The 63902-nt window shown below is 42.5% G+C and overlaps 1 protein-coding gene across 2 annotated transcripts; it reads left to right on the top strand.

Moving 5' to 3' along the window:
* The first annotated feature begins 3281 nt into the window (after positions 1 to 3281).
* On the top strand, positions 3282 to 51098 carry LOC143288121 (ubiquitin carboxyl-terminal hydrolase 32-like). 2 transcript variants are annotated; one of them, XM_076596409.1, is made up of 34 exons: positions 3282 to 3419; positions 8486 to 8613; positions 9523 to 9628; positions 11958 to 12076; positions 13685 to 13844; positions 14499 to 14630; positions 15353 to 15460; positions 15883 to 15998; positions 17286 to 17360; positions 18004 to 18087; positions 19051 to 19112; positions 19984 to 20089; positions 21332 to 21724; positions 22437 to 22577; positions 24208 to 24358; positions 25539 to 25696; positions 27258 to 27339; positions 27880 to 27954; positions 29120 to 29258; positions 30004 to 30109; positions 31221 to 31324; positions 33396 to 33465; positions 34061 to 34235; positions 35137 to 35288; positions 37585 to 37762; positions 38721 to 38998; positions 40564 to 40754; positions 43793 to 43870; positions 44760 to 44886; positions 45649 to 45840; positions 47208 to 47556; positions 48174 to 48241; positions 49493 to 49585; positions 50088 to 51098. In XM_076596409.1, exons 1-34 carry the CDS (start codon positions 3362 to 3364, stop codon positions 50256 to 50258), a joined length of 4725 nt encoding a protein of 1574 aa, XP_076452524.1. In that variant the 5' UTR covers positions 3282 to 3361; the 3' UTR covers positions 50259 to 51098. The 2 variants fall into 2 exon arrangements, with proteins under 2 accessions (XP_076452524.1, XP_076452523.1); XM_076596408.1 differs by having other exon boundaries at positions 43784 to 43870.
* The last annotated feature ends 12804 nt before the right edge of the window (positions 51099 to 63902 follow it).

The following is a 63902-nucleotide window of genomic DNA, read 5'->3' as shown; positions in this document are numbered from 1 at the left end:
ATCACACACTCTCTCCACCCAACACACACACACACACACACACACACACACACACACACACACATATATATATATATATATATATATATATATATATATATATATATACTTATGCACATACAGAGACATGACCGAAGTGAGAAACATATAGCGGACATAAAGAAAACAGAGAAGCACAACTTTACCATTGCACATAATATATACAAAAGTGATTAATTTGCTGATGCAGATGTTACAAGTAATAACATCCAATTTACAGGCGAACAAGTAAAAACATTAAAGCACAAAGGTAGAAATAAAATAAATTCACTGCATGTAGGTATGGATACAAACTTCACGGAAAAAGCATGATTTTTGTCTTTTTTAGCTGGTTATTAAAAAAAAAAGAAAAAGAAAAAAAAAAAGCAAAAAAAAAAGCAAGCTTTGTTGGCCTATTGTTTGTGGAGCAGAAGTTTTCGTATGCTTGATTTGAAGGAAGGTAATGAATCGCACGTCTTAATGAACGAAGGAAGAAAGTTCCAAGCAGATGGTCCAAAAAATGCAAAGCTAGATTTGTACAAATCGATGCGCACACGAGGCAGAATAGAATTATCTGAATCGTAACGCTCTGATGCCCGTTGAACAAGGTCACTGAGGTATGGTGGTGACATGTTTTTGTGTACTTTGAACATGAGGACCATTTTATTGTAGTCGAATTGCTTGTATAGTGGTAATATTTCCAGTTTTGTTAATTTTTCATCTGTTGATAGGGAGTGGTCTGGTAAAATAAGTTTAGCTGCTCGTCTATGCAATGAGTTAACTTTTTTTTTAGCTGGTTGTGACTGGCATTGCTCCAGACTGTAGATGCATAATTGACATGAGAGAGACAGTGTGCCCCGAAGAATAATTTTCTGGTTTGAGTATCGACGTAATATCTAAGTTTATTGAGTAAGAACAAATTGCGGGCTAATTGTTTGCATACATGGTTGATATGAGCTTGCCAGTTCAGTTCTTTATCAATAATTACCCCAAGAACGCGGTGCTCACAAACTTGTTCAATTGAGTTCTTGTTTACCTCGAGCTTTAAAACGAGAGGTTTACGAGAGAGAGAGAGAGAGAGAGAGAGAGAGAGAGAGAGAGAGAGAGAGAGAGAGAGAGAGAGAGAGAGAGAGAGAGAGAGAGCATTGAATGACAGACTCGGAAACAGGCCTCAGGGTCTACACACACACACACACACACACACACACACACACACACACACACACACACACACACACAGCACTGAATGACAGACTCGGAAACAGGCCTCAGGGTCTACACGCACACACACACACACACACACACACACACACAGACACACACACACACACACACACACACACACACACACACACAGACACACACACACACACACACACACAGAGAAAGAGAGAGAGAGAGAACACTGAATGACAGACTCGGAAACAGGCCTCAGGGTCTCTCTCTTTCACACACACACACACACACACACACACACACACACACACACACACACCACACACACACACACACACACCACACACACACACACACACACAGAAAGAGAGAGAGAGAGAGAGAGAGAGAGAGAGAGAGAGAGAGAGAGAGCGCACTGAATGACAGAAACAGGTCTTTTTGTGTGTGTAAGACCCTCGCAGCACGGTGTAATTCACTAATTCACTGGTCGGCGGCATATTGACCCTTCACTTTTCCCATGACCCAGTGATTGTCGCCTCCAAAATGCATGACTCGACATCACTGAGTTTGGTTGGGAGTGCTTCGATCAACTGGCGGCAGAGATGAGACGGAAAAGATCAGTGACTGACGTGTGTGTCGGGGGGGTGTGTGTGTGTGTGTGTGTGTGTGTGTGTGTGTGTGTGTGTGTGTGTGTGTGTGTTCAAATACAACTGAGACGACTGATACAAAAATGTCACGTTCAATTCAGTATCTTCTTTTTAGTGAAGCAAAGACTAACGATGATCATTGTTCTTGAATTGTTGCGCTATATGGCGATTTCATACTCGACTGATCAGTCGTGTTGGCTGTGCCGTGTTGGCTATGCACCGACCCACGCCAACAACTGCAACACGACTGCGACTCAGCCGGTGAAAGTCTTATCAGCAGTTGTCAGTGTCAGTGTTCAGAGGATGACCATATAATTTTCATTTTCAGTATTAACTCAAACAATTGCCGCCTCTTTTCCTTAGTCGTGGCGAAGGGTCATCTTTGATGCCAAATGCCGCAAACGGTAACGTATCAGTTGCCGATCACTGAGATCGTGTTGCCGATCCGAGCTCAAGGCCATGCTCAGTCAAAGAATCTGAAAGTTTTGCCGTCAGCCGTGACTTCGTTATCAGAGACTATCTAGTCATGATCATGCGTGCCCACTAAAGTACGGCCGGCCGTATGCAATGTCATGTTGGACTCAGTCTTGCCGATAATGCGCAAAATCATGCAGTGATGTTCAGTTGCCCATTACCAGCAATGCGCAAACAACTTCAGTTGCCCACCAAGTCACCGGTAATGGGTAGAACTGTTGCGCATTACCGGTAATGTGCAAATTACCCTATTGTGCACCACACACACACACTGGCACACACGGCCGCCACGCTCAGTGACACACACACACATACACACACTCACTCACATACACACACTCACACACACACACACACACAATTATATATATGTATAGTGCAGGGTCTCTTCTGGAGTGTGGCCTCTTCGCGGCGACCTTACTGACAGCCCACTGTGGACGAGACAAACTGAGAATTTGACCAGACAAGCCCGATACCAGATGTTCCGGGTTGTGTAGGGTACCAGCTAGTACATGGCGTGATGTATATGAGCCCACTGGGAAACTAGAAAGACTTGGGAAAAAAGCCCGCCAGCTTTCTGATTTTCGTAGCAAAACCAGCTGCGCAGAATGTTTTTTCCAGGGAGTCATGTTCGTCGTTGACAAGCTGGACGAGAAGATAAAAGATGACGGTTTCCGTGACTGATGGCTCGGCGGCCAGTGCTTACCATTATATAAAACGTGCTTGAAAACTTTCATCATCCGTGTTTTTAAAAAACAACAAGAAAACATATCAGCAACAATGGAGAGGAAAAAAATCACAGACAAAATTACGAACGCTGATCGCAATTATCGGTCAAAACAATTGACTTAACAGCGGGAGTGGTGCGAAGAAGATCTTGCAGACGACGCGAGTCTTTCGAAGGGAGGCCACTTATTACCGTAAGATCTCGAGTGAGTTGATTAACTGTCGCGTGATTAAATATGGCCGACACGGAAACACAACAGTTGTGTTGCCCATCGTAAAAGGCGTCGAATCGAGTGCGTCAGTGTAAAAAACAACTAAAAATGGGAGGAAAAGATTCCAAACTTGCATTCATCTCATATGAGGATGCAACAAGAAGAGGTAATTGAAATATTTTGATTGTTTGTCTTTTTTTGTAGCAAGCACTGGAGCTGAGTGATTCCTAATTTGCCAGTGTAACGGGACTGTCACAGACTAGAGGCAGGCGAGGATTGTTAATTACGGGGTTTCGATAGAAGAACCCGTAGAAAGAAACTACGATTGCATTGTCTTAACATAAGCAGTTACTTATGCATGTCGTTTTGAATAGTGTTAAGGATGACATTTTCGTCGTGTTTTCTTATTTTCCCTCACACCAAACATGACCTGGTTTTGGCCAGATCATCAACCGAGATTGCCTAACTTGGTTAACACGAGAAATGTTAGATTCTCATCGTTCATAAGCACGTCGTAATTGTCTTATAATTTCTTCGTGTATTTGATGTCAACAGTTCTTGTTTTGTCACCGTGTTTGTAATATTCTGCAACTCATGAGGTTCAGAGCATAAGAATGACTGTTGCCAGCTGACGCTCAAGGTCCCACTGTAACTTGTTCAAATTATTATTTTTCAGCATATAGTCATACTCATAGTCATCTTTTGTATTAGTTACAATAACGCAAAATTGGAGATTATTCAACAAATATATTATGATTATATATTTTATTTCAATAGGCCCATGCTGTGTTATGTGATGAATGATCTCTACATGTATACTATGTGCTGTATTGTGCAATGCATGTTCATGTTGTATATTGCACAAGTCACTTTGTTCATAACTGGTATTGAGCAGGAAGCACAGTTCGGGAAACACAGCACAGAGCTAGTTAGGTGTGCAGTTAATTCATGTTGCATACTTGAACTGTTAAAGTGCCAGTGTCAGGGTACAAGGAACAAAATAATTAGTATTATCCCTATCAGCCCTTTACAGTCTCCTGTCTCAGTGTCTGTGCAGCCTTCCCAGCCTGGCATGTTTTGACCCCTCTACATGAATGGGAAGGGGTGCTTCACTTCAGTCACAAATTTATAACAATTGCTTTACCAATAGTAATCAAACTTCACATAATGATTGAAATATACCCCCGAAAGTGGAGTATGGCTGCCTACATGGCAGAGTAAAAATGGTCATACACGTCAAGGCCCACTTGAGTACATACTAGTTAACGTGGGAGCTGCAGCCCACAAATGCAGAAGAAGAAGATTGAAATATGATTTTGAGATAAACTGCTAAAGTTTCAAGAAAAAGGATGCAATCTTTTATTTGTACATTAAAATAAGAATAAAAAGGTACAAATTTTATCTCTTGTTTTTCAAAGTTAAGGTTTTAAATCTCATACTGTCACAGATATTATTCATTCATATTTATAATTATATTATTTGAAACTTAACAGGAATTAACAGGAACAGACCTTACTTCCTCAAAGGAACACAGTTTCACTGACTAGTTTGAACAAATAGTATGGTTGGGTTTTGGTGTGTTTTTTTTTCCCTGTTTTCTGCATTCCTATGACAAAATGTCAAAACCGTACTGCCCAGTAAGTGCTTGATGAAATTATGAGTGACTATTGCAGCACAAAAACAACAAATGATTGACAGTTGATTCATCTGCTCATTGTTAGGAAAGCGACGGAGATGAAATTTCTTTACGGCAGCAAACTCGTCAATGAAACTGTCTTCTTTTGAGGAAGTAAGGTCTGTTCCTGTTAATTCCCTTCCGTAGCTGTTTAATGCATTCTAGTCATTTTACAAACAGCTTTAAGGGAATGGATTTATTTGCCCAAATGCTGTTAGGACTCGGGGGAAGAGTGGAAAACAGTACTGGGGAGTAGGGTTAAATTAATTGATAAAATCTGAATAGTTTACATGGGCCCCTGATGGGGATTTAAAACATTATGCACTCAGTACTAACTGAAGCTCAGAAAAGTCTTTCAGAATCTTCTCACACACTACAGAATGAATATGTCAGAGTTTCTCTGGTGTTTTGAATCAGTTATATGATTATTATTAAGTTGTTTAAAAAATAGATATATGGTTATGAATATCTTGTGTTTGTGTTAAATAAATACATGTTTCCATTGTTTATAAACGAATGTGAGCAAACATTGAAACAGTCCCAAAACTGTCGTTGAAAAATGCACACTCATAATATGTACATAGTGTAGTCATTACTCAGAAAGCAGAAAGGCCCATTACTTACTTACTATTAGTATTACTGTAATTAGTATTATGTTTGAATAAATACAGTGTTTAGTGTTTTCACTGTTACAGAAAAATACTAACACTGTAGAAGTAGTACTGCTATCATCACTGCTTCTTCTGTGCCCTTATATTTTATAAACATTTCTGTTAAATGAAAATGTTAAACTATTTGATATGATGTTTGTAATTGTTGGCATTTGAAACCATCTGCATCAAGGTCAAAGATGAATAATTTTTAACTCACTCAGTACGACCAGTCCTCTCTTCTCCTCTACACAGACCCCTCGGATGTCCAGTGGGTGTCTGAATGACCCAACCTTTAGCTTCCGTAGTCAGAATTGTGGTGTTCTTTGTCAACATTCACCTCTTCAGTATAAGAGCCTTCCGCTTGCAATATTTTGATGATGGTAACTAGGGTGAAACGCTGTTAACGTCGTCTCTTTCGCCGTTCGTATGGAGAGAGTTAAATGTTGAGTTATAATGAGTGCTCTTTTATTTTATTATCTTACTTTCAACAGATCAGTCTAGATGTGATGCTATTTAGAATATATATATATATATATATATATATATATATATATATATATATATATATATATATATATATATTCAGCTTTAACCCAAACTACACATAGATGAATCTCAGTTAAAATTTTGAAGTTACTCACATTGTCATAAAATTTGATGTTGAACTTGAATAGTTGATATACTTCTAAATAGCATCACATGTAGACAGATCTGTTGAAAGTAAGGTAATGTATATTGAAAACATATAAATCTATATAACTTATAAGACTAAAGTATTGAAAACATGAAGATTAATTTTGCGCTTATTTCCTAATTTCATTAACCAAAGAAATTGTATATATCTTCTCAGAGACAGTTTGTACTTGTAGACCTTTAGACTCAAGTAATCTTCCATACAACTGTGACTAGCCATGACACAATATCTTTATCAATATCTATATCAATATTGTGCATCTTAAATCAAGTAACTCTGATGCTTTTCCAGATAGTACCACTACCACCTAGAGTTCTGTGGAACATTCTCTTTGTAATCCATTAGTAAATTTTCTTATAAAAAGAATGGATCTGTACGCTTAACATAGAATACTATTGCTGCAACTGCAAGTCTTTAATTATTGGTATTGTGATATATATATATTTATTTATATATTGCTCTTGCACTTCACAGAAAAAAACTGGTCATATAATATAATATATATATATATATATGAATTATATATATAATTATTATGATGATGATAGTATTACTTTTAATGAATTAGTCTATGTAAAAATGTAGTGCTCAACTTCTTCAGTGAATAAACAGCACACTTTCACCAATTTAGCTTTCATTTAGTTAATTTCAAATACCCAGTTTGTTAAAAACAACAACAAAAACAAACCAACCAATAAACAAACATGAAAAAGAATTCCAGTCAGCAGTTTTAATCTTTTTTTTAATTTTAAACAATACACTGTTACTCTTGAATCATACCTCGTCTGCATAATTATCTGGCAGCTAAGCGTGTACGTATGTGTTTCTGAGGGAGGGACTGAGTAAATGAAATAGTGTGTGCAAGCATGTGTGTTTGTGGGTTGTGTGTTGTTTTTGTTATTTTGCTGATGTGTGCAACATAACCATTGTGCTGTTTGTGTGTGCGTGCATGCTGGTGTGTTATTGGTGTGCAAACGTACCCCAGTTTCAAATTGTTATCATTATCTGATTATGCAGTGGCCCTGAGTGGGACTGATTGAGTGTTTGGAATTTTGAAAACTGAATTTGGAATTGCATACCACTGCCAGGATAATTTTTATTGGACTTGACAATGAGGAAACTTTCAGTCTGACCATCATGGAAATGATTTCTTCTCTCCTTGTGAATATTATGTTTTGAAGAATAAACTAGAAACCAAACCAGATGAGAAATTGGGACACAGGTGTGGTGTGATGAAGTGAACGCATGAAGTTATAATGAACATTATCTCTAATCTGATGACTCTTTCCTCTTTTGTTTTGTGCTATCAGTATCATTTCTCTCTGAGTTAGCTATCACTCTCTAAAGATGATTAGTCTGTTTAAAAAAAGTTGCAACATGTAATTTGTAGACTTTGGCCAAGTTGGCATTAAGATTGTGTGTGTGTGTGTGTGTGTGTGTGTGTGTGAGAGAGAGAGAGAGAGAGAGAGAGAGAGAGAGAGGTAGATGATTGTGCAGTGAAAACCCACCACCCCAAACCGAAAATTTTTTTTGTTGATTTAAATCTTTGTGTGCATTCCTGGATATTCTGTGAGACAGACCTTGATTATACTAACTTACAGTAGTTTCCATGTGTGTGTGTGTGTGTGTGTGTGTGTGTGTGTGTGTGTGTTTTGTATTTGTATTTCTTTTTATCACTACATATTTCTCTGTGTGAAATTGGGGCTGCTCTCCCCAGGGAGAGCGCGTCGCTACACTACAGCGCCACCCCTTTTTTTTAATTTATTTATTTTTTTTTTACGTGCAGTTTTATTTGTTTTTCCTGTCAAAGTGGATTTTTCTACAGAATTTTGCCAGGAACAACCCTTTTGTTGCCGTGGATTCTTTTACGTGCGCTAAGTGCATGCTGCACACGGGACCTGGGTTTATCGTCTCATCCGAATGACTAGCGTCCAGACCACCACTCAAGGTCTAGTGGAGGGGGAGAAAATATTGGGGGCTGAGCTGTGATTCGAACCAGCGCGGTCAGATTCTTTCGCTTCCTAGGCGGACGCGTTACCTCTAGGCCATCACTCCACTCCGTGTGTGTGTGTGTGTGTGTGTGTGTGTGACTCTTTGTGTGTGTGTGTCACTGTGTGTGTGTGTGTGTCACTGGGTGTGTGTGTGTGTCACTGGGTATGTGTGTGTGTGTGTGTCACTTTGTGTGTATGACTTTCTATGTTGCTGTGCAGTCTCAGAGGCGGAGCTGAAGCGCCTGAAGGAGGCCTTCAAAAGGTCGTCCACCATGAACGGATGTATGACAGAGACTCTGTTCAGTCGGGAGGTCCTGCTGGATGGGGTGCCTCCCAAACTGGCCCAGGTATGGTCCGCCCTCCTGATTTTCCCCTGTGTACAAATTTCTTTGTTTTGTTAGTTTGAATATGTTTGTTTGTGATAATATATATATATATATATATATATATATATATGTATGTATGTGTGTGTATATATATATATATATATATATATATATATATGTATATGTCTATACAAGCATACATAAATTGTGTGATTGTTGTTGTTGTTTTTTTGGTATATATAGTTTTGTTACGTCGTTTTATTTTTTTAAAAGTTTTTGTGTTTTTGCTCAGAATACACAGTTAGTGATGCTATGTAAATGTATACATTGTGGATGCACTTACTATACATGCATACATGTATACACGTATACATTCATACATTTATAGAAGTACAAACATATCTATTGCAATGCTTTCTCTGCCTCTTTAACTGCTGTTCTTTTTACATTCGCACTGTCCAGATTAAAAACAGTACCAGAAAAGCTGTTGCCATTAATATTTCCAGTTCATAAATTTTGAAAAAGACTAGCTAAACAATTACATGAATTTTCAAACAAAAAACCTTTTTCTGCACACTTATTGAACGCACATTATTTTGGCAGAATTTAATCTTTAGCCTCTTGACTGCTGTATCCTTTGTTGAAATGAGGGTCATCATGGCATGAATTTGAAATGCAAATAGTAGACTTTGACTAGCTTTTGATTTTCCCAAACAAAAGCGATAAAATCTCTGTCTCCTCTTAGTGAGATGACATAGCCCTTCACTGACAAGCACATTTGTCAGCAGCAATCATGGGTTATATATATATATATATATATATATATATATATATATATTGCTAAAAGCTATATAGCTATATATACATAATACAGTGATATATGACTATGGAGAACAGTGAAGAGCAGTGGTTGGTGTGTGCTGTTTGCAGCTGATGTTCAAAGGGTTTGGGGGCAGCACCAAAGGGGTGTCGTTCAAGGACCTCCTCTGTGGGCTGGTGGTGCTGACCAAGGGAACCAGAGAGGAGAAGATCAAGTGTGAGTGTGTTTGTGCTTGTTCTGCAGCTTGGGCCGGGGCAGGAAGGGTGAGGCCAGATTTGCAGGCCTCTGTGGTGTGTGTGTAGGTGTGTTGTGTGTGGTTGTACTGAGTGTGAGTGTGTGTGTGTGTTTAAGCATGCAGTTGTGTGTGTGTGTGTGTGGTTGTGTTGAGTGAGTGTGAGTTTGTGTGTGAGTGCGTGTGTGAGTGTGGGTGTTTAAGCGTGTAGTTGTGTGTGGTTGTGTTGATTGTGTATTAGTGTGTGTGTGTGTGTGTGTGTGTGTGTTTGTGTGTGTGTGCAGCTTGTGGAACATGTGTTCTTAGAATAGAAATAAATCTGTAGTGTATACACAGCTGGTTGTTGATAAATCAGATTTATGGGTTCGTCTGGGAGGGATAGTTGGTTTTATATTATCAGATGCATTTTATTTTTTAATATAAAAAAAAAAAAAAAATATATATATATATATATATATATATATATATGATATGCATGCACACACACACACACATATATATATATATATATATATATATATATATATATATATATATATGTATGTATGTGTGTGTGTGTGTGTGTGTGTGTGTATTATACATGGTTCTGGTTTTAAACGTGTCACAGCTTAGGTATGGCCTCTGTAGTTGGCTGGGTTGCTAGCCAAATGAATGAGTTTCAGTTTCAGTAGCTCAAGGAGATGTCACTGCGTTTGGACAAATCCATATACGCTACACCACACCTGCCAAGCAGATGCCTGACCATCAGCGTAACCCAACGCGCTTAGCCAGGCCTTGAGCAAATGAATGAATGTCTGTAATAAGATACCACATGTTTTTATTTGTTTACATTTATACACATCCAAATAAGAGAGTGTTGTGTTGTGTGTGTGTGTGTGTGTGTGTGTGTGTGTGATGTTGTGGTCCCCATCTCTCTCTCAGCATGAGGCTGAAACTCTGATTCAGAACGTTCACTCTTTCTGTGTGTTTGTTCTAGAATTATTTACAGTGTCCCAAGGGCCCACTTGATGAATATGCAGTGCATCCCTTCCATTTTTCATGATGTGCTATCAGAATCCATAGTGTGTGTGTACGCATTGTGTGCACTCACATGTAAAATATGCTCATGCATGTGTGTGTGTGTACTGTTATATGGCTGTCTAAAAACGCCCTTGGAATATTTTTTTGTGTTGTTCCTTGAGTAATAAAGTTTTTGAATCTTGAATCTTGAATCTCTCACTGTATGTGTGTGGTTGTGTAAGTGTGTACAGTGTGGGCCTCATAAATTAAAAAAAAAAAAAGATATTGTGGGTCCCATGGATACACCATAATTCTAGGGGGTGCCATAATGCACTGTCTAATCAAATCTGCATTGCTGCACACAAAGATTTTTGAAATCTCAAAGGCAGGCATACCCTCTTGGTCATAGTTGTCCTGGTCCATGTTTCTGGTCCAAGAAGTGGCCAAGGAAGACACCAGCTTTGTAGTGAATGATTATGGTTCCTAGCATGAGGCTGAAACTCTGATTCAGAACGTTCACTCTTTCTGTGTGTTTGTTCTAGAATTATTTACAGTGTCCCAAGGGCCCACTTGATGAATATGCAGTGCATCCCTTCCATTTTTCATGATGTGCTATCAGAATCCATAGTGTGTGTGTACGCATTGTGTGCACTCACATGTAAAATATGCTCATGCATGTGTGTGTGTGTACTGTTATATGGCTGTCTAAAAACGCCCTTGGAATATTTTTTTGTGTTGTTCCTTGAGTAATAAAGTTTTTGAATCTTGAATCTTGAATCTCTCACTGTATGTGTGTGGTTGTGTAAGTGTGTACAGTGTGGGCCTCATAAATTAAAAAAAAAAAAAGATATTGTGGGTCCCATGGATACACCATAATTCTAGGGGGTGCCATAATGCACTGTCTAATCAAATCTGCATTGCTGCACACAAAGATTTTTGAAATCTCAAAGGCAGGCATACCCTCTTGGTCATAGTTGTCCTGGTCCATGTTTCTGGTCCAAGAAGTGGCCAAGGAAGACACCAGCTTTGTAGTGAATGATTATGGTTCCTAGCATGAGGCTGAAACTCTGATTCAGGACGTTCACTCTTTCTGTGTGTTTGTTCTAGAATTATTTACAGTGTCCCAAGGGCCCACTTGATGAATATGCAGTGCATCCCTTCCATTTTTCATGATGTGCTATCAGAATCCATAGTGTGTGTGTACGCATTGTGTGCACTCACATGTAAAATATGCTCATGCATGTGTGTGTGTGTACTGTTCTATGGCTGTCTAAAAACGCCCTTGGAATATTTTTTTGTGTTGTTTTCTTTCAGTGATATTTGGGATGTATGCAGACGAGACCTACAGCTATGTTCAAAAGGATGAGATGGACCGCAAGGTACTGGAGTCGGAGGGTCACGTCTCTCCTGCTCTCTGTGACCTCTTCAGGGAGGTGAGTGACTGGTCTGTGAGGAGACGGGGAGTAGAGGGAGTAGGAAGGAGTGGTATAATCATAAACTGGGTCGGTTGTATGACGATGACAAAAATGATGGTAAAGTAAGAATGGATGATTCTTATAAAGTGCAGTTTTCCAGAAAAATATATCCAGGCTCAACAAATACAGAAGAAATGCAAAAACATAGCAACAGAGGTGATATGTATAATGAAAGAATAAAGAAACACTAATCTTATATCTCCATCTACACAAACAAACTCACACTCGTCACTTACTCTACCCAGGTTGTAAATGATAAACTCGCATACGTAGCTACACACCTGCACACCATCTGACTGCCATATCCTACCCCTCTCCGTCTCTCACTGCACACACACACCCACAGATACACAAACACACACAAACACACACAGACACACACAGGCACACACACACACATACACGCACACACAAACACACACACACACACACACACACACACACAACAGACATACACAAGACACACAGACACACACACAGACACATGCACGCACGCAGAGAGAGAGAAGAGAGAGAGAGAGAAACATCAGAGAGGATCAGTCTTTTGGTGAGAGAAGACATGTCTGTCATCATGTGCATGGGTGCTTTTTAACCTGTATAATTCAAAATTGTTTGCTTATAATAAAAATTATTAAAAGGTAACATTTTACCAGTATGGTTTGTTTGCTTACACTTATGTGCTGCAGTTTAAGATGCATGATAGAGGTCTGTCCTGTGTTCATTTTAGAGGTGTTTTTTTCAGTTTGTTATTGCATTTGGTCTGATGTGCTGGTATTGTGGGCTGTGTAAGAAGAGTTGAAGCGTTCTTGAAATGGTGGTAAAAGTGTGTGTGACTGGATGCCAAAAAGTGGGCTGGCTAAGTTGTGTAAGTGTTGTAGTCAGTATTGTGAGAAACATAGTAGTTCTGACACATGCCTGACACATGTTCTTATCAAATGATGATGTGGATACTTTTATAGCGCCTATCTTAGGTCAGAGCTTTACAAACACAGATTCATTCGCACAACAGGTTACCTACCTGGGTAGAGCCAACTGACATCTGCCATCAGGCGCTCATCATTAATTTCCTGTGTCATTCAAAAGGGCTTCAGTCACACAGAGTCACACAGACATGTAACATTTTTTACATGTATGATCATTTTCTTTATTTACCCCGCCATATAGTCAGCCATGCATGTTGGGAATGTCCTTGTTTCCATAATCCACTAAACACTGAGGTGGATTACAGGATCTTTAACGGACGTATTTGATCTTCTTTGTACGTATGTAGACGTGTATTTGATCTGCTTGCATATACACATGAAGGGCGTTCAGGCACTAGCAGGTCTGCACATATGTTGACCCGGGACCATCAGATTGAAAGTCCAACACTTTCACCACTTGGCTGTTGCACCCGCATATATTCATTTATTGTTTTGAATGTCTCATTTTTATCAGCAAACGTGTCAGCAGTTTCTCTTTTCAGAGATAAGGAAGTATTCTTGTATCTTGTGTCTTAGAAAATACAATATGAAAACTCGCTTTGCTGGGTATATAGTGCCTGTTGCAACTGTTTTGTGGTTGCAGTCGGACCAGGTGACGTACGAACAGTTCTACAGCTGGGTGCGGGACCATCCGGATGCCACCATCATCTGCCAGTGGTTGTTGACAGAGACCTCCACCCTGTCCCTCTCCAACGACATGGACACCCCCACCTTCTACCAGACCCTGGCTGGGGTGACACATTGTGAGTCTACTGCTCTGTGTGTGTGTGTGTGTGTGTGTGTGTGTGTGTCCCTGTCCAATGGTGGGGGGAAGGGGAAGGGTGTGTGTTGACGTCTGTCATCAGTATCTTATCTTTGGAAAAAGCATGTATGTTGTTTTCAGTGGGAGACAGTGATGTTTTCTATAAAAGAAAATAATGTTGGCTGTTTTCAGTGGAGGAGAATGGTGTGTGTGTTGTTTTCAGTGGAGGAGAATGGTGTTGTGTGTGTTGTTTTCAGTGAAGGAGAATAGTGTTGTGTGTGTTGTTTTCACTGGAGGAGAATGGTGTTGTGTGTGTTGTTTTCACCGGAGGAGAATGGTGTTGTGTGTGTTGTTTTCAGTGGAGGAGAATGAGGTAATGTGTGCTGTTACCGGTGAAGGAAAATGGTGTTACGTGTACTGTTACCACTGGAGGAGAATGGTGTTATGTGTGCTGTCAGTCTGATCGAATGACACAGGAAACATGTGATGAGCACATAATGACAGCTGTCAGTTGGCTCTAACCAGGTAGGCAGCCTGTTGCGCAAACGGCTCCGAGTTCGCAAAGTGCTTAGAGCTTGGTGTCCGACCAAGGATAGGCGCTATAAAAGTATCCATACCATCATCGTCATCATCATGTATGTGTTGTGGTTTCTAGTGGAGGAGAATGACATCATAGAGCTGGAGAAGCGGTACTGGACCATCAAGGCCCTGTCCAAGACGGGCTGTCTGGACCTGGAGCTGTTCCGCCAGTGTGTGTGCCCCCCTCTGCCGGACAGCCTCTGCGACGGTGGGTAGTTGAGTGCTGTGGGCTGTCTGTGTGGCTTGTCCGTGGTCAGAAAGAGGGGTAGGGTGGGGTGGTGTGGGTGGGGTTTTGGGTTGCGGAAGGAAGAGTAATATCAGAATAAAAAAATATATCTATCTTATGTACAATTTTTTTTTTTCGTTTTTGATTGTACTCTGGGCAGCACATGGCTTTGATTTAAAGGGGAAGGGGGTGGGGATGAGAGGAAAAATAGAATTAAAGAAACCTTTGTCTATCAAGGTTCCTGTGTCTTATCTACGCTATGAATGGTGTGTGTGCGTGTGTGTGTGTGTGCATGTGTGTGTGTGTGTGTATGTGTGTGTGTGAACAAGTGAGTTGGAAGAGTTGTATCATGATCTCTGTTTGAAGTTTGTGTAAACTGATTTATTATTTTGTCATAAAATTCAGTCAGTCAATCTTTGTACATATGAAGGACTTTGAGTTCTATTTGAAAAAAAAGCTCAGAATAAAGTTGAAAGTGACTGAAAGAAAGGTTATGTCTGTGTAAACGTACTTGTGCTTTTTTTGTGCGTGTCATTTTTATACACACACACACACACACACACACACACACATCTTTATATATAAATGTTAAGCACACTGCCCCCATCCCAATGAATGCTAAACATTTCCCATGCAGTCTTGTGATGATGTTGATGTTGATGATGATGATGACAGCGATGATGATGATGATGATGATGTTGCAGCTCTGTTTGTGGCCTTTGATGAGAACAAGGACAGTCAGATTGACTTCAAGGAAATGGCCTGCGGTATCTCTGCCTGTTGCCGAGGGCCCTCCACAGAGAGACAGAAATGTAAGTTTTAGGAGGTGTGGGGGGACGGGGTGGGGGAGGGACCTCATGGGACAACTGAACTAGCAGCACCACCCCCTCACACCAGACTGAAGAAAGAGTTTTGATGTATTACATTTTCACTCCTTCGGTTCTGTCATGGAGTTTTTTCTCTATTTTTTTTTTACTCTCTCTCTCTTCGTCATACTGCTGCTTTGGCTTTACAGGCACAGGAATCCTCTCAACATGAAAATAGTTTTCTTGCCCCAAAATAAAGTGTCCACTGGGAAAAAACAACAAATTGAACAAAGGAGAGGGGTAATGATTGTGGTGTTGATCAGTTTGGCAGAAATTATTCACTGATATGTGGTTGTTATTTTTTTGTTGTTGTTTTTGTTGTTGTGTATGCAGTTTGTGTCAATGTGTGTTTGTTGTTGTGTGTGCAGTTTGTTTCAAGGTGTTTGACAAGGACCATGACGGTCAGCTGAACGAACAAGAACTGACGGAGATGTTGGAGTCCCTGGACATTGTGCGCAACGAGTACAACTCGCCTGAAGCCTTGGTGGGTCCAAACCCCCACAATCCCCCCAAAACTGACTCTCCAGCTTCACTGGCCACACTGACCAGGATCAGCATGCAAGCTTGCTCCTGCACTCGTGTTCAGATATTTATTTATGTGTACCCTGGCATATGCACACAGGCACACACTTGTCTGTATCTGTAAATGGATATGCTTGCTGGCAATACAAGCGTGTAAAGACAAACATTTCCATGCACGCATGCGTGCACATACACGTATATGACATGCATGCATGCACACTTTTACATATATGCATGCATATAAGCAGACAAGCCAAATATAGCATGGCTCAGGATTTTTCTACACACACACACACACACACACACACACACACACACACAGAGGTTTATCAAACGCATGCATGCACACTCGTACGTATGCAAACATATAAGCATACAAGCTGATTGTAGCATGGCCCAGGATTTTTCTGTTGTTGGTTTTCCTGTGGGTCCTTGGATGTGCCTGTGTTTGTATGTTCTTGTGTGCTTAGTGTCTGACTGACACATTACTCTTAAAGCCTGAACCGGACTATAAATGGCGGGCGATTTGAATCAAGCCAGTTTCTCACCAGTCTGACACTGTGACGTCGGTGAAGGTTTATTCAAAATAAAAGCCTAATAAAGCTACGGTTTGGCTTCATTTATGGCAGAGAGCGAGATTTGCCTAGCAGCTTCCAATCTAGACCTGAATTGACTTTGGAAAGTACAAAATGTGTCAGCTACACGTAATACAAAATTTGAATGCAGAGAAAAGGGGCGGAGCTAGAGCCGTTTGTGTTTGCGCTAGACGTGTCTGTCAGATAAAAATAGCACCAGCACGTGGTACTGTCCGGTGAGAATTGGAAAGCATGCAGACAGCCCCTCGACGTTGGCAACCGTAAACGACCACATTGTGTGGCAGGAGTACACGGATATCTTTCTCCGCTAACAGTGAGTCGGTCTTTGTTTTGCTTTCACCTCCCACATGTTTACATTTCTACAGGACACGTGCTCGCGCTTTTTATAGATAAACTCCGCCCCTTTCCCTTTTATGGATAGGCTCTAGTGCGCATGCGCAACCGAAACCTTGCTCTCGGGAGTTAAGACTTTAAGCGCTTTCAGAGGTGTGAAAGCGCTGTGATTATGAGGATCATAAATGTGATGATGATTATAATGAAGATTATTATGATGATGACAATTGCGATGATTTTGACGAAGATTATTATGATGACGATCATAATGAAGATTACGGTGATGATGACAATAATGATGATGATGATGATGTGTACAGGCCGCTCAGGACCTGCCGGCCATGGACCCGGCCAGTGTGGCCAAGGAGATCCTCTCCTGTCATGACACCAACAAGGTGTGTTCACCAGAGGGGTTTGGGGGTGGTTTTGGGGGGCGTTAGGGTTAGACAGGGAGGGTGTGGTGAGGGGGAAGTAATTCTTTTACTTCTGTGCATACATGTGCATGTGTGTGTGTTTGTGTGTGTGTTTATTCATATGTGTGTTTATTCATGTGTGTGTGTTTGTGTGTGTGCGTTAGAAAAAGAGAGAGAAAATGTGTGTGTCAGAGAGGGAGAATTAGAGAGTGAAAAGATCAGTAACAAATGAAAAAGATCAAAAAGGTAAATAGAAATAAATAAGATCAATAAGAAAAAAAAAAAACCCCACATTCATTCACAGTTATTTATCCTTGTGTTTTTATGGTGATAGACAATAGCTGTGTTCTTTAATGCTCGATGAGTGCTTACATATTATGTCTGGGTTCACCCAGATCATTCCTGACATGAATTTAGAGTAGTTGGCTTTTCTGTGTCTGTCTGCTTCTCTCTGTCTTAACCTTTTTTTTTTTTCATTTATGTCTTACAACTAAAAGTATGGTCAAAACTCATAGTCTTGTTGTGTTTATCCATGCTTTGTAAGCAAGAGACACTGAACAATAGACACACTCTGTGTGTGTGTGTGTGTGTGTGTGTGTGTGTGTGTGTGTGTGTCTGTGTGCAGAATGGATCCATCTCCCAAGAAGACTACCTCATGTGGACAGTCAACAACAACTTGACAGACGACTTCCTCAGCCTCCTCAGTCAGGTAATGCTCATCTGGGGATCCTGCTGCATGGCCGTCTGAAGTTTAGGGTTGTCTTAGGTTGTGGTGAAGAGGGCTAGTTCAGGTTCAGGTGTTTTGTGGTGTTTTTTGTTCGGTTTTTTTGTTTTGTTTGTTCTCGCCCTGGGAGTATTTCTTGACTCAGCTGGCATGTTTATTTAGATTTTTTGTTTGGTGTCATATACTGTACCATGTCAAACTGATGCAAACTAGGCCTATGGTTTGCTCTGTTTGGCCAAATTTCGCGCGGCTAACAGTGAAAAGACGCCCCTCTTAGTCTGGCCCGCTCTTAGCCAATCAAACGCCTCTAACAGCTATAAGCGCTGAATCATTCCTTTGGCCAAGTACTCAGCTGGCATGTTTATTTAGATTTTTTGTTTTGTTCTGTTTGTCTTTTTGTAGTTTGAAACATTTATTTTGATTTTTTTTCCCCAGAACATTTGTTTGTATTTTTGCTGTGGGAACATTTATTTGCATTATATTTCCCCAGAACTTACCTGTTTGTTTGCTTGGGTTTTTTTTTTAATACTTTTTTTCCGTACTTGCATGAGTACACAAAGTGAGTCTATGTAATAACTCATTTTTTGTTTGTGTTTGTGTGTGTGTGTATGTGTGTCTTCGTGGTAAACATTAAAATTGGCATTTTTTCATCAATTGCTCCTTTGTGTAGTACGGTTTATTTTGTGTCTGGAGCACCCTTCTACCTGCATTAGTGCTCAGTAATTTATGATGGTATACTGCCAAGCTTACATCCAAAATGTTGTGAGTGGGAATCACAGACACCCAACATAAAAACAAACAAACAGCTGGCATATTCTCTGGCCGTCTGAACACATATAGTGCATAGTGTTGTGGTCTGATCAGTGAGGGGCTGTAGTATGATATGTGTAGCTGACTCAGGCATTTGTCTGTAACTGTGACTTACCAGTTTTTCTGCTCTGTTTTCAGATCTGTCACATTGGCCTGGGTCTTCGGCCGCAAAATCGTGAGGAAGAAGGAAAAATAGTTCAGTGAGTACGATAGTCATCTAGTCGTGTAGACTATTTCTTGTTCTGCAACATTCTCAAAACATGTTCAGATTGGTACAGGAATTATCAGACAGGACAAGTTCAAGGCAGTGCCATCATACACATTTCAGCAAAAAATTAACTCACTCAGTACGGCCAGTCCTCTCTTCTCCTCTACAGAGACCCTTCGGATGTCCAGTGGGTGTCTGAATGACCCAAACTTTAGCTTCCGTCATCAGAATTGTGGTATTCTTTGTCAACATTCACCTCTTCAGTATAAGAGCTTTCCGCTTGCAATATTTTGATGATGGTAACTGGGGTGAAACGCTGTTAATGTCGTCTCTTTCGCCGTTCATATGGAGAGAGTTACGGACCTGTTGCATACATGCGCATCGTTCAGAAACTAATAATCAGAATAAGTCCTGGTAAATATTCAAGTCATCATTTCATCAAAACATAAAACTGTTGTCAACAAAATACCCCCTGAAAACAAGAGTCACAGATACGTCAGTGATTAGAGTGGCCACCGTTCTTATGAAGGCATTGGAACATTGATGTCACATGGAGAGTTGATGACCTTGGCAAAAGAGCAAAGCACGTTGAACCAAAAAATTCTTAACTCACCATTTTTCAGCAGATTTCTCTCAAAAGACCTAATTTCTGGTCTGTAACTGGACCACACCACACCACACCACACCACAATAATAATACACATCTTGTTAGACCATACCACAATAATGACACACAATGACACCACATCACACCATGCCACATGAAAATAATGATACACACCACATCACAACAATGCAGCACAGTACAGTACAGCACAGCACAGAGGTACTTTCTGTGACCTACGGCAGCGTGTGTTGTTCAGGAACTGGCTGGAGCGTGAAGGCCGGCACAAGATGCAGGTGGGCCAGGTGTTTTATCTCATCAGCATGCAGTGGTGGAACACCTGGATGGAGTACGTCAGTGTCGGGGTGAGTTCCAGTGTCCGTTTCTCAAAGGAGGCATCACTGCGCTCGGACAGATCCATATACACTACACTACTTCTGCTAGGCTGCTAGCTGCCTGACCAGCATTATAACCGAATGCACAGTTCAGGCCTTGAGTGCATGCATATGTATTTGTGTACCTATTCAGAGTGGATTTCTTCTACAAAATGTTGCCAGAGGACAACATTCTTATTGCCATGGGTTCTTTTTCAGTGCGCCAAGTGAATGCACATGGGACCTCAATTTATCGTCTCGTCTCATCTGAAAGACTAGACGCTCAGGTTGATTTTCCAGTCAAACTTGGGAGAAAAGGTGAGACCAGGATTCAAACCCAGACCCTACACTACAGACACTGTATTGGCAGATAAGTGTCTTGACCATTCTGCCATCTCCCGGGGTGAGTGTCTGTATGTTCGTCTCTGCTGGACAGGGCGAGGGGGTCAGAACCAAAGTTATACGTTGTGTGATGATATGTTGTTATTTTTGACTTCACTAAGTCATTGAACTTGTCATGACTTATGATAGATGTACAACTGTATGTGTCTTTATATATATATATATATATATATATATATTATTATTATTTTTTTTAATTTTTTCCAGTGTGCTTGTCTGGTTTCTTTTTTTTCTGTGCGTGCGTGCGTGCATGCGTGCGTGTGTGTGTGGAAAGCCATATTGATTAGAACAAATAAAAATAGATGATACAGCTGTGGATCAAGTGTTGCAGAAAAAAACATGAAAGAAACAAATGGGGGCATCTTTTTTCATGAGTGGACTAACCTTGCAGGGAATGGGAAGGTATAATTTGAACAATGTACGCTTGCATGTAAGTCTGTTATCGGTTAAATGAACAAACAGATAAATACAATAAAATTTTAAAAATCAGCACCACCAGATATTCAGGAAAGAATATGATGAACAGTATTCACAAGGACAGAAAAGGGAAAACTCTTAATTTGTGCACTCCCTGCAAGTACAAATTCTCCATCAGTCATGGTGGCTGTGATGACTGCTCTCATTACATTGAATCACAAAGGAAGAATATAGCATGTTCCTGAAAATTCTCTAAAAAATTTCAAGTTTGTTCCTGATTTTTGTTGTATCATCTGTTCCTGATGGTGGTAAGATTATTTTGGAGTATCAGGTACAACGTATATCACTGTAGTAGCAGTCTTTACAGCGTAGTAGGCTGGTGGTGCACTGTGAGTGTGGTCTTCCTCCCAACAGGTGGGTGAGGCACAGAGCCAGGGCCTCTCCTCCTCAGCCAACTCCACCCCCAAGCACCGCATCACCAAGGGGCGGGGAGGGGGCGCCGTGGCCAATGCCTCCTCCTCCTCCCTGGCCTGGGAGGATGAGGGCGTGGTGACCATCAGTGTCACCAGGAGCTCCGGCGCCGGGGCTGCACTCCCAGTCGACACCAAGCCCAACGGTGGCGGCAGCCCCCGTCTAGGGATGCACAACGCGCGCAGGCTGGGGGCCAGCCTGGCCGCCCCAGACATGGGGCTCCAGTCGCACAGTCCCAGCACCTCGCCCAAGCTGAAGCGGAAGATCCTGCCCCCTATCGCTGTGCGTCCCCCAGCCATTGACAACAGTCCTCTGCTGGCGTCCTCACCTCACAAGGTGTGTGTGCGTGTGTGTGTGTGGGGGATGGGGGGGTGTCAGGTGGGTGGGAATGGCTCATGTCAGGTGTTTTGCTTGATGGACAGTTTGTTGGTTGTTTTTTTGGCCCTGAAGGATCCAGGGTAAAATGGTTTTTTGTTAGTTTTTTTTTGTTTTAATCTCAGAAGAACACGCTTAGACGTGGAAGATCATGATGGTGACTTTAAGGGTGATTGAAATGCATGTTCTTAAGCACACAGAAACCACCAAACATTAAGCAAAACCCTGGTAATGAAAACAAAATGGAGCACTGTCAAAATGATTGCTCACAGAAGAGATACTGTTTCAAATTTGTGACAAAAAGTTATATCACTTGCAATTGATAACTAATAAATAAGTATGTATTGGTATTTGAATATCTTATTGCTACCCCTTAACGTTTATATGCATAACAAGTATATACCCTGAATGTATTTTTTCCCTTGTGTGTGAAAAAGATAGTGCCAGAAGGAAATATAAAGGATTTGATTATGATGTGGCCTGTATTTCTGTCACCACCATTTGAATAGGTACGTGTATATGCATGCACACTCGTGTGTGGATTGGCATATGTGTGTGTGCACGAGTGCGCGTGTGAGCATGCGTGTGTGTGTGTGCACGCATGTGTGTGCATGATTTGAAATGATCGACTAGCGCTGACAAGGTGCTGTTTTCGTTGGCCTGCTGTGTGCAGTTTTCCTCGCTAACAAATGAGGGAGGGCGTCTGCGGCGTGACATCATGCTGGTGCGGGGCAAGGACTTTGAGATTGTTCCGGAGCCCATCTGGCGGGCTCTGGCCAGCTGGTATGGTGGCGCCCCTGCCCTTCCAAGAACTGTGAGTGTTGAATGTGGTGTTGGTGGTATTGTGTTCTTCCGTGCCTTTATGTATTTGTTTTGCTGAGGGCATTCCTACAGCTATTTTATGTAAGCTGCATGCGGATGGTTGATTTATGGTGTGTCATTATCAGTGTGTGAATTGTGTGTTAGGAGTGTGTCCAGGGGCATCGAGTTGCATCATGCAAGATTATGCGTAATATAAAAACCGTTCATTATTAACATCATCATTATTATTATTATGTCACTACCCTTGTCCTTCCAAGTGAACCTGCTTGTTTTACTTCCCCTTGCGCAAGTCAGTCAGAAGGGCACAGGCAGTCAGCTTAGTTGTGACAGGAGCATTCCAGCAACATTTGGCAGCAATTTCTGGACTAATTTTTTTTTTTTAATATGTAAAAAAAAAAAGGGAGGGGGAAAAAGAAGCTTAGAACAGACGTTGATCAAACATAGATGGAATATAGGGTCACGGAAAGTGCTTCTGATTCCACAGTTATGAGTGAAACCAAAACTAGACAACGGATCATGAAATCCATATGCTATGGTCTACGCATATGACATGGCAAATCATGGATTTGTGCTGTGGGAGAAAATGTATGTATGAATGCACAGTAGTTAAAATTTTGAAATCAATAGGAATGTTTTCCTTTCCAGTGTTTATGTTGCATTTCCAAGTCAGAGGTGTCTGTAAAGCGTTCCTGGTGTTCAAGGTCCATTTGCCATAGAGGTCTATGATCCAGAATAGACATTTTTGTTACGTAAAAAATATAGAAATTGATGACTGTTTCAGATGTTACGGCTGCGGATTGCGTATTGCAGGAAAAAGCAAAACAAAACTAAAACAGATGGCAGCACCTTTTTTTCAGGGGCAGATCAACTCAGATGGAATTTGTAGCTCAAACAGTGTGCATGTGCACATAGATCCGTAACAAGCTCAGAGGACCATAGACGGCTAGCTCATGAAGAAGGTGGTGAATGAACCTTTTTGCAAAGAAAATGAAATTGACAGCACTAGATCTTCAGGAAGGAACACAGTGAACGCTGATTGTATTTTACAAGAATGACAGAGAAGTATTATTTGTGAGAATAATATTGGAAATTTGAGCTTTTTCTTGATCTTTTGTTTTTTTTTGTTCCTGCCAGTATCAGTTTCAGTTTCTAAAGGTGGCGTCACTGTGTTCGGACAACTACATATACGCTACACCACATCTGCTAGGCAGATGCCTGACAGCAGCATAACCCAGCGTGCTTGTCAGGCCTTGAGTACATGCTTATATATTTGTGTACCTATCAGAGTAGATTTCTTTTTACATAATTTTGTCAGAGGACAACACTCTCGTTGCCATGGGTTCTTTTCAGTGAGAGGGAAGGTGGCATAATGCTTAAGACGCTCAGCTGCCAATGCAAAGAGTCTGTGAGGGTGTGGATTCCAATCCCACTCTCGCCCTTCCTCTCAAGTTTGACTGGAAAATTCAAACTGAGCGTCTAGTCTTTTGGATGAGAGAATAAACCGGGGTCCCGTGTGCAGCACACACTTGTTCCTGACGGTAACAATTTTGGGGTGGGGCATGTGGACGTATGATTTTGCAAGTGGACTGACAATTGAGGGTATTATCCCTGTGACATGACAGGTGATCATGGTGAACCAGGGGGACGATACCCCAACCCTGGAGCTGTACCCACTCAGTGTCAAGCTGTACCGCCACCACCTGCCCTCCACCCGGCCCCCACCCTCCACCACCTTCACTGGCATGATGGCCGGCATTGGGGGCATTGCCTGGAGTAAGTTGGGAGGGTCAGGGGATGGTTGGAGGAGGGGTTGAAGGGGGCTGGAGGGGGAGTGGGAAGGGGGGGGTGACTGGCAGGTCAGGATATTCTTGGTGGGTCATGTTTTCTTGGGGGGGGGGGCTGGTTTTTAGGGTTGTGGGAATCAGGGTTTTCTTGCAAAGGAGTTGGAAGGTCAGGGTTTTCTTAGGGGGTCTGGATTTTCTTGGGGGAGGGCTGGTGGATCAGGGTTTTCTTGGAAGGGGGCTGGTAGTTCAGGGTTGTGGGAATCAGGGTTTTCTTGTGGAGGGGGTGGACGGTCTGGGTTTTCTTGGGGGATGGCTGGCAAGTCAGGGTTTTCTGGGGGGAGATCTGGCAGGTTGGGGTTGTGGGGTTAGGGTTTTGGAGGCTGGCAGACATATGTACAAACATACATTCACACATACACACATACACTCACTGAAATATGTACAAACATACATTCACACACACATACACACACACAAACACACAGACACACACATATACACACACACAAACACACACACACACACACACACACACACACCACACACACACACACACACACACACACACACACACCACACACACACACACACACACACACACACACACACACACACAACAATAACCAAGTGGTTAAAGCATTGGACTTTCAGTCTGAGGGTCCCGGTTTAGAATCTTGGTAACGGCACCTGGTAGGTAAAGGGTGGAGATTCTTCCGATCTTCCAGGTCAGCATATGTGCAGACCAGCTGGTGCCTGAACCCCCTTCATGTGTAAATGCACGCAGAAGATCAGATACTCAAGTTAACGATCCTGTAATCCATGTCAGCATCGGTGGGTTATGGAAACAAGAACATACTCAGCATGTACACCTGGCAGAGTAAATATACAAAACAGTCATACACGTAAAATGTTACATGTCTGTCAGGATTGTGTATGTGTGGGTGCCTGAAATCTGATTGAATGACACAGGAAACGAATGATGAGTCCCCACTGGCAGCCGTCAGTCGGCTCTAACCCCAGGTAGGCAGCGTGTTAAGTAAATGACCCCATACTTGTAAAGCGCTTAGAGCTTGGGTCTCCTTCCGAGGATAGGCGCTGTAAGTATCCATATCAAATCAAAATCAAATCGAATCAAGTGAAACTGACGCACGTATTTATGTTGCTGACAGACCTGGCCAACAGCTCCAACACTCCCCGCCGGACGCTGGCCTACACGGCAGCCTTCAGCCGCAAGCACACCATGCAGCAGGTGTACGAGTTCCTGTGCAACAAGCTGCGCTTCAACAGGGAGGACGTCCGTCTCTGGAAGATCAGCATGAAGGATGAGGTGAGGGTGGGTGGGGGGGAAGGAGTTGTTTTACTCTGGGGGGGATGTGGGTGTGGTTTGTGGGTGTGTGTGTGTGTGGAGGGGGGTTTGCTTTGTGGGGGTGTGGGTGGTGTAAGGGTTTTTTGGGTGGTTTTGTATGGGGGTGGGTGTGCGTGGGGATGGTTGAGGTGAGTGTGTGTGTATGTGGTTTGGTGGATGGGTTGTCGGGGTTGTGGGTGGGTTGCTGGGAGTGTGTGTGTGTGTGGTTTTGTGGGTGTGGGGGATGTTGTTGGTGAGTTGTTGGGAGTGTGTGTGTGGTTTTGCGGGTACAGGGGATGTTGTGGGTGAGTTGTTGGGAGTGTGTGTGTGGTTTTGTGGGTGTGGGGGATGTTGTTGGTGAGTTGTTGGGAGTGTGTGTGTGGTTTTGCGGGTACAGGGGATGTTGTGGGTGAGTTGTTGGGAGTGTGTGTGTGGTTTTGTGGGTACAGGGGATGTTGTGGGTGAGTTGTTGGGAGTGTGTGTGTGGTTTTGTGGGTACAGGGGATGTTGTTGGTGAGTTGTTGGGAGTGTGTGTGAGGCAGGGTTGTTGGGGGTGTGGGGTGTATCCAGATGGGTTTGTGGGATGGTTGGGTGAGGGCGGAGAGGTGTGGGGGTTGGATGGGAAGTGTATGGCGGATGCTTTAACTGAAAGTGTTAGCTCTCTGCAATTTGGTTGAGCACTGTTGCTGAAGGTTAAAAAAAAAAAAAATGGGGGCATTATCAGGGCAGATGTAAATGACAAAGTGGATGATGCATTTTGGCCTTCAGTGAAACAGGAGAGAAGTGCTGTGACTTTCACCTTGAATGAATGCCTACATGTGGGAAGACGCGTGCTCACTTTTGCTTTCAGATGCTATTTCAGATCTTTGGCTTCTCCCCATAAAGCAGTGAATGTGATGTATGAGTGAGAAAGTCCACCTTCCTGTTTGTTTTCTTCATTTTACGTAAAAAGAAATTCAGGTGTTATGCGTTGATTATATTAGGAGTGCCCTAAAGACCAAACCTGAGGATACATGCAGCATGTGGATTTATATGGAAGAATGTGGAAGACATTTGACGTTTTCAGGCAGCAGGTGGCAGAAATATTTAGATCCTTATTTGCCAATACAGTGTCCGTAAGAAGGGCCTGGGTTTGAATCCTGGTCTCAGCGTTTCTCCCAGGTTTGACTGGAAAGTCAAACTGAGCATCTAGTTACTCAGATCAGACCATAAACCAAGGTCACTTGTGCATCATGCACTTGGCTCACTGAAAAGGAACCCATAGCAACATAAATGTTGTCCTCTGGCAAACTTCTGTTGAAGAAATCCATTTTTATAGGTATACAAATATATATGCATGCACTCAAGGCCTGACTAGCACGTTGGGTTATGCTGCTGTCTGGCATCTGCCTAGCAGATGTGGTGTAGCGTATATGGATTTATCCGAACGCATTGACATCTTTTTGAGAAACTGAAACTACCTTGCAGATGTGTAGTGTATATGGATTTGTCCAGACGCAGTGATGCCTACTTCAGAAACTGAAACTAAACTTCGTGTTTTCAGCAAAACCTGACGTTACTGGATGACGAGCTGCAGACTGTGGAGGACGCGGGCGTGGACGACAACCAGCCCATCCTGATTGAAAGTCAGTGAACCTGAATCATTGGTGGTCTGATTCTTGGTGTGTGTTTGTGGGTGCGTGTGCGTGTGCGTGTGTGTGTGTGCGTGTGTGTGTATGTGTGTGTGTGTGACGGTGGGAAAGTGATGTGTGAAGTGGGAATGGAAAGTTATCTGGGTGCTTGTGTTCCTGTTTGTTTCTGTGAGGTGGTTTGGGCACATCGTTGAGAAATGAGTGCTTATGTCTTCACAGAGTTTTCAGAGGGATGGGAGTGAATTCAGCTGAGAGTGTGCGTCTGTCCTTACGTGTTTTCATGCACGGTGGTTTGTGATGGTGAATTCAGCTGTTTCTTTTTCTTTTCCGGTATTTTGATTTATAGAGGTGAATTGGGCTGAGTGTTTGTGTCCTCATGTTTTTTTTCTCTGTGAATGTGATTTGTGGAGATGTGAATGGTGGAGAGTGTGAATTAGCTGAATACTTCTTATCACTGTTTCAGTTTGTGGTGTGGTTCATGAAATGAGTGTGTTAAAAAAAAAAAAAAAAAGTATATGATGTGTGTTTCTGCAGTTCGCAACAAAGATCTCACCTGGCCGGAAGAAATGTCCCAGCTTGCCAAAAACAAAACCTTGAAAAAGGATGAGGGTAAGTTGGTAACATGGTGGTTTTTCTTTCTTTCTGTCTTTTTTCTCCTGAGATTGATACACAGGTCTGATGGTTTGTTGGTGGGTTTTTTTTGTTTTTGTTTTTTGTTTGTTTCACTGTCTGCATTTCTTCCTCTGTTTCCTCTTCTTTGCTGTGTCTCTCCATCCCTGTCCCCCCCCCCCCCCCTTTCTTTCTTTATGTATGTCCACTTCTCTTTCTTTTTTCTTGTTTTATCAAGTTGTCGGTGTCAGTTTGATTGAATGGATCTTCATGCCTTTTCCAGATCTTTTTCTTTTCAGTGTATATGGATGAGTCAGGCATCTGCATCGCAGATGTGGTATAACGTTTATGGATTTGTCCAAACCCATTGACACCTCCTTAAGTAACTGAACTGAACGGAATGGATGAGTCCACCTGGTTTGGTTCCTTGAAACAGAAATTTTCTCGGGGATTGATAGTGAAGACGTTTTGACGCCCTTTGTAGTGGACTGGGTAATAAGAAACAATGATAATTGGAGGGTGTGGGATCAAAGCCCATACTCATCAGAATTTTCTTCTCCTCCACTAGACCTTGATTGGTGGTCTGGACGCCAGTCATTCGGATGAGACAATAAACCGAGATCCTGTGTGCAGTATGCGCTTAGTGCATATAGATAAACCCACAAGAAGAAAAGGTTGTCCCTAACAAAGAAATCCGAAGGAAAATTTACTCTGGTATACATGTGTGTGCATGCGCATGACTGAAGCCTGACTGAATGACACAGGAAATGAATGAGGAGCGCCTGACTGCAGCTGTCAGTCAGCTCTACCCAGGTAGACAGACTGTTGTGCAAATTGTAAAGAGTTTGGTCTCTGACCAAAGATAAATGCTGTGTAAGTATCAGGTAAATCAATTGACTCGTATGCGAGTTTGGTCTGTGGATGATGACGGATGCATTATATGTCATTAAAACAGTATATGTGCATGTGGGTTTGGTATCTGACTGAAGATAGTCACTCTGCATGTATCAATAATAATAATTATTGGGTGTGTGTTTGTGTGTGTGTGCATGCATCTGTGCTTGTGCGTGTGTGTGCGTTTGTGCATGCATGTATATTTGTGTGTGTGTGTGTGTGTCTCTGCGTGTGTCTGTGTGTGTCTCTGCGTGTGTGTGTGTGTGGTCAGTGCCGACGACGAAGGGTGCGACGGGCCTGAACAACCTGGGCAACACGTGCTTCATGAACGCGGCCCTGCAGTGTGTGTCCAACACCTGGGCCCTCACCCAGTACTTTGCCGGGGGGCTCCACCTCTTTGAGCTCAACAGGTAGCTAGCTGCCTCATGTTGCTGCTGCTGCACCTTGTGTGTGTGTGTGTGTGTCTATCAGGCATCAGAATAGTCTGTGGATCTACTAATTTCAGAGGATTGGGGGGGGACCGCTGATCACGGTTTCGGTTCAGGCAGCCACGGATTAAAATTTTTTTATGGAGTGCAATTTCATTCTCAAATGGTATTCTTAAACAGCTTGTTTTGTTTTTGCACGTGTTCGTTATTCTTAAACAGCTCATTCTGTTTTTGCGCTCTTTCCGCAAACAAGTGTCTGCGCCAGTTTTATTCAGTGTTTAATTGCTATCATGTCTTCCATCATCCATGGGGGTAAGGGCGTCCCCTGGCCTCCTGCCTTCTTCAGAGGATTGGTGTATTCTGATGCCTGGGACTGTGATGTATTCTGATGACTGGTCTATGTGTGTATGTGTCAGTGTCTGTGTCTCTCTGTCTGTGTCTGTGTGTAAGAACATGTACCAGCATTGTCATGTGTGTTTACAACTTTACTGCAGTTGTATCATCCAAACTTTCTTGGGTGGATGAGTGATTCACTTTCTGTTGTTACATTGTCAGATACATACATATATTGTGTGTCAGGATTTCTTGTTTGTATATTGGGTTTACCCCTGTTTGTCTTTATTTCACCATAAAGCAGTCAGCACTGGATTGTTTTTTTGGTTTGGTTTTGTTTTGTTTTGTTCTGTGGTGCATCAGATATGAAGTGAAATTTCTGTTCTCCTTTCAGGGATAACCCAATCGGCATGAAGGGCCACATAGCTCAGCGCTATGGGGAGCTCATCAAAGACCTGTGGAGCGGCACGTCGAAAGCTGTGGCGCCTCTCAAACTCCGGGTGAGTTGTCTGCCTTTTTGCCTGGTCAGGAAACTGTGAATGATTTATGTTGCTGTGTTTGTGTGCCTGACTGAAGCCTGACAGAACGACACAGGAAAAACAATGATGAGAGCCCCAAAGGTGCTGTCAGTCAGCTCTGTCCTGGTAGGCAGCCCGTTGTGCAAATGAGTCCATGTTGGGTTTTTTTTGAAGCACGTAGAGCTTGGTCTTTGACTGAGGATAGGCACAGGATAGGCAATATATATGTATTCATATCAATCAATCAATCAGTTTATTGGTGTAACATTTTTCAGAATTGTATTGTGGCTTTTGGATGAGTCAGAGTGTTTCAGATGATAAAATGAACTGAGGTCCCTTGTGCAGCATGCATTTAGCACATGCAAGAAAAACCCATGGCAATAAAAGAGTTGTCCTTGGCAAAATTCTGTAGAAAAATCCTTACAGGCAGAAAAGGAAAGTGGGGGAGGGGGGTGGGGGTAGCGCTGCACATTGGCAGTCAGTGCGCTCATACCAGGGATAGCAACCCAAATTTCAGAAATTGGTTGTGACAAAAAGTGATAGAAAAGAATAGAACTATCATCCACAGCATTTTGTAAACTTGTAGGGTTTAGCTCTGAACTTAAGTGAGAAACGCATAAGACATACAAGAAAAGAAATATATATATATGCACTAAGACACAAATGTAGATTAGTGAACTAATTCAGAAATATGAACCATCACATCAGAAAAGCACAATATATGGCTTACATACACAACACACACATGCATGCACACACTTAGAACATGTGCATGCGTGCACACACACACACACACACACACACACACACACACACACTCACACACACACACACACACACACACACACACACACACACACACACACACACATGAGCACTGACAGAGAACATCCACCCACAAGGCAGCACACTTCATAAGGGTGAAAAACAAAGAGGGGAGGGGGTGGAAAAAGGAAAAAAGGAGGCAGAAGACTGCTTCATCACACCCATCAGCCATGCTTGATAAAGTTTCAAGATTTGTTTTGAAAGTGGAGGACAGAGTTCGTGAGTGATGGAATGAGTTTGTGTTGGGTGTGTGTGTGTGTGTGTGCAGTGGACCATTGGCAAGTATGCTCCAAGGTTCAATGGGTTCCAGCAGCATGACTCTCAGGAATTTCTCAGTTTTCTGCTGGACGGTCTGCATGAAGATCTCAACAGGTGAGGGAGGGAGAGAGGGAGTGGTTTCTTTCCTGTTAACAGGGAGAGGTGGTAGCTGTAGTGTGCATCTTCAGTGAACGCTGTGATCTCTTTGGTGTCTTACTGGAAAGTGATTCCTGTATGGTTTTAACCTGTCATCTTCATAATTATGGCACACTGTTGCTGGTCGTGTGCCCTGACGTGTGTGTGTCTGTGTGTGAGGGAGGAGGGAGTAAGATGGGGTGATTGTGTGTGTGAGGATGAGTTTGTGTTGTAGTAGACAATTGTTCGTTTTTCGTATGTTTTAGGTCTAGTTTGCATTGATTTTATCAAGTTATTATGATGCATATTTTAATGTTTGGTCGTGTTACGAAAGTGACTGTGCTGTTTATGTTTAATCTTATGTGTCTAAGCCAAGAGCCAAAAGACAAATTTTTGTGAGTTAACAGACAATAGAATTGTCTATTGTCTTATCTTCTTGTTGTTTTGAAGAGTAGTTGTGTGGAGTGTGTGTTTTATCCAAGTCACTGTGCATGAATGTGTGATAGAGACAGTAGAGTCAGGAAAAAAATCATAAGGCTGACTTTCAAAGACACAGTGCAAATTGTGAATCTGTGTGCAATGGGGTCAGGAAAAAATCATAAGGCTGACTTTCAAAGACACAGTGCAAATTGTGAATCTGTGTGCAATGGGGTCAGGAAAAAATCATAAGGCTGACTTTCAAAGACACAGTGCAAATTGTGAATCTGTGTGCAATGGGGTCAGGAAAAAATCATAAGGCTGACTTTCAAAGACACAGTGCAAATTGTGAATCTGTGTGCAATGGGGTCAGGAAAAAATCATAAGGCTGACTTTCAAAGACACAGTGCAAATTGTGAATCTGTGTGCAATGGGGTCAGGAAAAAATCATAAGGCTGACTTTCAAAGACACAGTGCAAATTGTGAATCTGTGTGCAATGGGGTCAGGAAAAAATCATAAGGCTGACTTTCAAAGACACAGTGCAAATTGTGAATCTGTGTGCAATGGGGTCAGGAAAAAATCATAAGGCTGACTTTCAAAGACACAGTGCAAATTGTGAATCTGTGTGCAATGGGGTCAGGAAAAAATCATAAGGCTGACTTTCAAAGAGACAGTGCAAATTGTGAATCTGCATGCAATGCAGTATGTGTCTGAATTTGGAAATAGATACTGTTTTTTTTTTTAATTTTTATTATGGACTGTTTAAAGTGTGCAAAATATAGTAAAAAGAATTCATTGAAAACATATCTGTTTTTATAACTTACTTCATGGTTATAAAAATATTCAGTTGAATATTTCATATTGTTGTCTCCTCCACAAACACATGTCCACTATAAATTCAGTGGACCAGTGTTATAAACTGCTGCTTCTGTATATTACATAGGATGTGTCATGAAAACACTTGTAATGCTTATTTTTTTAACAGGTTTGATCAGCAAAGTAGTGTCTGCATATTTCTGCTGTCAAAAATGGTTTGACTGAGAAAGTCTGTATTGCAAGTTGGGATTAATGACATTGGATTAGATTGGTTTGATAATATTTACATGTGGTGCACAAGAGATGAGGCCTTCCATGAGCTACATTGTGCTTGGGATAAAACACATTTTATTCCTGTTACTCTGATTCAGCTACTATGATTTTTCTTTTTGGCAGGATGTAATTGAAATGTAGGAATTTCCCTTGCTTCAGTAGGAGTTACAGTATTATATTCTTCTTCTCCTGCACTTATAGGCTGCTACTGCCACGTTCACTTGTATGAAGTTTACATGTATGACCCATATTTTTACCCCACCAAGAAGACAACATTATGTTCTTGTTTCCATAAATATAATCCAATGAATATAGGGAGTACTGGATCTTTGACTTGCATCTTTTTTCTTCTGCATGCACATAAACACAAAGGGTTCAGGCACTGACAGGTCTGTACATCTGTTGTCCTGGAAGATTAGGGGGAAAAAAAATCAATCAGCCCTTGACAACCAGGTGCTGTCACCCGGATTCAAACCCAGGACTCTTTATTTTTGAAAAACTTGATCGTGTGTGTGTGTGTGTGTGTGTGTGTGTGTGTGTCAGGGTTCATCGAAAGCCATACGTAGAACTGAAGGACAGCAGCAACCGCCCAGATCAGGAGGTTGCTCGGGAGGTATGCGTTTCCCGTCTGATTCTCTTCATCTCGTTCTTTCCTTCCTACCTCCCTCACCTCCTTTTGCCAGATTGTCATGCTCCTCTGAACCAGACTTACAGATGGAGAGAAGTCATCATGCACGTGTGTTTTCTGGCCAGCCTCTGGAGTCATTGATGAACCTTTCTGTGTGGTACCAAGCTGTCATTTTCCTAGCATCCGTGCAGGCCTAGAATGAAATTATGTTTAAAATAAAAATGGCCTTTAATATATTGATAATGATAATAATAATAATAATAGTAATCATAATGATGATAACAGTTAATGTAATGCGCAGAAAGAAATAATTTTTGAAATAAAGATGGCAGTAAAATGCATAGCCTTATATTGATAATAATGATATTAATAAAAGTAGTTATTATAAATCACATTGTATTGTGAAAAACTTTATGCCCCATTGATATATGATTATGTTGATAATGTTAATGATAATGATCATCATCATCATCATAATAATGATGATGTTATTGATGATGAAAAATTGAAAATAAAACAATAACACTAATAGTAATGATGATAATACTCTGTGTGTGTGTGTGTGTGTGTGTGTGTTCAGCAATGGGAGAACCACTTGCTGCGGAACCAGTCGATCATCGTGGACCTGTTCCACGGACAGCTGAGGTCGAAGGTGCGCTGTAAGGAGTGTAGCACCGTGTCCACCACCTTCGACCCCTACTCCTACCTCACCCTCCCCCTGCCCATGGACTCCTGTATACACCTGGAGATTCTAGGTCAGCGTCAGTGTGCATGCATGTGTGTGTGTGTGAGGTATGGTATGCATGTGCATGTTTGTGTGACTGTGAAATATGTGTAGTGTATGTTGTGTGTTTGCGTGTGCATTATGAGAAGCGTGTTTGTGTGGATATACTTGTGCTTTTGTATTTATGATTTGGAGAGAGTCAGCAAGTCGCTTTCAGTTTTAAAAAAGCGTCAAAGTGTGTGGACTGATACATACATGCTTGTCAACAAGTGATAATAGTATTAATTGTCGATGATTGTGTAACAAGCGTGGGTCTGAAGCAGTTGCCCTTCGGACATTCTTTTATGACTGCTGTGAAATAAGCATGACTGGATTGTAAGGTCAGTGGTGAAGATGGAACAGAGAGATTCCAGCTGACATGAGCTCTGTTTTCTGATCTTGAGCAAATTTAGGTCAGTAGGATGACTTGACATACATTTAGGTAGGATGGTTTTACATGCATTTAGGTAGGATAGTTAACTAGACACATGTTTAGGTAGGATGGCTTGACATACATTTAGGTGGGATGACTAGACACACTTGGATCGGGTGACTAGACATTCATTTAGACAGCAAGTTTTGAATTGGTAGCATATTTATTGACAATGAGGAGAATGTTGCCTTTCAAACCTAAATGCTTAGTGTAACATCCTAAGATAAAGTCCTAGCGTAACATTCTGAAATTTAGTTGTTAAGTCAGATATGAGGTTTAGTAAGTTTATAAGTAGACTGTTTCTGTGGCAAGTGTTGTAAAAAGAAAAAAAGATCTGATTTCTTGCGGCTGTGTGAAATAGTCATAGATAAAGGGAAAGGGGAATAATAATGCTTGTTTGACAGAACGACCTTTACAAAAAGGCGGTGTGTTTTGTGTGTGTGTGTGTGTGTGTGTGCAGTGAACCGCCTGGACGGCTCCACCCCGGTCAAGTACGGGCTGCGGCTGAACATGGACGAGAAGTACAAGGCCCTGAAGCAGGAGTTGTCCACCCTGTCGGGCATCCCAGCCGACCAGCTCCTCCTGGTGGAGATCCTGGGCCCCATCGTCAAGGTGACCGACACCGGGGATCGCAACTGTGCGGTGTTCTCTGCCCCCTCCTTGGTCGGTGCCCTGCAGGCCTCTTGTGCTTCCCCTCTGCTGTTTCTGCTAGTTAGGCGTCGTCACTGCAGCATTTCCTGTCTTCTCTCTCTGTTGTCTGTGGATTGTGATGTCCACAGGTCACTTTCGCTCTCCAGGGTTTCTGCTGGCCGCGGCTGTTCCATAGCCACTGGCTCAGGAATCAGTGCTGGAGTTCCTTGGATAGCCAGTGATTTCTGGAAATCTGATTGTTTTTTTTGTTTTTTTTTTAGATGTTGGCTTTCTCTTGTTTCTAGTGGTGCAGAAATGTCTTGTGGATGTGGGGTGTGACCTGTTTGCTAGGAGTTCAGAAATCTGTGGTGGGATCTTGGCTTCATTGTAGCCAGTGGTCCAGGTTTCTGCCTACAGAGACTCGGCTTCTCGACAGATCAGTTGAGAAACTTACATTGAGTTCAGTAGTGTATTAAATGGGAAAAGACTGATACTTTCCTTGGTTTGTTTGTGTCTGCATTCACATTTCTTAACGACTGCAAAACTTTCTTTAACTTTGCTGTGATGTGACGTGTGAGGGCACACAGTAATACAACTTGTTCATTCTCTGCTAACAACCAGGTTGTGAAAAGGGAAAGAAATTGTGGGCTGTGCTTGCGGCTGTCAGTCGTTATTGTACGTCATCTTTAACATGGACAGTTCTTCCCTGAGATGGTGTAGTTTTCAGCTGTGTAAAAGTGAGGGGTGGTGTTCAGGAGGTGGTCTGCAGTGTGATGTAGTGAGGGGCGGTGTTCAGGAGGTGGTCTGCAGTGTGATGTAGTGAGGGGCGGTGTTCAGGAGGTGGTCTGCAGTGTGATGTAGTGAGGGGTGGTGTTCAGGAGGTGGTCTGCAGTGTGATGTAGTGAGGGGCAGGTGTTCAGGAGGTGGTCTGCAGTGTGATGTAGTGATGGGTGGTGTTCAGGAGGTGGTCTGCAGTGTGATGTAGTCAGGGGTAGTGTTCAGGAGGTGGTCTGCAGTGTGATGTAGTCAGGGGTAGTGTTCAGGAGGTGGTCTGCAGTGTGATGTAGTGAGGGGTGGTGTTCAGGAGGTGGTCTGCAGTGTGATGTAGTGAGGGGCGGTGTTCAGGAGGTGGTCTGCAGTGTGATGTAGTGAGGGGCGGTGTTCAGGAGATGGTCTGCAGTGTGATGTAGTCAGGGGTAGTGTTCAGGAGGTGGTCTGCAGTGTGATGTAGTGAGGGACAGTGTTCAGGAGGTGGTCTGCAGTGTGATGTAGTGATGGGTGGTGTTCAGGAAGTGTTCTGCAGTGTGATGTAGTTGTAGGTGCAGTGTTTAGGAGGTGGTCTGCAGTGTGATGTAGTTGTAGGTGCAGTGTTTAGGAGGTGGTCTGCAGTGTGATGTAGTTGTAGGTGCAGTGTTTAGGAGGTGGTCTGTGATGTAGTTGTAGGTGCAGTGTTTAGGAGGTGGTCTGCAGTGTGATATAGGGGCAGTGTTCACGAGGTGGTCTACAGTACAAGGTAGTGAGGGGCGGTGTTCAGAAGGTGGTCTGAAGAGATGGTGTGTGTGAGGGTCAGCAGTGGATGGGTGGGTTACTGGCCTGATGGGGCTGCAGGCAGCTTCCAAGTGATGGCAGAGAAAAGACTGCTGCTGCTGCTACTTCCCTGCTGTTGGGCTCATGGGAATAGTGGGGGAGGGGGAGTGCAGGGAGGGAGGGGGGTTGGAATGCATGTGTGAACATGCATTGATTTGCATGTATGAATGTGGTGAATGGATTTTGATATGTGAACATTGGCTTGGTAGGTGGATGTTGATATGAGAATGTGAGTGTGTGTGTGTCTGAATTTGTGGGTTGATACCTGTGTTTAAGTGTTTGGATTTATGTTGTGCATGTTTATGTAGATGTATGCAGATGCATCAACTTTATGTATGTGCTTTCATCATGTGTGCGTTCAACATACACACATGCACAGCTTGCAGAACATATGGGGAAAAAAGCCAAATGCTCAATTAAACAAAAATGAAAAAGAAAAGTAACCAGATTTTTATAGCAAGCTATTTCTTTGTGTGGTGGCTCCAGTGTACCTGTGTCAACAACAACAACACACCCTCTTCATCTTTCTCTCTCTCTCTCTCTCTCATTGGATGGTATTAACATACTCATTTATGCATGCTTCACTGTGTCTCATTGATGTATGTGTGTGTGTGTGTTTTATGGTAAAAATAACTCTTATCACTCATGCTCTGTTCACTACAACAAAACAACTGTCGGTGTCCCCCCACAGACACTGCCCAGGGACGACCACAAGATCCGCATGCTGATGGGGTCTGGCACCCTGTACGCCTACGAGCTGCCGGCCCCCGCCCTCATCCCCACCATGAGTGCTGAGGAGGAGAGCGCTGCCCACAGCATCGCCAAAGAGAACATCGGCCTCAACGAAATCCAGAGGGGAAAGATTGCCAGTGAGTTTTTGTTTTTGTTGTGGTGGTGGTGGTCGGTGGTTGATCTGAATGAAATCCTTAGGGGAAAGATTGCCAGTGTGTTTTTGTTTTTGTGTTGGTGGTGGTGGTGGTGGTCAGTGGTTGACCTCAATGAAATCCTTAGGGGAAAGATTGCCAGTGAGTTTTTGTTTTTGTGGTGGTGGTGGTCAGTGGTTGACCTCAATGAAATCCTGAGGGGGAAAACTGCTAGTGAGTTTCAGTTTTTGATGTGGTGATTGGTTTTGGGCTGTGGGTTGAAATGGTTTGTGCATGTGTTGTTTGTTGATAGGGTGTTTTGAGGGGGGTTGAGGGGGGGGATGGGTCATCTGTTTGTTAAGTAGAGAGTGTGTGTGATTCTTCTGTTTGTTAAGTAGAGAGTGTGTGTGAGTCTTCTGTTTGTTAAGTAGAGAGTGTGTGTGAGTCTTCTGTTTGTTAAGTAGAGAGTGTGTGTGAGTCTTCTGTTTGTTAAGTAGAGAGTGTGTGTGAGAATGGGTCTTGTGCATGTGATAACTAGTGTGTGTATGCATTGTATGAGTGTGTATGTGTGTTTATATGTGTGTGTGTATGTGTGTGTGTGTGCCTGTAAATGTATATCATATGTAAGTGTAAATGCAAGTATACCTGTTTGTGTGTGTGTTGAATATATGTGTGCCGGTGTGGAAGTACATCATATAGTATTGTGTGCTTGATTGTGTGTGTGTGTGTATATTGTATGATGCTCACTGTGTGGCTTCTGTGCTTGATTGTCATCAAGATTCATTGATGAATGTCGCTTTGACAAGCTTTTTTTTCTTTCTTTCTTTTTTTCTTTTTTTTTTAACCATTTTTATCCACATATTAATGTAAACCCTCCCCATTTATTTATTTATTTATTTATTATTCAGTCAAGCCTCTTCGTCGTCTTTGTTTGCTTACACTTGTCTTTTTCACTTGCTTACAGAGCAACTGGCCAACAGCTCCCCCTCCCCCTCCCCCTCCCCGTCACGCATCCCCAATGGCCAGCCCCCCCAGCTGGTGGGCGGGGACTCCTCCTCCCCCTCCCCATCCCCTTCCCCCTCCCATGGGGGCCTGCAGGGGGGAGGAGGAGGGGGCGAGTCTCCCTCCCACTCCCGCAGCAACTCCAGCGTGGTCGGGGGCAGTGTCGGAGGGAGTGTGGAGAGCCTGTCACGGCAGCTGGAGCTCTTCGACAACTTTCTGATTGGAGTGCATCGCAAAATGGTAACCTTTCTGTCTTTAAAAAGGAAGAGAACATTTTTGTTGTTGATAGTCTCTTGTAGAAAGAGATTTTTAGTTTTTGTTTTGGTTTTGGTTTTGTTGCTTAAATCTGAACACATAATCAGATAGGCTTCGTTGCAGTTTGTTTTTGTTTTTTTCCCCAAAAAAGATGCTGCTGGGTTGATATTATTTGTGTGGTGTGTTGTGTTCACCAGGTGCTGATGGATGTGTTTGTATAAGTCCTTTTGTCACAACGGTTTCGCTGTATGAAATTCGGGCTGCTCTTTCCAGGAAGAGCACATCTCTGCACTGACAGCACCATCCGTTTTTTTAGGGGAGGAGGGGAGGGGGGGGCGGTTGTTTGTTTTTTCCTGCCTGCAGTTTTGTGTGTTTTCCTATCAAAGTGGATTTTTCAACAGAATTTTGCCAAGGACCCTTTTGTTGCTGTGGGTTCTTTTACGTGCGCTAATTGTATGCTGCACATGGGACTGCGGTTTATCTTCTCATCCGAATGACTGGGTTGATATTGATTTGATTTGATTTGCACAACAGGCTGCTTACCAGGGTAGAGCCAACTGACGGCTGCCATTGGGCACTCATCATTTGTTTCATGTGTCATTTAGTCAGATTTCAGGCACGCATTCATACACAGACAGGCATGTTGCATTTTATCTGCATGACCATTTTATTTATTTCCCTGTCATGTAGGCAGCCATACTCCGTTTTTGGGGGTGTGCATTCTGGGTATGTTTTTGTTTCCATAACCCACTGAACGCTGACATGGATTTCGTTATCTTTGATGTGCGTATTTTATCTTCTGCGACAAAGCTATTAGAGTGGCTTCCCATGACGCTGTTCTCTGCACTGAATCACAGTCACAATGTTTACATAAGGTGAAAGGTCAGTCCATCCCCTTCAGCCACGATATCGTATTGCCATGTTCTTGAATGGGACGTGTCATGTTCCCCGCGTGGTTTGATGGCAAATGAAGCAAGCTAAACTGCAATCACTCAACACTCACTATGGACGCTCAACCCAGTACTTCTAACAGAAGTTGTGCTTCACATCAGTATACTTTAGCTGATGCTGTAAATATTATCATGGATGAAAGTCCAAATTCTCAGTTTGCTGCTGATAGTAGCTCAGTGGAAGAATTTGACGGCAGTGTTGATACGCTATTCAACCCGTATGACGAAACTGACACTGACAGCACTTACGAAGAGGAAGAAAGCTGTGCACGGAAAAGGCATGTTACTGCTTCAAGCAGGGTGCGAGGTGGGAAGATAAAAATTGATTTTCACAAGAATTATTGACAGTATGCAACAATCTCTTTGCATTAATGTAAAGAAAAAATCAGCGAGATTGACTGAGTGGTTCCAAAGCTGTAGTAGTTTGAGCACAGCAACCCCCTTGTATCTCAGCTGATCTCTTGCACAGGCAGTTTCTGGCTGTGCGCTGGCTAAGCTGACCTAGTTTCACTTGAGGCAGGCTGGCTAACAGAGAAGTGGTGAAAGGGTTAACCACTTGGCTATTGTGCCTGTCACAATTATTTGTGTTGTGTTCTCCAGGTGCTGATGGACGTGTACTTCATGTCAGCCCAAAAGACGCGGCCCAGCCTGTTTGGCACGCCAATCATCATCCCGCGGGACGAGAGCACGACGGGTCAGGACCTCTACCACTTTGTCTGGGTGCAGGTGTCCCGACTCGTCAGCCCCCTCCCCCCCAATGAGCAGCGCATGACCAACCACGCCCAGGATTGGTCAGTTTGGCAAATTGTGTGTGTGTGTGTGTGTGTGTGTAGATGGGGATCTGTGAAGGGGATGGGTTGAGGTGGTTTTGTGTGTGTGTGTGTGTGTGTGTGTGTGCGTGCCACGGCGGCACAAGGCAGCCCTTTTAGTTTTGGCGCGAAGCGGAGGGGAGAGGGATGAACAGCGAGCGAGCGCGAAACGTTGGAAAGGTGATAGCCTGGACAGACAGGCAGGCAGTATATGGGGCAGCGCTCTGGCGCACCACTAACTTCGCGCTATTCTTTGCGGAGCGCATGTTACACGGGCAGTGTGTACAGCTGTGAACAGCTTCGCTGCTGCTGATAAACTGTCAGAAACAGGGTTATGTGCTTTTAAAAAATAATACTCTATGTCAGAATGCAACAAGAAGGGCGCTATGGGTGTGAATGGATGTGTGATTTTCTGACAAATTTAACGATACCAAACATGAGCAGGTTTAATTTCCTACAGGCAGTGTACAAGTGGTCCAAAACTTAGCGAGCACACGAACATTCTGTTCGAACTGAGGAACACACACGGAACGTAGTTCAATTTCAACTCCGTGTTGTGTGTGTACATCGTTTTACTTGGAGATAAAACTTGTATCATGATATACATGCATGTCTCCACGATACAACTGGAAGGAAAATATAGCCGATACATTACCTAGAGGTGGCAGACCGCCCCGGAATTAGTGTCAGTATTTAACGATCAGCTCCACTGAGAACTGCTGCCAGCCACTTAAGTTTCACACTTCTCTCAACATCACGGGAAGAGAGACGGACAGGCAGACATATATATGCAGGGACAGACATACTGAGAAACAGAGGAACGTGTACGGAGAGAGAAAGGGGAGAGGCACAGAGAGAGAGGGAGAGAGACAGACGCAGAGAGAGAGAGAGAGAGAGACGCACACAGAGAGGGGGGGAGAGATTTTCGCCGACTAGATGTTTTGCGTGTCAGTATGTGTGCCTTTGCTTGCGACATGCATTTGGTCAGTCTAAAAGATACACCTTGACGATACCATGCTTTTAGTAAACGATCACAATGTAACGTACTGACATGCATTTGTAAGTTCTAAATAATAAAATCCATTCCTACCTGAACTTATAAATCCGTATGAACTCCTTGTTTGTAGTTGGTAATCCACTCAGTTGAAGTGTGACACTGACTAAACTCAAACATTTTTTTTCTTTTATTGTTTTTTCCTTACAATGTGTGTGTGCGGGAGGGAGGGATTCAGGGTGGAGAAAAGAACAGGGCTGAAAATTTCTTTATTCTTTACTTTTTGATTTGTGCCGTGATTCTCCTGCTTGGGGTACGACTTGCTGACGCATGGGGGAGACAATAGTCATGTGCTCTTGCATGATGACACGCAGTTTGTCATCTTGTGACTGCATCCCTAATACTTTCTTTTTGAGTGAATTGACGACTGCGTGTGTTGCCTCCCCCCCTTGTTCATTTTTTTGTAGCACTTGATACAAATGCATGTGGGATGTTTGCCCTCTTCATCATTCGAAACATCTAGACCGAAAAAACGAAACAGTTCAGAAGAATACTTGGCACAAAGTCTTGCATTCAACCCCTTATCTTTATCTCTTCTGAGAACCCGCTCACCACACACACGACACATATAATCCAAACATCTCAAGTGTTCACTGAAGGTGTGTTGCCCAGTCAGCAATGCTGCCACTACCGCACCAGATTCCATTTTTGTCGGCACTCACACACACACACTTAGGTCAAATATCTGGATGTAACACAAACACTCGGACAGTGTCTGGTAAATCACACAACACACTTAAAGTTCACATTCACTGGAATCATGTACACAAAAATGACAGCAAACAAAAACCGGTGTGCACGAATATGATGAAATGAAAATCACTTAAACAATACACCTTTCTCTGCTGGAAACATAGGCACAAAGAGCGCGGCGCGCGCTCCCCTCCCCCCCCCCCCCTCCCATCCCAGAGGAATCTAGGTCAGCAGCCGTGCTCCTGACCGCTCACTGAACTCTGAAACTAAATAGCTCTGCTGGAAGTTAAGCGGCACAGCCGTGGTGCGTGCGTGTGTGTGTGTGTGTGTGTGTGTGTGTAGATGGGGATCTGTGAAGGGGATGGGTTGGGGTGGTTTTGTGTGTGTGTGTGTGTGTGCACATTTGTGTAGGTGTGTACAGGTAAACTTTTAGATGAGAAATAATACTTACGATCATTTGAAGATATTTTTCAAAGTGTTTTATTCTGAATTTCTTTGTTTGGATTCTGATGATGTCTCTATGTTTAAGTGTGATGTTGATTTTTTGGTGTTATAATAGCAGCAGAGACGGCCAAAGACAGTTTTCTGTTTTTGTTTTTTTAACAGGACAATAAAGACAGTTTGTTATTGTTTTGGATTTTGAGCGCTTCTGATAGGTGTGAACTGAATGTTGGTAGTTGGGGTTGTTATGCATGTAGTGGGCTTCTTAATGGGAATTACCATTTTTACCCACACATGTAGGCAGCCATAATCCATTTTTAGGGTCTGTACATACTGGGTCACCCGTGAAATGCTGACATACATAACCAGATCCTTAATGCAAATGTTTGATCTTCTGCATGTGTATATACAGAAAAGGGGTTTTAGCAGGTCTGCCATCTGTTGACCTGAGAGATCAGAAAAAAAACCCTCTGCAGCAGCATGTGCTGCAGCTGGGAATCAAACCCATGAACCAGACAGAATGAAAGCTCAGTGCTTTGACCACTTAGTTGTTGTGTGAATCTTTTTTTTTTCAGGTTGTAAAAAAAATGTATATACATTAAACTGTATGAGGAAACGAAATAAATACCAAATAGATATGTAAAATCAGCAGCAACAACAAAGAAAATGGAGCGATCCTTCATATCCACAACGTTGCTTTACAAATGAAATCATTATTTAGAAAAAAGAAGAAGAAAGAAATAAGGCAGTGCACAGTCTGACTTTTGTTTTCAGATTTGGAACAGAAATATTAGCATTAATGTACATGCCGCTTGTTTGGCAGTGACGACAGTCTTGGATACGAGTACCCCTTTACCTTAAAGTTGGTGTTGAAAGATGGAACGACGTGTGCCAAGTGTCCCTGGTACAGGTAAGATCAGTGTGGTTTCTTTGGAGAAAAGAAATATTATTGCCTTTGGAGAGGATGCAAACTTGATCTTACGCACATGTATTTGTTCCACATGTGTAGAATGAGGGCACATCCACATGTTTACATGCGCATGTGATTGTTCACATGTGTGAACATTTGCATGGATGCATACAGGTGTCCATAGTTTTTGGTCATTGTGTAATTGCCCAGAGTGGGGTGAAGAGAGTATTATGAATTGAATTAAATTGAATACTCAGCGCTCACAAGCACAGAAATTGTCCAGCCTATATATTTTTGTTCAGTGCAGATATTAGTGTCTGTATACTTTAGTCTCTTCTATCCATTCTGTCCATTGTCATCACTGTTGATCAAATATATCAATTTTTCTGTGTTAGTATATCTCACATTCTGTTTCTCTGGCAGCATATCATATAATCTGTTTATCTCTGTGCATCTTATAGCCTGATTCTCTAAGTGAATCTTATAGTCTGTTTCTCTGTCAGTATATCTGATAGACTGTTTCTCTGTCAGTGTATTTTATATTCTGTTTCTCTGTCAGCATATCTTACATTTTGATAATTGTCAGCATATTTTATACAATTATAATTTGGGTTTTTTTCTGTCAGTGTATTGTGTTGTCTGTGTTTTTTTTGTGTGTGTATTTATAGTCTGTTTCTCTGTCAGTACCTCCAGCGTTCTCTCATTTCCTTTGACTGTCTGCTCTCTCTTTTCAGCTGGTCCTGTCACATGTTTTTAGCGTTGTGTTTATTGCTGCGCAGTATTGGGGGGGTTGTATTGGTGAGGGTGTGTTGGGTGTTGTGATGGACAGCACATGTGTGTTTGTGTGTGTGTGTGTGTTGTGTGTGTGTGTGTGTGTGTGTGTGGACAGGTTCTGTCGAGGCTGTCGGGTGGACTGCAATGCAGAGAAGTTTGACGCAGGCCGTGGGGGTTCATTTGTGGCCATCGACTGGGAACCCACCGCTCTGCACTTACGCTATCAGACATCATTAGAAAGGGTATGGTTTTTTTTATCTTATTTGTTGACTTTTTGTTTTAAAGAGACTATTTTTTGCTGTATCTGTTTTACATGTTGTGTTTGAAGAGGTAACAAATGTGTTGCACCAGGGAAGGAGTGCTGGTCCATGTCTGCTGTTGGTTTCTTTTTACTGATGAAGAAAATGATAACAGTGTTGAATTTCTTTTCATTAGTCACTGCATGAAAATAAAAATTCAGTTGCGCGTAAGTATGTGTACAAATGCGTATGAATTCAGCATGCTTGCAGAGATTCAAATGCAGCAAATCACACCGCACCACATCACACCACACCACACCACACATAACGAGGCAGCAGCAGTGATGATGATAACAATGTCTTCCTATCCCCCTGGGCACTACCACGAGGAGCACAAGAGCATTGCAGAGAGCAGTGCAGCACATCACACCACACCACACCACACCACACCACACATATCAAAGCAGCAGCAGTGGTGATAACAATGTCTTCTTATTCAGGCCAGTACCACAAGGAACATAAAGTATGGTGGAGAGCAGTGTGCCACACCACACCAAACCACACCACACCACACCACACCAAACAGTTCAGTTCAGTTCAGTTACTCAAGGAGGCGTTACTTCCTTCGGACAAATCCCTATACACTACACCACATTTGCTAAGCAGATGCCTGACCAGCAGCGTAACCCAACGCGCTTAGTCAGTCATAACAAAGCGAGCAGCAGTGATGATGATAACGATGTCTTCCTGTCCCCCCCTGGGCAGTACCACGAGGAGCACGAGAGCGTGGCAGAGAGCCGTCGGCTGCAGGTGGAGCCCATCGACCTGGACACGTGCCTGCAGGCCTTCACCAAGGAGGAGGAGCTGGGCGAGGACGGTGTCTACCGCTGCTCCTCCTGCAAGAAGATGGTGCAGCCCATCAAGAAGCTGGACATCTGGAGGCTGCCTCCAGTCCTGGTCAGTGGTGTGTTTTTGTTGTTGTCAGGTCAGGGAGGGGGGATGAGCGCTGGGTTGGGGGATCTTCTTCATTTGTGGGCTGCAAGTTCCCTGTTCACTTGTATGTGCACAAGTGGGCTTTTACGTGTATGACCATTTTTACCTTGCCATGTACACAGCCATACTCCGTTTTTGGAGGTATGCATGCTGGGTACATTCTTGTTTCCATAGCCCACTGAACGCTGACATGGATTCCAGGATCTTCAATGTGCGTATTTGATCTGCTTGCGTATACACACGAGGGGGGTTCAGGCATTAGTAGGTCAGAACATATGTTGACCTGGGAGATCGGGAAAATCTCCATCCTTTACCCACTTGGTGCCGTTGCTAATACTCAAACCTGGGACCCTCAGATTGATAGTCCAACACCTTCACTCAGCTGTTGCGCTTGTTGGGTGGGGAATAAAGTAGGGGGAGGTTTTGGTGATTGGGGCTGTGGGGGTAAGCGGTTGTTGGAATTAAAGGAAATTCCTATGACCATGACACTGACAGCCCACCTAAAAACACTACCAGTTTTGTTTTGTTTTTTCTTGAGGGTCTTCCATCCTCGTATTTTTCCCGTGTTTGCATTTTTAACCTGGAGGTGATGGTTGGGTTGTGGATGATGTTTAGGTCATGGTAGTGGCGGAAGGAGGGGCTGTGGGGTTAGTTGGGGGGGTGGTGGTTATGGGGGAGGTTGTGGGAGGTTGGATGGAGATTCTGCGGGAGGTGGAGGTGAAGGAAGGGGTGCGGCTGTGGGGGAAGTTGGCTTGGGGAGGCAAGTGGGGTATAGCTTGGGTGGAGTGGTTTTTGAATCCATGCATGTGATGGGAGAGGAGGGATGGAATTGGGTGGACAGGTTATGGCGTGTGTGTATGTGTTCATGTGTGTGTGTGTGTGCGTTTATTCATGGGTGCATTCTGTATGTATAGGTCAGTGTGTATGCTTGTGTGTGCAAATTATATTTCGAGGTGTGTGTGTGGCTTCTGTGCATGTGATGGGAGGACGAGGAAGGAGGTGGATGAATAGATAGGTTGTTGTATCTGTTAATGTGTGTGTGTGTGTGTTGGTGTGTGTAGCTTATTGTATCTGTTTGTGTGTGTGTGTGTGTTGGTGTGTGTGTGTGCATGTATTTATGTATGTGTGCATAATGCAGTCTTAGGTAAGTCTGTATGCTTGTGTGTGCAGCAGATGTTTTGACAAGTGTGTTTAACATATGTGCTTGTGGTTGCTCATGAGCATATATGTATATGCACTTATGCCTGCACGAGACGTTGTGACACACTGTGGACGACTGTTTTTTGTGGAACACTTAAGTTTACCCGAGTTCCTGTTCCTTCGTTTTTCAGGTGATCAGCCTGAAGCGCTTTCAGTACCTCGGGGGCCGGTGGGTCAAGTCCCACAAGATCGTGCACTTCCCCCGCACCAACTTTGACCCCACCAAGTACCTGACCCCCCGCGATTCCTCCTCCACGGAGACAAAGGAGCAGCTGACAGACCCTCCTCCTCCCCTGTCCACGCCGCTGTCCCCCAGTGACCACGGTGACGAGGGGGAGAAGGAGGAGGAGGAGGAGAAGGCAGAGAAGGAGAAGACGGAGAAAGAGAAGACGACGGAGGAGAAGGAGGAGGAGGAGAGCCAGATGAAGAGTCTGTCCAACGGCCAGCCGCCGAAGGGGCTGAACGTCACCAGTCAGATAGGTCGGGTGTTGTAGGTTCTCTTGTTCCTGTTTTGTTGGTTAGCTGGCTGGTAGTGAGTTCACCAGAAAGAAAAAAGATAACCAGAGTAGCTGTTTTTTCCTTTTCTTTTTTTTATTATTTAAATGGCTTTTTATGCTTACTAGTAATCTTATTGACTTGTGTTGTATTTTGCATTCAGTGGAGAAATTTTAAAAGAAAATGAAATAAAATGTTTGAAATTGTACATGTATATGTATATATGTATGAATATAGAGAGAGAGAGAGAAGAAAGGAGGAGGACTCTTTTCTTTGGGTCTTTTTTCATCATTTGTTTGTACGTGTGAAGTGCGTGTGTTTATATGGAGAGAGAGAGAGAGATAAAGAAAGGGGGGGGGGGGGGATGTCTCTTGCTTGTGTGTTCATATAGGTCATGATGTTCAGCAGTGCAAAAAGAGAAACTATGAATTCTTAATTTATGTTACTCATTATTGCACTTGTGTGTGATTTTTGTATTTCTCAGAGGGAGAAAATGTCTCCTCCATCTGCTTATGTGTAGATCTTGTGGTTTTTGGCTGTGCTTAAAGAGAAACCGGTGGAGTGTAGTTGGTTGATTGGTTGGTGTGTGTGTGTGCGTGCAGATGAGAAGCTGAAGCAGTACGACACAGAGGACTTCACAGGGGCGCAGTACGATCTCTACGCTATGTCTGTAAGTGGTGTGGGGTTTGGTTTATTTTGTGGGTTTTTTTTTTTTTTTTTTTTTTTTTTAAATCTCTGTACTATGTCTGTAAAGTGGTGTGTTTTGGGGCTTCCAGGATGATCTGCATGACTTCTTAAGGGATCTTAACAGAGCTAAGTTTTGCTGAGTGTTTAAGAATGTTTTTAAGTCTTTGGGAATTAGCGTTGACTAAGGAAGAGTCTTAACATTATGCAGAGGTGTTGTTATTTTTGCACCCCAGAATTGGGGGACATTTTGTTTTCTGTTCTGTATTTTGATGATGATGGTGAATGATGGGGGTGGTGATGATGATGTGGGGGGTTCCATTTAGGCTTGGGGTGACTTGTTTCCTTAATGAAATGAATTACCAGTTTTTGTCCCCTCCCCTCCACCCCCCACCCCCAAATTAAAATGTGTCAATATTGTATAACAGCATTCAGTCTACATCCAGCTTAGTTAACCACATCTACTCACTAACGATTGACACTAGACCCATGCACACCGCAACACGTGCTTGCTGCCAGAATACTGTGTCATCCGTGAAATACACCTTCTCATTTAATGGGCATTCATACTAAGCTGTATTCTTTTTTGTGCCTGGGATGTGTGAGGTGCCTAGTTGGCAATTTGGTTTTGTATACCTGTTTTCAGTAATCATTTCTATCAGTCTGTCTGACTCTTACCTGTATGGTCAAAAAGAAGTGTTTTTGTATTATGTGTAACTATGTTTATTATCAGATTAGTTTTTTTAGTTCTCTAGTGAAAAATTGACTGAATGATCTATGTCAGAGGCATTTCTTAGGTTTTTCTGATGGAATATGACTGTGCTTGTAACTAATTTTCTTTTCCTTTTTTTTTTTTTTTTTTTTTTTTGCTGCGGTCCTATGCAATTGATATTTACAGTTATTCAGCCCTGATACAGCCGTTTCTGGTCGGCTGGGTGGCAAGCAACAAAGAATCAAACATTCACCAGTATACTTTTGTCATGACAGTGACTTGTCATGACAGTGACCTGTCTTTTGTTCCCCCAAAAATTTTGCTGTGTTCCTGATGTCAGCGGTTGGTTCCAAAAAGAGAAAAAAAAAAAAAAAAATTGGGACAAGCATGTCAGCAGCTGGGAAATTTCATGTGCAGGTGAGATGGGGTAGATGTATTGGGGGGGGGGGGAGGGGCAGGGGGGGGGGAGGGAGTGGAGGGACATGTAGAAAAGTGTTATTGATGTGTGTATGTGGGATGTTGCAGTGTCACACGGGCATCATGGGTGGAGGACATTATGTGGCCTACTCCAAAAACCCCAATGGGAAATGGTACTGCTACAATGACAGCAGTTGTAAGGTACGTCCTCTTCTCTCTTACTCTCTGTTTCTCTCTGGATGTGGGTGTGCACATGCATGTATGCTGTTCACACAGATGTGTTTGTGTGTGTGTGTGTATGTGTGTGTTTCTGAGACTTGATTTTTGTTTGTTGTGTGTGTACATTTGTGAGAGTGTGTGTGTACTGTTCACCCACATGTGTTGTGATTGGTGTGTGTGTTTATAAATGAATGAGTGTGCATATATGTGTGCGTGCATGTGTGTTCTGTTAGAAGTGTTTTAAATTGTTGGATTGGGGCTTTTTCCTGAATAAGAAGTGTTTTAAATTATTGGATCATGACAAATGTTTTGACATGGGTTGTCTTGCCAGTGTTTTTTGTTACCTCTCAGGTGTATGTGTACTGTAAGAAGTGTTGTGTGTTGGTGGACCTTCTTTCCTGTTGTCCCTGTGAAGAGTACAGTGTGTGTGTGTGTGTGTGTGCATGTGTGTATGTGTGTGTGTGTGTGTGTCTCCTGTTGGCAGGAGGTAGCAGAGGACCAGCTGGACACCAACTCGGCCTACATCCTGTTCTACGAGCGGCGTAACATCGACTTCAGCAAGTTCATGCCCGACACCACCGGCAAGGAGCCGGACCTGGCCGAGATCGACGACGAATTTGAGTCGGACTTCAAGAAGATGTGTGTGCTGCAGTGACAGCCTGCCCTGTGTGCCGTGGCCTGCAGGATTTTCAGAGCCAGTCAAGTCAGCTTCTGTGATACATAGTGGTGATGGTGGTGATGACGTTTGGGGATTCGATTCGATGGTGTCGGCAGGATGTTTTAGTACTTTGCCAGTCTGTGTGATCCTCCTCTCTGGGGCACGGAGGCCTGCCCCCCTAGTGGGGACTTGTTTGTTTTCCGTGTTGAGTGGTGGTGTCGGCTGTCGGGACGTCATGGGCTGCAGGTGTCAGTCACCCTGTGGGATCTGACCCATACCGGAAATGTGGAAGAGAAGTGAAGTGGTGGTGTCTGTCATGACGTTTTAGATCAAAGATTTTTTGCTCTCTGTCTTTTGTTTGGTTGGTTGGTTGGTTTTGTTTGTTATTTTTAATGGTTTTTTAATATTTTTTTTATACATCTTTATAAATTTTGTTTTGTGAGAAAAGACAACATTGGCTAGCCCCCGTGTACATTCATTTCTTCATTGTTTTAGACTGTGTGATGAAGGCTTTAATTTGGAGTTGATTTTTTTTCTGTGTGTGTGTATGTGTGTGCGCGCGCGTGTGTGTGTGTGTTACTGAGCTGTTCTCCGGTGTGATAACTTTTTTTGTACAGCATGGAGGAGAAGTTTGTGTGAGAAGGGAAGAGATGGTGGGAGGAGGTTTAGGGGGGAGGAGAACTGCTCTCCTCGCAAATGTTGTGTGCTTTGATGTCCGATTTGTTTTATAAGAACTCAGTCTCTGTATGTACTGCAGAAGCCTTGTTGCAAGTGGTATGTGTGTTTGTGAGTGCATGTATGTGTGTGTGTGTTTTTTGTCAGTTTATGTGTGGTCATTTTGGGATGTTTTTTTTTGGGGGGGTACTTTTTTTTTGGGGGGGGGGAGTTGTTTTATATATATATATATTAGTGCTTGCTCATTACTAAACATGACTTGGTTTCCTTGCAGTACTTACAACAGAAAAAGATTGTATGACACAGATAAAGGAGGAAACGTTGAAAATGTGGTCTTCATGCTACCCCCAGACTGTCATGAATGTTCTGTTCTTTTCTTTTCTTACACAAATTATGTTTACAATGAGGATGCCTACATCAAATAAATGGTGATGAAGCAAAAGAAAAGGAAAAAAGAAGATTATGTTTAAACGTGTAAATTTCGTGGTGAAAATTTGATTGGGTTTTTAATCAAGCACTTCTCTGATTGTAGTGGTTCTTATATCAGAATTCTGAAGTGAAGGCATCGACAGTTATGAAGGAAGCACAGTGAACATTTGAGTTTTTAAGAATTTTTTTTATGGTGGTGACTTATTTTATGACCCAGTTGTCATGTTGTTGGATAATCTGCTGTGAGGTTCATCTTGGATTTCATGCATTAAGATCTTCAGGGAATAAGAACATTGACGTTGTCAGTTAGTGACAGCGCTTTGTATAGTCTTATGTTAGTATGTATGTTGCAGTTAGACTGACACCACTGCATCTGTGGACAAGAACACCACGAAAGCACAAACTGAACAGGGGAAAAACAATCTTGTGCTTGTGTTGAAATCATGAACTAACATTATGTCGGTCTTGAGGCCAGGTTTTGTTGTTGTTGGTTTTTTTTTGGTTGATTTTTAAAAGCTTGGAATTGGTGGTGGTGCACATTTAATCTGGAAAAGTCCAACTGATACCAGTGTTTGAAGTTCACTGCGATTGTTTTGTTGAGGTTTGTAAAGCAGTGCAATGCACTTGAGTCTGGAGTATTGAGGCGACCTGGGACACTCAGTTTGATGTTTAGTATGTTTTTATTGAAAACGATTTGCCTGAGAGCACTTTGCGAAAAGACCTGGCACACTCAGTTTGATGTTTAGTATGTTTTTATTGAAAACGATTTGCCTGAGAGCACTTTGCGAAAAGACCTGGCACACTCAGTTTGATGTTTTGATGTTTAGTATGATTTTATTGAAAACGATTTGCCCGAGAGCACTTTGCGAAAAGTAAATTAGGAGTAGACGCCTAAACGAATGTTATGAAGTTAATGTTTGAGTGAGGTCCAGCGGTGGGTTGCTTGACTCTCGAGCTGTCTTAGCAGGCCAGCTCTGAGTTTGCTTTGCATACAGAATTTATTCCCCTGAGTCTGTGTAATATTACATAGATGTAAAAGACAATTCTTAAACGCTAAGATCGTTTGTGCACCCTCAGCCCTTAATTAAATGTACAAGTTTTGAAAGCAAGTTGTGGGAATGGTGGTTGGAGTGGGTGTTTTTCTTGATGAGAAGCTGTATGAGGAAGCTTTTAAAACAATTTTTAACCCTTTCTATTCCTTTTTATTCTTTACATTTTTGTATTTGCAGACAGTGGCATTTTCTGTCTGAGCTAATGGTTGGATTTGTGAGCAGCCATTCTTCAGTGAGAGATTGTATTGGGAGAAAAAAAAAACATACACACAGAATTGTCCTGTATATTTGAGTATTGTATTTTCCTCACGGAGATAATCCCACAGACATGGGCAGAAAAATCAAACCAACCACTGATGATCATGATATGACAGGATGAGTGTCCATGGGTTCATTGAGGTATCTCCACATGTACTCATATGACGTCATTTTGAAGCAGCATCTTTTGTCGTTGATGAAAAGAGAGGAGACCTTTGTTGATATGTCAGTGTTTGAGTCATTGTGAAGTCACCGTCTTTGTATATTATGGAGAAACCAAGAAGATATGCATGATAACTTACGATTAAATTTTTTTAAGTCAGGTTTTTGTCTTCATGATGAGATGGAGGCGTCTCTCTAGGGCATGTTTTCGTTGTATTGTGACCACTGAATTCTGGGTTGTGCTAAAAACAAACAAAGAAACAAAGGATGCATCTCTCACCCTTTTCCTCTTGTGTCCCCTTCAAGGGGTGTGTTTGTGTGCGTGTCATGGTGCAGAGTCAGTATTTAAAAACTCCGTCTCGTCTCTTTTCTCCCTCCTCCCTCCCCCTCACTCTTGTGTCTTTGTACTTGTGGGGAATTAAAATAACCACGAAATGTACTTTCCATGTTTCTTTCCCTTGAAAATGAGATTGTCCCGCGTTTGACACTTGATTCTCCTGAAAATCGATATCAATGCGAACTTATGACTCCTGTCATCTGAGTCACAGTAGATAAATGTAATTTGTATGCCTGTGATTGCCCTCTTTTGGTAGTAGTAGTCTTCTCTGATGGAATTGTTAAACGAGAGTCATCTCTCCTCTCCTCTCATACCATTGTCGTGAAAACGACAGCAACAACAAAAACAAACAAACATGAGATGTGTTGCCCATTTCTTGAAATTGGATATGGGTTGGTTCCCCTCTTTGTTGCTAAGAGACTGGAAGTTGTCACCCATTTTCCATGTTTACCAAGACGTGTGACCAAAAAAGTGTGGTATGGCTTGTTAGCTGTCTGCATGAGCCTTTCTCTTTTCTGATCATTCATTTCTCTGTGTGTCGCTGTGGGTATGTGTTTGTAGTTAGTTGAGTGAGCGGTTGAGAGCAGAGCTGACTGCCAGTCACCCTGACCGTCCTTGACAGTTCATTCATTCTTCTTTCTCTCTCCAGTTCCCAGTCATTATTTGATGCTGGTGGAACGAGTCAGAAAGCTGGTCTTACATTGTCTGTGTTGGCTTATATATTGTTATGTGTAATTGTATCATATACAGTGTGACGCTGTGCTGTGTTAAGTGCCCCATGCCTGACTGATTAACAAGCATGCTGGGCTTGTGAGTAATTGTTTGGGTTTTATATAGATATATATATACAAAAACGCATGGGTGTGATGTAGGTCTGTAATGCTCTTTTTACCAAAAAAAAAAAAAAAAAAAAAATCTAAAATTCAGATGCGAGTCTTTGAATTGATGATGCTTATATGGATAGAAGTCTCTGTGTGTGTGTATGTGTGTGTGTATGTGTGAACTGTATGAAAGGGGTGGTTATCATTCCATATTGTGCCAGTTGTGGGTCTTTTCCTTGGTTGCAGTGCTCTCGGCAACAAGAGTTTTCTGAATGTGAGCATGTATGTGAGCATGCACACTTCTGTGTACAAATATAAATGTTGGCATGTGTGTTTGCAATGGAGTGAGTGGAATTGGTAAAGAAGATGCGATGGTGGGTGACGCATATGCTGTAAGCGCTTGTCCTACCTTGCATGTTCACTTAAACGCTGCTTTTGAGTGCTTGTCATTCACTTTTTATTTGCGTGTTTTGTTTTGTGGCTTGTCTTTTTATTTCTTTTTGTATTATGGTTGTTCTCTTGGTGAACTGCTTGATCAGTCCTTGATCACAACTGGACTCTGTGTGCAATGAGATTGTAGCGAAATGTGAGTCCTTTTTGTGTAGAAAGTAAAAAGTGTGCGCTGTGATTTTTTTCTGGAGAAACGTTTGGGCTCTTTAACTTGACCATTCCAGTTGTTGCAGAAGGAGTATGTGTGTTTGATTGTTAAGTCCGTAAACGACTGATGGAGCAACAGAAAAAATGTGGCATGGTGTGTTTGATTGGTGCGCTTCAAGGTGGGTTCTGGTGTGGCTGAGTCATGGTTTGTTTGTGACTTCTGTCTTGAAATGAAGATAACGACAGTATCCTAATTTGAATGGATCATCTGAATTGTTGAGCTACATTGGGGAGAGGGGGGAAGGGGAGGTGGGGTGGGGGTGGGGGGTGAATAGTACAGGACATTTGCTTGGGTGGAAATGAGTGGTTGAGACGTTTTCTTGATGAGATTCAGCAATCTTTTTTCTTTTTTCTTTTTTGGTTTTTTTTATATATTTTTTGTTACCTATTTGGGGTGTATGATGACGCAATAGACTTGTTGGATGTGACTGGTGTCTGTGTGGATTTTATGGTGGTGGCATCATTATCTTCAACAGTGTTACCACAGAATTCGTCTCTTGTGCATTGACTTTCATGCTTCATCTTCTTTGTCCACTCTCCTCGTTGGAAAAAACAACAACAAAGCTCACTGTATTTACACAAGTTGTGATTCGGGTGTACTTTTTAATCATGCATGTGATTCCTGCTTATATCGTGCGTATTTACTCCTGCGTATATCTTGTGCATGATTCTTGGTGACCATACGGCTCGTGTGATTCCCTGCTTTGTCTGCCTTCTCAAGGCTGATCTTGACTTCATTGGCGTTGACTGGCTTTCATTGGACCCATTACTTTGCATGTATTGTTGTTGGCTGTGGAGGGAGCTTGTGATTGCATTGACGTCACCAGCAACCCTGTTCACAGCTGGAGATTTCCTTTTTCATTTCTGCTTCTGTTTTTCCCAATGCTCATCAAGAGATCTGCTCTGAAAATCAGTTATATAGGCTTTAGAGAAAAAAAACTTTGAGGCACGGTTTGCACGAAAGGAAGATGGCAGCTGCATAGGCATGCAGAAGGGAGGTAATATACGAAGGGAGGTTATTCTAGCCACAGTTGCTTTCAGTTTCTGCACCAGAACAGAGTAGTATTTTGCACAGGATATGAATCCTACATCTGCTGAAGTCTGCATCAGTCAGTCACAGTAAGCAAGTCTGATTATATGTAATTTTAGGGGGAAAACATTTCCTTTTTCAGTTGGCAAAAAACTTCTGTTGCAGCATGAATTAAATGGTTGATGAAGAACAGACGTAAGGAGCGTCATGTTTACTAGTTAAGACAAAAGGTTTGATATTGGTTTGTATGGAATGAGCTCTTGTCCGATTGTAAAAAGCATGGACTGTTAAAATTGCAGCCTGTAGCAAAATTGTTAATTGACATGAGATTCTGTTGAGGAAAAGTTTAATGTCATGTGTTGAAGACGTTCAGATAAAGGAGGAGAGAGAGAGCGCGCATGTGTGTGAGAGTGCATGCGCACATGTGTAACCGATTTCTGTATGTATCACTTGGTCTGCTCTATCATATAAACTACAGTGCATCATTTTTTTTTCCCCTATCACCGAGTATTTTTGACTGGAGTCTGTAAACAGTAAGTTCTCTCGGTTGTCTATCTCAGAACATCTGTGTTTGTGTGTGTCCATGGTACGCTTTAATCTTGGCCTTTTCAAGTGGTTTTAGAATCAAATTTGATAGGACTTTTTATGATGATTTGGTTAGCAGGGTGAGAGGTCAGAGGGTCGAGTTCTCCATGTGACAAAATAGAAAACGTTTGATAGAGCTTGCGTTTTGCATCTGACGTACATCAGATTTGAGTAGTGACCAGCCAGGGTCAGATGAAATGTCAAGGTCATGACATATATTAGGAAAAGCATGCAGGAACAAAAGAAAGTCTTGCAGACAATCAGCAAATGGTTGTATACTGACTGATGGTGAAAATAAAAACCCCTTTTAAAATCAAGGTCAGAGTTCAAGGTTACAGCTGTGTGACAATTTGGGGGAAGTGTTGAAGAGTTGTAGAGAGTGGCTGTTTATTTTTATCCATTTTAATGGTATGTGTTACAGTGGTTGATTCTCGCCAAAACATGAACCCACCCAAGAATCAAAGTTAGATGTAAAAACCATGGTCTCAGTTTTGTACAGTTAAAATTGTCTGACTGCTAAGATTACACGCCTTTGCAGTGTCCATTTGATAAAAAAATGTGTTTCATTGAACAGGTATCAACATGTTTCATGAAGATCTTGCTTGTTGTAGTACTGAATTTCACAAAGGACAGCTGTCTTGTAGGCTGTAGTTTCTTTGTTTTGCAAATATGTGCTAATTTCATGCTGCATGTGGGATAGAGCTTCTCATCTGAAACTGCATGAGTGTTTGTGTGTATGTGTTGACTCGTGCATGTGCGTGCATATGTGTTATTTTCTAAGAAAACAAAAACTCTGCATTTCAAACAGTAGTCATTCAATCAGTTAGTTAAACGAAAATGGGAATGATCGAAGTCCTGGTCTGTTTTGTGGCATGAGAAGAGATCTTAGCCATGTAGTGCAAAGTTTGCTGTTGGCGTGGAGAGTTTTCCAAAGCCTGCACCAGTTCCATCACAGCATCGGAGGAAATTGTTAGGAAGGAAGGCCAAGCGAAGTTAGTGGTGTTGAGATGTGTTGTGCGGTCAGAGCCCAGGGCTGTTATGGTCAGGACATGATGAGTTGGTCACAGTCAGCAGGAAGGCTTGCTGCATGTATGGGGAAAGGGGTTACAGTTCTTCCCCCCCCAACCCCCCCAGCCCCCACCCCCATCCCCCATCCCCCATCCCCACTCCCAAAGGTTATAAAGTATGATTGGAGGGAAATAAAAGGTCATTGACAAAGGTTATAATAAAAATATCATAGAAATACTTGAAATATAAACCATTTCTAAGGCCTCTCTGTTTTTAATCTTTTCTAAGACTTCTTACCCCACCATGCTAACTTTTCGCTTCTCTTTCCCCTCCTTCCTCCACACCCCACCCCTCCCTTCAAAAAATGAAGTCAATTTTTATTCAGAACTGCATAAAAAGTTGTTTTATGGTGTGATGACAGCAGCCGTCTCCCCTCCCCATTTCAGTTTCTGTCCAGTTGCACATACACCCATATAGTTGTCTCAGTGATTGTCTTGAAACACCTGAATTCATGCCCACCCAAGATGTCTGTGTGTGCTGAATGAGGAAGCTCCAGCCTGAGATGCATGTTTGATTCTTTCTTGACCGCGGGTTAAGTGTGGTGTTGTGCTCTTCTGAGCTGCTTGCTGGATTTCTCTTCATACCCCTCACCCGCTTTTCCTCCTCCGCTGGGCTCAGCTCTCAAAGGAATGAAACATCCTGACTGTTTGGGCAGTGAAACCCTCTTAAAACTTTCACCGCCATTGGCAACTTCAGTTGACTAGACAGTGCACCGCCATTAGCAACTTTTGTCGACATAGCGGGGTCATGTTGATAAGACCATTATGTCAAAAGAGGAAGCTAGACAGGGATATAGAGGGGAGGTAACCTACTTCCGGGAGGTTATCGGCTGTAGCAACTTTCGTTTTCTCCGCATAGGCGGATAGTAGTTTGCACAGGACAGGAATTGGACTCCCTGCCAGAGTCTGCACTAGTGGGTCTCTGTAAGTATGTTAGATAAACGTAATTTTAGGAAGAAAATTTCTTTTTTCACTTTGTAACAAAGCTTGACAGCTGCATCCAGTTCCTGCCAACAGAACAGTGACTGAACATTGCTCTCTGACCCAGTTTGAAGTGAACAAGTCCATTGTGTTGTTTTGACATGAATCGAAGCCTGTGACTGAGAGCATCGTTTCTAAAATAGCTGGTGCTGGGGATTGTTTTTCACACAGAAACTTGGCGGTGAAAGAGTGAAGAAGGTCTTAGGAATTTGATAGGTTTTAGATTCATTTCTCCCTTTTGTCATGAAATCCTCTTGATACAGCCTAAGGAATCTGACTGATTTCAGATTCGTTTCTTCTGCTTTTTCCGTCTTGCCCTGGGGGTATCTTGAGCAGCATGGGGAGGAATCTTTAGTGTTTGTGTTGCCCCTCATGGTCACACACTGGGTAGTCATGTAAGGTTGTTGTTTTTTTTCAAACAGAAAAGAAAAGACAAACACACAATCACTACACATTTAGCGCTCATGTGTACATAAACTCAGTGTGCTGGTTGGGGGAGGGGGGGGGGGGGGTAAGTGTAGAGTTATTGATCATGATTGTGTATTCAAGACAAAGGACCAAAACAACCCAAATCTTCTGGTTTCCATAGATGTTGAAGAACAAAATCTTCAGGTGCTCAGTATTATTTCTCTGTACATAATGGTCTCTCATTTAGTTATACTTTTTTTTTTTTTTTTTTTTTTTTTTTTTTTTTTTTTTTTTTTGCTGTTGTTGTAACATGTGGATCTGAACTGAGTGTATGTTATGGAAATCTGCTGTGGTTCAGGTGTTCAACATTTACCTGCAAACTCAACTCTCTTGTTCAGTATTGCTGGTTTTTTGGGTTTTTTTTAACAAGGCAAGCCCTGTGTACCAAACAATCATCTGGCAGAAAAGAGAACATCTCCCCCCACCCCCCACCCTCACTCTCTTCTGCTTTCTCTCATTTCCTTTTACCCCCTGTCATGTTCACAAGAACTAAGGTGACAGTACTTGGCTGCCCCCCCCCCAAAAAAAAAGAGGAATGCAAAACGAAACCACAATTTTGCTGCCAGTTACGCACATGACCGCAAGGTTTTTCACCTTGCATGTGCTGATTTATTATTTTGTTTGTGGTGGTTATTTTTATGTTTGGTTTTGCTGGTTGATGTTCCTTCTTGCCTTGGCTGATGTGCTGGATGAAGACATTGATTACTGTGCTTCACTGTACTCCTTGTGTTGTTGTGTCACTGTCCTGAGACCAGAAAATCACCAGGAGCTGCTTGTGTTGGGTTGCGATGGAGTTACTCCCCGGAGGAGAGTTTTATGAGATGAAATCAGTTGAATACAGGTTGCTTGAGCTTGTGTCATAAACGTGGTTGTTGTGTGTGTGTGTGTTTGGGTGTGCTGTTTGTGGTCCACATTTTCCTACAACAATTGCACATGAATCTTTTCTGTTGTATCTTCTGCTGCTGCTTTGTTTTTGTTGGTTTTTTCATGAGATTTTCCAACAGAAATTGAAGATCACGAAACAGTGTATAAGCAACCTAGTCACTGTGTTGGACTGTCGGCTCTTTCTTCCCTTTCAGTCCGTCTGTTTCTCCATCCACCATTCCCTCTGTCTCAGTGCCCCACTGTTGTGCTTTTTGGTGGTTGTTTTTGTTATTTTTGCTGCCCAGTCATCTACACCATTTCAGTGGCATTACTCCCATGCAGCTCATTCAGAGTTCCCTGTACACACAGCCACATCTGGATTCCTCTGTCGTCGTCCAGTCGTCAGCAGTCCTCTCTCATTCAGTTTTGTATAGATTGTTTCATATGGCCATATATCTGAATGTTGGGCTTATGGTTATTATAATGAGGGTTCTGGTTCTGTCCTTGCATCAGCACCTGGTGGGTTAAGTGTGGAAACAACGTTTCTCTGATCTCCCCGGTCAGCTGATGTGCTGACCCACAGCTGAGCTAGTGCTGCAAAATCCCCATTGTGTGGACGCTTCTGCAGATGAAATCTGCATGTTGAAATTCCAACATTGTCGTTCAGTAGGTTATGGAAACACTAACATGCTGAGCTTACACCCCCTTGGAAAAAGCAGTATGGCTGCCTAAATAGTGGGGTTGAAGAACAGTCCAGCATGTAAAAGCCCACCCGTTCTTGGAGGATTGAGTGCAGGAGTTGTCAACCCAGGAACTCAGAAGTGAAAGGCTGTCTCATTCTGTGGAACCGGCTCCCTCTCTCCCTCTGGCTGTGTGTAGTACTGGTAGTGTTAAACAGGACACTGCGAGTCCTGGTGACTGCCCCGTGTAGTGAATGTTGTGATCTGGGTGTAAGCATGACCACAATCAACTCTACCTCATAGCTGTGTCACTATGTAACCTTTGTTTTCAAACTTAAAAAAAAGAAGAAGAGCATTAACATTTTAATATGTGTGTACATTATTTAAATGCCAGAGATTGTTTTCAGAGACAAGTCTTCAAACTGGTTTGTTGAGTGCAGCTTTTTCTGTGTGGAATGTTAAATTGAGATTTGTTTCAAACTGGTTTTTGATATGATTTGTCCGCTAGTCCCAATCAGTTGCTTTGCTTGTGTTTTTGTATTTTTTGATTTTTTTTTTTCTATTGGTGTCTCTGTTTTTTGTTAGAGGGTGTGCATGTTTGAAAGAGTGTGTTTGTATGCATGTGTGTGTGGAGGGGTTGTCAGGATGCATACATACATAACATTACATTGCATTGCATTAATACATCCATACATACATACATACATAATTACATGCACACATGATTGTCTTGTCTGACTGTGACCATCAGGACAGCAGAAGAGGCAGCTGCCTTTGACATCAGTGTTGGTACATGTGTCACATGATCGTTACAGTCTCTGACGCCAACATTTTGCATGAGTTTTGATGGGTCAGAAAACAGAATAGCTGATCATGACAATTATAATAATAATAATAATAATAATAATGGATACTTATATAGCACACTATCCAGAAATCTGCTCTAGGTGCTTATAGTTATAGCAATAAGGTCTAAAAGAAAGAAAGAAAAACCAAGAAAGAAAAAAGTGGACACAAAGAAGAAGAAATACAGCAACAGGATTGTAAATCATGGACACAGTCATTGGAAATCTTGCTGATGGCTCTGAAAAAAAAGAAAGAAAAAAAAGACCACAGTGGAATCCCATTTGTAAGAGATAGTAGCTTGGAACAGTATGCTTGCACAAGTGATTGAGTGTCAGAATCACGCACAAATGAGATAGCGGTTTAGAATCAAGAATGTACAGAGAGTGGTTTACCCCGTTCAGTCTGTGGACAGAACAGAAAAGTGGAAGGGGAAACGATGTGATTGTATTTGATTATTGTTGGGTGTGTTGTGTCCACCTGCACCCGTCAGCTTTGGAAAAGCATAATGAATTGCCCATAAACCACCGGACACTAATTTTTTTGTTCTCTACATGTTCACCTTTCACTGTATTACTAGACATTATGATAGTTGATTTTTTCCTTGCTCATACATATGTTTTGTTGTTGTTGTTGTTTGCCACGGCTCATACGTTTTTCTTCTTCTTCGGTTGTTTTATGGACTGGAGCCCATGTACAGGAGCGTTTGTGTGTGTGTGTGTGTGTGTGTGTGTGTGTGTGTGTGCAATGTGGGGGATGGGCATTTAATGGTGTGTTATCAGTAATGCTGCAACTCCCATGTTCACTCATGTGAACGTGTGGGCTTTTTTTTCTTGTATGACCAATTTTACCCCACTGTGTAGGCAGCCAAACTCTCATGTTCAAGGTTGTTCATGCTGGATACGTTCTTGTTTCCATCACCCACTGAATGCATGTGCTGACCTCTTAGTGCCTAAACCCATTTGGTGTATACGCATGTGCAGAGGATCAGAGACAGCATATTAAAAATCATGTATCCCATGTCAGTGTTCGGTTGGTTATTCCATGGAAATAAAAAGTTACACTGCATGCACACCCTCTGAAAATGGAGCATGGTTGCCCACATGGTGAGTGTAAAAACGGTCATACACTTAAGAGGCGAGTCATTCATGTATACAAGGACACACACGAGTGACAGTCCACAAATGGTGAAGATGAAGAGACACCTTTCCCCACCTGTGTTTGATGTCATTTGTGACTGGGAGCCGCTGCTTCTGTCGACTTCCTGGTAAAAGGGGAAACTGGTTTGCAGTGCGCTTTTCCTTTTCCTTTTTGAAAAAGTCCTTTTTTATTTATTTATTTATTTTATTGTTTGATTTGTGTTCCATCAGGGACAAGGTGTGTTGTATAAATGCTTACTGGCTGTCTCCTGTAAAAGGGGGGTGGGGTTTGAATGATGTTTTTTTTCCCTTGTTTTATTGTGGGGGGAGAGAATGGGGGCAGTTTGTGGCTGGTGGGAGGGTTGGGAGGGGGGGGGGGGGCATGATGTGTATGAGAAAGGAGAGGAGGAATGTATGAGCAAAGAGAGATCTGTGTTGAACGATTCCCCCACCACAACCCCCCATACGCTTGTTTGGCAACTTATTTTTGGACAAAGTCCACTTGCATGCACATATGTGAGTTATAGCGCTACACCTTCCCAGCCACACCCCTCACCCACCTAATGCAGATTTGCAGTACCTCACCCAGCCCCACTGATGTTCCTCAATGGGAAAGTAAGGGGGTGGGGGGATAAACGCAAGATTTGTGCGTGTAAATCATATATTCCTTTATTGAGGCTTGAGGAGGATGCGAAGGTGTGTGCTTGGGAGGGGGGGGGGGGGGTGGGGGGGGGGGGGGGGATAATATTGTGTGCTTGAAAGCAGACTGCTGGGCCAAATACAGCAAGGAATGTGGTGATTGAGAACCTGGAAAAAATTCCTTGCGATGTCCCTGGTTTGAAATATTTAGAAAACTGATGATCTGATAAATTGCCCAGACTCTTTTAAAAAAAATTTTGGATTTATTTATTTTTTTTTAATATATCAACATTTTTTTTTCCACTTTGAAGACGTTTAAAAAGTATTTGAGAGAAAGAAAAGGGGTATCTTCTAGAGAATTCTCACAATCAACATTGGAGTTTTTGAACATAGTGTACACATGTATATCTGTAGGAGACAGACCCAGCTTTATGATAGAATAAGTCTTTGTGGTATTGATACACGATATGCGTATGTGTGTGTGTAAGCTTAAGAATTGTGCTTTGTATTTCGCAGAATTTTGATGTACTTAAAAAAAAAAAATGATCAGGTTGTGGTTGCCAAATGGATTCTGCGCATATTCATCAATATTGCATGCGCATATTGATATGTATGTCTTAAGATAATCCTCCATACCTTCCTGCCGGCCCCCTCCTCCCTCACACACACACACACACACACACACACATACTCACGCTTGCATGCATGCGCACACACACACACACACACACACACAGTGGCCTTTGTGATGTGTCTGTTACACACAGATGTACAAGGGTCCGGCCTCCATAAACATTCATTTTATGCATGTTCATGGCTGTGTTTGATGCTTTCAGAATTGTGACAAAATCATTGTGATAATGCTGTCAAAAAATACCCTGACCCACACGAAATGCTTCACCATGCGTGTTTACTTGGTTGTAGCCAGCAGTGTGTTGACAGTTTGGATCACAG

This window comes from Babylonia areolata, chromosome 12 (genome assembly GCF_041734735.1).
Source record: "Babylonia areolata isolate BAREFJ2019XMU chromosome 12, ASM4173473v1, whole genome shotgun sequence".
In the NCBI taxonomy this organism is placed as follows: Eukaryota; Metazoa; Mollusca; class Gastropoda; order Neogastropoda; family Buccinidae; genus Babylonia; species Babylonia areolata.
This window is presented reverse-complemented; position numbering and strand designations above follow the sequence as displayed.

Excerpts from the sequence above, each read along its gene's own strand:
- LOC143288121 (XM_076596408.1), top strand. The coding sequence starts at position 3,362 with ATGGGAGGAAAAGATTCCAAACTTGCATTCATCTCATATGAGGATGCA. Across the intron at positions 18,088-19,050 it reads TCCTCAGCCTCCTCAGTCAG|ATCTGTCACATTGGCCTGGG; the intron begins GTAATGCTCATC and ends CTCTGTTTTCAG. Across the intron at positions 22,578-24,207 it reads CCCCTGCCCTTCCAAGAACT|GTGATCATGGTGAACCAGGG; the intron begins GTGAGTGTTGAA and ends GTGACATGACAG.